The sequence below is a fragment of the Procambarus clarkii genome, chromosome 57 (assembly GCF_040958095.1).
Source record: "Procambarus clarkii isolate CNS0578487 chromosome 57, FALCON_Pclarkii_2.0, whole genome shotgun sequence".
Taxonomy (NCBI): Eukaryota; Metazoa; Arthropoda; class Malacostraca; order Decapoda; family Cambaridae; genus Procambarus; species Procambarus clarkii.
In genome coordinates, this window is record NC_091206.1 from 35352492 (window position 1) to 35424580 (window position 72089).

Genomic DNA, 72089 nt, shown 5'->3' on the forward strand with positions numbered 1-72089 from the left:
AAGTTAAAGGTAGTGATGACCTTATTCTCTCTTCTCTAACTTTCCTCTGTTACTGTCTTATGTTCCACCAAGTCAATATCATTCAGTGTTAATTGGATTATTTTAAAAATTTAAGTGTAGTTGTTGCCAGGAGGAGAGCGGTATGACTGGACTGTGTAACCCTATACAAACTACAGGGTCACATAACATATCTTGGGAGCACGATATTGTCGCCTTTCTGTTCACCCACAGGTGGGAGCCAGAAGAGAGGAGAGACGCACATACAAAAGAGGGAGACGGCTGCTGTGTACCACACTCACGGGCGTTAATCACCACCACCACGACCAGCCCACTACCGGGAGGTCACGGCTCCACCACCATCACCACCCCAGGGGACCCCAAGATGCAGCCCTCTCGGTCAGTCAACATTGGTCTACCCAGTGGACCCCAGGTCGTTCTGCAGACGACCCCAGACGACCCAGTAATGATGGAAGAGGAGCAACAACGACTCCAGTCTGTCCCACCAACATCGGTCTACCCAGGATGGACCCCAGGACGGACAGACCCCCAATGGACCCCAGGTCGCTTGTCTAAGACCCATGGGAGGAGGAAGAGAGAAGAAAGAAGAGAGAAGAAAGAAGAGAGAAGAAAGAAGAGAGAAGAAAGAAGAGAGAAGAAGGAAGAGAGAAGAAAGAAGAGAGAAGAAAGAAGAGAAGATAAGACAAGCTGAGTGAGACATGATACCTAGTGTCCCTTGCTGGTGTCAGCATCATTGCATGGAGCGTAATTGCAAGACAGGATCGTTTGCCTTAACTGGCTGCCCCTCCTACAAGCATGTTGCTCTGTTGAGTGATTCTTCCTGTGTCATGCGGACTTAATGTGGCTGTCAGAAGTAGCTCTCTGAAGGAGGCGTGCTGGAGCAACAGGGAGGAAGAAGAGTAGGATGGGATTTCTACTGTTGGCAACTATATGAAGGTCTCGAAACTTGTAGTCCCTATAGCTGTGAAGAACCCCAATATACGTCTCTCATGGTGACTGACGTAGGGCCAATTACAGATCAGCTGGGACAACCGAATTCCACGGTCCTGTGCGCAGTTCAAGTAGTAACGGCTTTCGGGTTGACCAAGGGTTGTTGTGCGTTAACGACGGAGAAGCGACGGAGGCAGTTGTGTTGAAGAAATGTGGTACAGGATTATCTACAAGACCAAGCAGTGACGTCGCCCAGCCAGAGACAATGGACGTCTGTCTACATATTTCATTTTTTTAGAGTAGGATGATGTATATTTGTTTAGCTAGGATGTATTCTTTTCGTTAATAAAGTTGTCGCACACAGCTAGCTTGCTTTAGCAGTGTTGCAAAAACTTTATTTTCGGGGAGAAGGGGAAATGTAACACTGTAAAAGTGTTTGGGTTAGTTTATTTAAAATATATATAGAGTACACGAGTCACAGACAAGGATCTGAGAGGCGCCAGTTGTCTGCCTGAGATCTCACACCTCTAACCGTTAATGACCCCAAGTGACCTGAGGTCAGATCATGATAATTTCACCTTGCTTCCGCTAAGCGTATAATTGGAGCCGGGTAGCCTTCAAACATGCCGACGTTTAAGGAGTGGCTTGGTAGTGCCGGAGGCTATCTACTTGTGGGCGGAGTTAGCTACTAGGTTCCCCAATATAAACTCGGAGAGCTATCCACCAGAAAAGCATTAACGAGACAGAACAGCACACGAGCCAGCAGAGCAGGGAGGCTGTCGGCCGGCAGGGGCGAGACAGTCTCTGTCAAGCTACAGACCCCCCCCCCCTCTCTATTCAACTTAGACTCAGTCCTCGGTGAGTGAACATTTAGGTGACTTGGTCGTGTTTATATATGTTGTGTGATGATCAGGGGCAGTCAAGTTGTAGGGTTCTCGAATTCTTGGATGATGACTCACTTTGCATATTAAACTGGAACATTTTATTTGAATTGCTAAATTATGATACTTCATGGGAAATATAATTATGAATTTATTATTTAAATTGTGTTTAACTTTGTTCCCTAGAGCTTTGAGTTGAGGTGAGAAAGCCTCTGTGGTTACTGGTTTCATGATAAAGATGGGACCATACTAATAATGATCTCTTGATAACATCCTTGGTGAATATTGTGATACAGACAAGTTCCATTCCTTGTCTTGTATGTAATGATCATGAATGGATGGTGGCAGCATTTCTTCTTCTACTATCTACTCTTCTACTTCTACTATCTACTCTTCTACTTCTACCTATCTACACCTCTCCCTCCACCCTTCTCTAAACTCTCACTTTCAACTAATGACCCTCCTTGCCCCTCCCACCTCTCTGCCTCTCACCCCAAACCCTCACTAATTACTTCACTATTCATTTCTTTCCTTTCGTTTTCTCTTATACGTTTGTGGCAATGATTCTGTATTCTAGAGTTCTCTCTAGAGTTTCGGGTAACTGATCCAGTTACGACGCCTTGTAGTCTTAGCACCTAGGTAGTCAAATACCTAGGTTACAAGGTGTTGAACGAGAGAGGCTGCCTTAGGAACTCTGGGAGTGCTCTAGAATAGTTAGCTAACTGGGGACGGGATAACGGACTAGAGAGAGCTGTTTCCCCCGGCCTCGTTAGTTAACTGGGGGGTGGAATAATGGACAAGATAGAGCTATTTCCCCCACCCCCCGTTACATTGTCACTATATCCCCTGACTCACAGTAGCTGGCACTTGACACCATATCCCCTGACTCACAGTAGCTGGCACTTGACACCATATCCCCTGACTCACAGTAGCTGGCACTTGACACCATATCCCCTGACTCACAGTTGCTCGTACTTGACACCATATCATCTGACTCACAGTAGCTGGCACTTGACACCATATCCCCTGACTCACAGTAGCTGGCACTTGACACCATATCCCCTGACTCACAGTAGCTGGGACTTGACACCATATCCCCTGACTCACAGTAGCTGGCACTTGACACCATATCCCCTGACTCACAGTAGCTGGGACTTGACACCATATCCCCTGACTCACAGTAGCTGGCACTTGACACCATATCTCCTGACTCACAGTAGCTGGCACTTGACACCATATCCCCTGACTCACAGTAGCTGGTACTTGACACCATATCCCCTGACTCACAGTAGCTGGCACTTGACACCATATCCCCTGACTCACAGTAGCTGGCACTTGACACCATATCCCCTGACTCACAGTAGCTGGCACTTGTCACCATATCCCCTGACTCACAGTAGCTGGCACTTGACACCATATCCCCTGACTCACAGTAGCTGGTACTTGACATCATATCCCCTGACTCACAGTAGCTGGCACTTGACACCATATCCCCTGACTCACAGTAGCTGGCACTTGTCACCATATCCCCTGACTCACAGTAGCTGGCACTTGACACCATATCCCCTGACTCACAGTAGCTGGCACTTGTCACCATATCCGCTGACTCACAGTAGCTGGCACTTGACACCATATCCCCTGAATCACAGTAGCTGGCACTTGTCACCATATCCCCTGACTCACAGTAGCTGGCACTTGACACCATATCCCCTGACTCACAGTAGCTGGCACTTGACACCATATCCCTTGACTCACAGTAGCTGGCACTTGACACCATATCCCCTGCCTCACAGTAGCTGGCACTTGACACCATATCCCCTGACTCACAGTAGCTGGCACTTGACACCATATCCCCTGACTCACAGTAGCTGGTACTTGACACCATATCCCCTGACTCACAGTAGCTGGCACTTGACACCATATCCCCTGACTCACAGTAGCTGGTACTTGACACCATATCCCCTGACTCACAGTAGCTGGCACTTGACACCATATCCCCTGACTCACAGTAGCTAGGACTTGACACCATATCCCCTGACTCACAGTAGCTGGCACTTGTCACCATATCCCCTGACTCACAGTAGCTGGCACTTGTCACCATATCCCCTGACTCACAGTAGCTGGCACTTGACACCATATCCCCTGACTCACAGTAGCTGGCATTTGACACTTGATGTTAATTTTTTACCATTTTGGAATTTTTTTGACACAAAATTGAATATTTTTTTCTGCCTTCCTATTTATGCTATAATGCTGAGAGATGAGCAAGTTGACCCAAATTTTATATAAAACTAGTCAAAAAAGTTTGATTGAATTCGAATCATTTTTCATTTATCACATTTTTCCCCCACTAATATGGGGAAATATGCCCGTAATATGCCCCCCACTAGTGTGCTTGTGTATAACTATTCCTGTACCAAGTCTTAACACTGGTGTGCTTGTGTATAACTATTCCTGTACCAAGTCTTAACACTGGTGTGCTTGTGTATAACTATTCCTGTACCAAGTCTTAACACTGGTGTGCTTGTGTATAACTATACCTGTACCAGTCTTAACACTGGTGTGCTTGTGTATAACTATTCCTGTACCAGTCTTAACACTGGTGTTCTAGTGTATATCTATTCCTGTACCAAGTCTTATCACTGGTGTTCTAGTGTATAACTATTCCTGTACCAAGTCTTATCTCTGGTGTGCTTGTGTATAACTATTCCTGTACCAAGTCTTAACACTGGTGTGCTTGTGTATAACTATACCTGTACCAAGTCTTAACACTGGTGTGCTTGTGTATAACTATACCTGTACCAGTCTTAACACTGGTGTGCTTGTGTATAACTATACCTGTACCAAGTCTTAACACTAGTGTGCTTGTGTATAACTATACCTGTACCAAGTCTTAACACTAGTGTGCTTGTGTATAACTATTCCTGTACCAGTCTTAACACTAGTGTGCTTGTGTATAACTATACCTGTACCAGTCTTAACACTGGTGTGCTTGTGTATAACTATACCTGTACCAGTCTTAACACTGGTGTGCTTGTGTATAACTATTCCTGTACCAGTCTTAACACTGGTGTTCTAGTGTATATCTATTCCTGTACCAAGTCTTATCACTGGTGTTCTAGTGTATAACTATTCCTGTACCAGTCTTAACACTGGTGTGCTTGTGTATAACTATACCTGTACCAGTCTTAACACTAGTGTGCTTGTGTATAACTATTCCTGTACCAGTCTTAACACTGGTGTGCTTGTGTATAACTATTCCTGTACCAGTCTTAACACTGGTGTGCTTGTGTATAACTATTCCTGTACCAAGTCTTAACACTTGGAAGGTTTTTTATTAGTATATTTGGACTTCGACTTAGCACTAGAGTGCTTTTAATTTAATATAATAAATGGTTTACTTAAAGTAATTTTTCACTGTAGCTTGAATATCATGATTAGCATATTTATAACTTAAATAATATTTTGTGTTTGTATGTCTTGATATTAGCATAATTAGGTTGTTCCCTTGTGATTACTAAGATGCAACTTAACTTGTTCTTGTGAGTAACTTCTGTTTTAACTTTGCCGTGAATGAATTCCCATGATCTTGTAACATAACATGTACTGTTCTCAGTATTGTAAGTTGGTTAAAAGAAAGAGCTGTATGGTCTGTCCTTATTTGAAAAGTCATTACTTGTTGACGAGTAATATAAATATTGTCATCTTAGCTCTCTAGTTGTTGAGCTGTGTGGTCATGGTTAGTTGGCCTCAGCTAGCCATGGTTATTAAGCTGTGTGTACATGGTTAGCTTGCCTCAGCTAACCATGATTGTTGAGCTGTGTTCATGGTAAGTTGGCCTCAGATGGCCCTGGTTATTGAGCTGTGTGGTCATGGTTAGTTGGCCTCAGCTAGCCATGGTTGTTGAGCTGTGTGTTCATGGTTAGTTGGCCTCAGCTAGCCATGGTTGTTGAGCTGTGTGTCCGAGGTTAGCTGGCCTCAGCTAACCATGGTTGTTGAGCTGTGTGTTCATGGCCTCAGCTAGTCCTGGTTGATCAGTTGAGTGTTCATGGTCAACCCATCCTCCTGTTTAGATAGTAGTGGGTGTAACTATGTGCGCAATAGTACAAATATTGACGTACTAAGCAATTGGACAGTAGAATTTGGTACTATTCACTCTATATATTCCGAAAAAATGACGCTGAAAAACAAACTTAAATATTCCAAGGCCTAGTATAGAACACATATGTACTATATTATGCCTCAGGTAGCGTGTATTAGGCCTGTGGAGGTTAGGTTAGGGTAGCTTAGCTTGTCTTTGCAACATAAATACAAAACCTATTCCGGTTTGGCCAAATTAGTAGAAATTTCTACTTTATAATTGCATTGTTCGTTTGTATATGTACTATGGTCCTAATGCACTGTGGAGAAATGCCCGACAGATCACTGGAACATTATCTAACACAGTGCACAGTTACACACACAACAGACCACTGGAACATTATCTAACACAGTGCATAGTTACACACACAACAGACCACTGGAACATTATCTAACACAGTGCACAGTTACACACACAACAGACCACTGGAACATTATCTAACACAGTGCATAGTTACAAACCCATTAAGATTTCAACTTAGATTCAACAGAGCAGAAGAAGTTGTTAACTTTCTGAAGCGACCATACGAGTTATAAATACTCATACTCCGCCCAAGTAAAACAGAAACAAGCAACATTTAGTGGGCCAGCCAAAGGCTTAGGGCCCGCGAAGGAATATTCTTGCAAAAAAAAATATATGGTCCTAATCGTTATTATAAGTACAACCAAAACAGGAGGATAGGCTGTCATGGTCAGTTGGTATCAGCTAGCCCTGGTTGATCTGTTGTGTGTTCATGGCCAGTTAGCATCAGATATCTACAGTTAATGAGTTGTGTGGTCCATGGCCACTTGACATCAGTTATCTCTGTAATCTGCTGGTGATTATAGAGCTGAGGACGATATGTGTTTATCACTGATATTTAACAATGTGTTTATCACTGATATTTAACAATGTGTTTATCACTGATATTTAACAATGTGTTTATCACTGATATTTAACAATGTGTTTAACATGTTATTCAATATACTTTTGTTTTTATTTTTCACAGGATCTGATTTTTATATATTATTTATATGGGTCAAAAAGATTAGTAATATCAGCCAATATATTTTGGCCAATATGTTTCCCGACCCAATTTAAAATTTTAATATTGATCATGTTTTAATTAACTTATTATAATGACACATATAATTCAAGAAATGACTTAATATAGTTCCTGTTGCATTTATGAAATTGCACATGCCTGCATTTTGAAATATGTTTTCTATTGTCAAAGTTTATTTTTTTGCACTGAATCTAAATTACATCGCTGCGGTGAACTAAAATATTGCAAAGGTTTCGCTCAATCAGCTTAGATTTTTCACCTATTCCAGTATCTGATAAAACCTTGTCTTTAGGTTAAAATTCTCAACAGCAATATACATCAATGTGTAAGAAAAGTTGTCTTCAATGATTTTGGTTCGTGTTTTGTAGTGGTAAGGTCAGCGGGCTAACATGTTAGTGTTCCGTCGTCTCTGGTACCTTCCTTACATAGTAGGAATATCTTGGTGGAACCTGGCCCTTTGTTCCTCACTCTTGTCAACAACAGTTCTCAGGGAAATAATATCAGATGCGATCTGAGAAAATACAATTATACTGACATCAATGCTCACAGACTTAATACTCTTTATCAGTTCTTCAACATCCATGTTCCAGACTTAATACTCTTTATCAGTTCTTCAACATCCATGTTCCAGACTTAATACTCTTTATCAGTTCTTCAACATCCATGTTCCAGACTTAATACTCTTTATCAGTTCTTCAACATCCATGTTCCAGACTTAATACTCTTTATCAGTTCTTCAACAAAGTGCACGAATTCTGAAATTCGGCGGTTCCAGGAAATTTATTCACTTCTGATTTGAAGGCTTGCCTCGCATCCCTCTCCGTCTCACTCATTACTCTTTCCAACTGGTCGTCCTTTCTCAGAACCATCATAAATTCCTGCATACAATTTAGCATCACTTTAACATGAACATTTATGTTCTATGAAAACAGAAGCTAGACTTTCTTTATTCATGATCTTGATTTTTTTTCATCAATTCACTTTTCACATAAAGAGGTGGCAGCAAAATTTGAGGAGGACAGACTAGAGGTTGAGCAGCCACAATATGTGAGGCAAGTTGAATGGCTTCTGGAGATGGCCTCCACTACACTCATAGTGTTTGTCACCTGCTCCACTCTCCCTCAAAGACAACCCGGGTATTTGGACTAGCCTTCCTGCATTCATATTATTACAGACATAAACAAAACTGAAGAGGTAGGCTTTTATATGAATAAAATTAGATTACGAGAAAACTTGAGCTGATCATAGGTAACCAAATACAGATTTGAATTCAACCCCTTGAAAATTTACAGAATCTGTCTACAAAAACTTGACAGTAATAATGACGCAGGCTTGTGCATTATCAATCATTTATATGTATTATTTAAAAGAGTATTAGCAACATAACATCCTGTTCTCAGTTTAGGCAAGAGATGTTGTCGATCCTCTCATAGGTTAGTTAGATTAATTGAACACAGTTATATTATTCAATAAACCAGGATTAATTTGTATCATCAACAACCATCAAGTGATAAGTAGGTTTACCTCAGGTTTACAAAATGTTAAATATAAATTCCACCAAAGAAATATTTAGGCAAAACTGTATGTAATGTGAAACTTTCCAACATTGTATTACATGGTGGTGCTGGATATAACGGACCTATTATAGAATCTGGTAATATTTTGCTTGTTTGCTTATCACTCGACTGTTTATATTTGATGTAAACTTATATATAAGTAGTTATGAACATATATATCTTGCCAGATGGTGGCACTGTTACCAGTGGTGGAGTTATGTGTAACTCTCCAGATGGTCACACTGTTACCAGTGGTGGAGTAATGTGTAACTCTCCAGATGGTCACACTGTTACCAGTGGTGGAGTTATGTGTAACTCTCCAGGTGGTGGCACTGTTACCAGTCGTGGAGTTAGGTGTAACTCTATATATCATGTTGCTGTGTGAGTTTTTTTCTTAAATTATCACATTTATTACTTTAGAATTTAATGAACAAAATTCTTAAAAACTCTTGTTTACTCTTTCGTAAGCTGAACAGGAAATAAAATAATAAACAAACATTCTGTTCACCAATGGAATTTGAGGAATTTCCTTAACTAGTTATCACAGTTTTAACTAATTTGGGAAATTTGCTATATTTGCCTCACACAGCTCCATTCATTATAAAAATACAAAAAAATACAAAATTATGATTTATAATGTTATTTCTGATTTCGAGATGTTACTTTGGCATGGTTTTCATTACATATATTTGTGAAATACATGTCAGAAATAATAAATAATTAATCCACTTTTTTTTTAATGATCCCTTATTGAAACAAGAAAATAACACTGACCTAATAATTAATTGATAGACTCCCTTAGTACACGACAGCCATTGCTTTGTCTACTATAGAGAGATGTCAACTCCAAGGAGCACAGAGATATTCTGAGGAGTACGGCGTGCTGCTGGCCCAGACGTCGACTCAGGTAGTGGCGTGAGTGCAGGTGCGGCGACACACCAGCCAATCAGGAACAGGCAGGCGGAGAATGAGTAGTTTGCTGGTTTGACGGCGGGCGGGAGCCGGTGTGTCTGGTGGTGCAAGGTACGCTTTGCTTCATGGGCAAAACAATTGGCGATACTGGTGGACGTATCTTCAATATAGTATCGTGTACTTGAATGACGTAAATTGTGTAGGGAAGAGCAGGCTCAATCTCTCTTGAAAGAGATTATCGTCACAATATATATATATATATATATATATATATATATATATATATATATATATATATATATATATATATATATATATATATATATATACATATATATATATATATACATACATATATATACATATATATACATATATATACATATATATACATATATATACATATATATACATATATATACATATATATACATACATATATATACATATATATACATATATATACATATATATATATATATATATATATATATATATATATATGTATGTATATATATGTATATATATGTATATATATGTATATATATGTATGTATATATATGTATGTATATATATGTATATATATGTATATATGTCGTACCTAGTAGCCAGAACTCACTTCTCAGCCTACTATTCAAGGCCCGATTTGCCTAATAAGCCAAGTTTTCCTGAATTAATATATTTACTATAATTTTTTTCTTATGAAATGATAAAGCAACCCTTTTCTCTATGTATGAGGTCAATTTCTTTTTATTGGAGTTAAAATTAACGTAGATATATGACCGAACCTAACCAACCCTACCTAACCTAACCTAACCTATATTTATAGGTAAGGTTAGGTTAGGTAGCCAAAAAAAGCTAGGTTAGGTTAGGTTAGGTAGGTTAGGTAGACGAAAAAACATTAATTCATGAAAACTTGGCTTATTAGGCAAATCGGGCCTTGAATAGTAGGCTGAGAAGTGCGTTCTGGCTATTAGGTACGACATATATATGTATATATATGTATGTATATGTATGTATATATATGTATATATATATATATATATATATATATATATATATATATATATATATATATATATATATATATACATATATATATATATATATATATATATATATATATATATATATATATATATATATACACACATATATATATATATACACATATATATATATTAGTATATTTTGGTAGCAGTCTTTCCTGTAGACATATATTATTAAATATGACCGAAAAAGTAAGATTAATAATTCTAACACGAATTTTCTCAATCTTTCGTACATTACGCTTCACTGTTGGAGGTAAATCAAAAATCACTTCTCCAAAATTCATTTTTATTTCTAGTCTGACGCGACACGGGCGCGTTTCGTAAAACTTATTACATTTTCAAAGACTTCACAAATACACAACTGATTAGAACTTACGTATCTCTGATTTTATATCTACATTTGAGTGAGGTGGGAGGGGTGATGTGGCATTAACACAAGACAGAACAAGAGGGGATATTAATAGGGTATTAAAAGTATCAACACAAGAAAGAACAGAAACAATGGGTATTGAATAGAAGTGTTTGTAGAAAGCCTATTGGTCCATATTTCTTGATGCTTCTATATTGGAGCGGAGTCTTGAGGTGGGTAGAATATAGTTGTGCAATAATTGGCTGTTGATTGCTGGTGTTGACTTCTTGATGTGTAGTGCCTCGCAAACGTCAAGCCGCCTGCTATCGCTGTATCTATCGATGATTTCTGTGTTGTTTACTAGGATTTCTCTGGCGATGGTTTGGTTATGGGAAGAGATTATATGTTCCTTAATGGAGCCCTGTTGCTTATGCATCGTTAAACGCCTAGAAAGAGATGTTGTTGTCTTGCCTATATACTGGGTTTTTTGGAGCTTACAGTCCCCAAGTGGGCATTTGAAGGCATAGACGACGTTAGTCTCTTTTAAAGCGTTCTGTTTTGTGTCTGGAGAGTTTCTCATGAGTAGGCTAGCCGTTTTTCTGGTTTTATAGTAAATCGTCAGTTGTATCCTCTGATTTTTGTCTGTAGGGATAACATTTCTATTAACAATATCTTTCAGGACCCTTTCCTCCGTTTTATGAGCTGTGGAAAAGAAGTTCCTGTAAAATAGTCTAATAGGGGGTATAGGTGTTGTGTTAGTTGTCTCTTCAGAGGTTGCATGGCTTTTCACTTTCCTTCTTATGATGTCTTCGATGAAACCATTGGAGAAGCCGTTATTGACTAGGACCTGCCTTACCCTACAGAGTTCTTCGTCGACTTGCTTCCATTCTGAGCTGTGACTGAGAGCACGGTCGACGTATGCGTTAACAACACTCCTCTTGTACCTGTCAGGGCAGTCGCTGTTGGCATTTAGGCACATTCCTATGTTTGTTTCCTTAGTGTAGACTGCAGTGTGGAAACCTCCGCCCTTTTCCATGACTGTTACATCTAGAAAAGGCAGCTTCCCATCCTTTTCCGTCTCGTAAGTGAAACGCAGCACGGAACTCTGCTCAAATGCCTCCTTCAGCTCCTGCAGATGTCTGACATCAGGTACCTGTGTAAAAATGTCGTCAACATACCTGCAGTATATGGCCGGTTTCAAGTTCATGTCGACTAAGACTTTTTGTTCGATGGTACCCATGTAGAAGTTTGCAAACAGGACACCTAGGGGAGAACCCATGGCGACCCCATCTACTTGCTTATACATGTGCCCATCCGGGCTCAAGAAGGGTGCCTCTTTAGTACAAGCTTGGAGTAGTTTCCTCAGAATACTTTCTGGCATGTCAAGAGGAGTACAGGCTGGATCACGATACATTCTGTCGGCTATCATTCCGATTGTCTCGTCCACAGGTACGTTGGTAAACAGCGATTCTACGTCCAACGAGGCTCTTATCCCTGTGGCCCGTGTGCCCCGCAGTAAGTCCACAAATTCCTTTGGAGACTTCAGGCTGAAGGCGCAAGGAACATAAGGAGTCAGCAGGCCGTTGAGTCGCTTCGCCAGTCTGTACGTGGGTGTGGGTATCTGGCTAATGATTGGCCGAAGTGGGTTTCCAGGCTTGTGCGTCTTGACATTTCCATACGCATATCCAGGTTTATATTCCCCAATGATCTTTGGCAGGTGGAGTCTTGGCGTTCACAGTTTCGATCAGTTTGTTGACCTTTGCTTTTAATTCGGCTGTAGTGTCCTTCGTTACCCTTTGGAACTTAGTTTGGTCAGAGAGTATGATGTTCATTTTCGCCAGATATTCGTCTTTTTTAAGAATGACATATATTGGCGACTTGTCACCTCTCCTGACAACTATCTCCTTGTTCTCACGAAGGCTTTTAGCTGCCGCTTTAAGCTCGGGGGACAGTATGGTGCTTCTGTAGTTGCCTCGATTCTTTCCTCCTTCTGCAATAAGTTCTGCTTGTAAGGTATCTTTGGTAGTGACCTTCTTTTGTGTCTCGAGGTCGAATATGTCGTCCAACAGAATTTCCAACTCTACTTTCCGGGCCATTTCACTCGGTCTGGACATAACATGACAGTTTATGCCCAGATTTAGGAGAGTGACTTGGTCCTCAGTGAGGTTAATTCCTGCAAGGTTCAGGAAGCCATCTCTTGGTCGTGGAATTGCCATAGGTCCTCCATATAATGTTGTTAGTTTCTTGATAATCCTTGTTTCAGTGCTGAGGTGAAAGAGAGATTCTTCTTCTTCTTCAGATTCTTCAGAAAGAGAGATCCTTCTTTTCCACAGCTCATAAAACGGAGGAAAGGGTCCTGAAAGATATTGTTAATAGAAACGTTATCCCTACAGACAAAAATCAGAGGATACAACTGACGATTTACTATAAAACCAGAAAAACGGCCAGCCTACTCATGAGAAACTCTCCAGACACAAAACAGAACGCTTTAAAAGAGACTAACGTCGTCTATGCCTTCAAATGCCCACTTGGGGACTGTAAGCTCCAAAAAACCCAGTATATAGGCAAGACAACAACATCTCTTTCTAGGCGTTTAACGATGCATAAGCAACAGGGCTCCATTAAGGAACATATAATCTCTTCCCATAACCAAACCATCGCCAGAGAAATCCTAGTAAACAACACAGAAATCATCGATAGATACAGCGATAGCAGGCGGCTTGACGTTTGCGAGGCACTACACATCAAGAAGTCAACACCAGCAATCAACAGCCAATTATTGCACAACTATATTCTACCCACCTCAAGACTCCGCTCCAATATAGAAGCATCAAGAAATATGGACCAATAGGCTTTCTACAAACACTTCTATTCAATACCCATTGTTTCTGTTCTTTCTTGTGTTGATACTTTTAATACCCTATTAATATCCCCTCTTGTTCTGTCTTGTGTTAATGCCACATCACCCCTCCCACCTCACTCAAATGTAGATATAAAATCAGAGATACGTAAGTTCTAATCAGTTGTGTATTTGTGAAGTCTTTGAAAATGTAATAAGTTTTACGAAACGCGCCCGTGTCGCGTCAGACTAGAAATAAAAATGAATTTTGGAGAAGTGATTTTTTATTTACCTCCAACAGTGAAGCGTAATGTACGAAAGATTGAGAAAATTCGTGTTAGAATTATTAATCTTACTTTTTCGGTCATATTTAATAATATATATATATATATATATATATATATATATATATATATATATATATATATATATATATATATATATATATATATGTCTATGATGTGTCTATAAGCATAGACACAGAGTTCTCCTATATTAACAGGAATTTGATGAAAGAACGGGAGTAACTCCTCGCTAGCTCTAGTTACCCTTGGGAGGTGGTGATCTTTAGGGGGTTTAAATACCCCAAAATTACCATCTCTTTTAAGGGTCTGAGTTTGGTGCAGTGGGTTAAAGGCGTACCAGTTATGCCAGTTGTTGTAAGGCTTCTGTGCTGGCTAGGGTTCGAATCTCCTAGTGGGAAAGTGTTCTAAAGTTGAATATATATATATATATATATATATATATATATATATATATATATATATATATATATATATATATATATATATATATATATATATATATATATATATATATATATATATATATATATGTATATATGTTGACTTCAGTGCTACACAAGCAGGAGCAGCTGCCAACCACCGGGAAGCAGCCAAGACATGTAAATACAGAGACCTTGAGCACCACTACAATTTTGTCCATATTGACTCAGACACTTGGTGCCTGGGGTAAAAGTGCTGCTAGCATTTCGAAGGAGTTGGGGTCTAAGCTATTCGAAACCACTAGAGACCCTAGAGCTGCCAGTTTTATTTTTCAGTGCCTTAGTGTGGGATTGTAGAGAGGTAATGCTCACTGCATCCATGGTTCCTGCCTGCCATCTGAGGAGCTGGAGGAGCTAGACAACTTGTGACAAGCAGCCTTGTACCCTGCATGTAATCAACATTGTAACTTTTTTGTGTAATGACATTTTCAAATAAAGTTAGATAAATATACACACATACCAAAAGAATAGGGGTGGTAGGAGAAGAAAATATCAAAGTGTTCAGTGAGGATCCACAAGATCTTCTCTGAGTACTCTTTATTTTCTTCTCCGAGGCTATGGGACCCTACACTTGCACCAAAGGTGGTACCCCTTCTAGGTTTAAATATATATATATATATATATATATATATATATATATATATATATATATATATATATATATATATATATATATATATATATATATATATATATATATCAGGCAGCAGCCGACATGCTGAAGCCAAAACAGCTTGGGTTTGGCATTCCCCAAGGGTGTGAGGCAGCGGCTCATGCAGCTAGAGCCTACATTACGGATGAAAAAGCCCTGATAAAGCTGGACTTCAAAAATGCTTTCAATCTGGTTAGAAGGGATGCAGTACTCAGTGCAGTTCATCGCCTTTTTCCTTCCCTCTACCCGTTTGTAAACTCATGCTACAGCAAGAATCTAACTCTGCTTTTTGGGGAACACGAAATTGAATCACAAGAAGGTGTCCAACAGGGTGACCCCCTTGCTCCTTTCCTTTTCTGCCTAGTTATCAAGGAAGTCACCGATAACCTGTCCAGTGAGCTCAATATTTTTGTTTTTGGACGATGGTACTCAAGCTGTCTCCCGAGCCTCACTCTTGGACGACATAAGAATAATTCAGGAGCAAGGAGCAAGCCTAGGCCTCACCCTGAACTCTTCCAAGTGCGAAATAACCTCCACCAACCAGCGCATAATAGAGCAAATAAAGGTTGTTTTGCCTGACATTCATACAACCAAACCTGAGGACAGCACACTCCTAGGTGCTCCTCTTGGCAGGAATGCTATCGACGGGGTCCTAGGTAAGAAGATCACTGACCTGAAGAGAATGAACGAGAGGATTGAAGACATCGATGCTCATGATGCACTTTACCTCATCACCAGATGCTTGTCCCTCCCCAGGCTGACCTACTTTCTAAGATGTTCGCCATCTTTCAACAATATTAAATTAGAAGAGTACGACAGCTTGCTGAAATCGACACTAGAAAAAACCCTCAATCTTTCCCTCAGCGACTCACAGTGGAAACAGGCCTCCCTTCCTGTCAGACTCGGGGGCCTTGGCGTGCGCACAGCAACACAAATTGCTGTGCCAGCGTTCCTGTCCTCTTCAGTGGGGTCTAACAACTTGGTGAAGGAAATCCTACCTGAGCACCTAGTTCAACAGGCAGGGGTACATGATCCCAGCTTCACAGACTGCACAACCAAATGGGTCTCTCTCGCAGGACCAGCACCCCCAACCACAGCCTTCTGAAGCCCATAAGCAATCCAGCTGGGATCGCCCCATTGCCGACCAAGAAGCTGCGACTTTGCTAGAAGCTGCGACAACACCACATGAGACTGCCCGACTTAGAGCTGTAGATGCTCCCCATGCAGGTGATTTCCTATTAGCAACCCCAATGTCAGCAACCGGCACCCGTCTCACTCCGCAGGCCCTCCGAATTGCCGTAGCTCTCCGCCTCGCTGCCCCAATCCACACCGAATACAGGTGTATTTGCGGCGAGGCAGAGGCCGACAGATACGGTCGGCATGGCCTTCTCTGCCAAAGGACAGGAGGATGGCATGCAAGACACGGCGAGGTCAATGACATTATTAAGAGAAGCCTTACCACAGCCGGTTGTCCAGCAGAGAGAGAGCCCCGTTACCTAATGTCCCGCAACTCTGATGAGCCTGTCGGTCGCCCAGACGGAATCACGGTGAACCCCTGGAAGAGTGGTAGACAGTTGGTGTGGGACTACACTTGAGTTTCAACTTTGGCCAATACCTATGTTGACTTCAGTGCTACACAAGCAGGAGGAGCTGCCAATCACCGGGAAGCAGCCAAGTCACATAAATACAGAGACCTTGAGCACCACTACAATTTTGTCCCCATTGTCTCAGAGACACTTGGTGCCTGGGGTAAAAGTGCTGCTAGCTTTTTGAAGGAGTTAGGGTCTAAGCTAATCGAAACAACTAGAGACCCTAGAGCTGCCAGTTTTCTTTTTCAGCGCCTTAGTGTGACAATCCAGAGAGGAAATGCTCACTGCATCCTTGGTTCCTGCCCGCCATCTGAAGAGTAAGTAAGTAATTATCAAAAGAAGGCACCAAACCGGGAAGGCTATGTAGCACCATCAAATACGCAAAATAATCAGAGGGCGCTAAATATCACCAAGGATGCCAATACGAGAACAAAAACGCATAAGGCGAACGATATCAAAAGTATCCGAGTCACCAAGAATTCTATCGAGGGACAGGTGACCGCGAGGGGCGGTCGGAAAGCAAGACACACGCTCGTCCTGGAAGTCAGGACATTCAAGAAGGACATGCACGACCGTAAGAGGGACAATGCAACTAGGACAATAAGGAGCAGGGCGGCGCTCCATCAAGTGACCATGGGTTAAGCGAGTATGGCCAATACGCAACCTCGCCAAAGCTGTTTCCCACCGCCGGTTACGGTGGAAGGAGGACGGCCACGAGGAAACACAACATTTAAGAGTACGTAGCTTGTTACCAGTAACAGACAACCAAGAAGCCTGCCAACGGGTAAGGACTGAGGAATGGATAACCGAGTAAAAGTCGGAATACGGAATGCCTTTACGAAAGATGGGACAAGAGCGGACAGCTTCCTTAGCGGCAGCATCCGCACGCTCATTTAAAGACACACCAATATAGCTGGGAACCCAACAAAACTCAACCGACTTAAATTTACTGTGAACGAGAAACAGCCAATGCTGGATCTCGACAACTACTGGATGAACCGGATTAAAGCACCCGAGAGCCATGAGGGCACTACGAGAGTCAACAACAACCACAAAGGAAGACTGACAACGAGAAAGCAGGAGACGAAGAGCATAGAGAATAGCATAAAGTTCCGCTGTAAAGATGCTAGTCTCCGGAGGCAAGCGACACATATAAGTGCGATCAGGAAAAACAACAGAGTAGCCAACACCGTCCGCTGACTTAGACCCATCGGTGAAGACAGAAACGGAGCGGGAGTGAGAAGAAAAGTGCTCGAGGAAAAGGCGTTTTAGAACCGTAGGAGGGGTAAAAGCTTTAGTGATACGGGTCAAGGAAGTACAAAACCGCGGAAGAGGGACCCTCCACGGGGCAAAGAAGGAACAACACGAGGAGAAACATCAGAAATACGAACGGAGAGAGAATCCTGTAGGCGAGATAACCGGACAGAAAGAGGGAGGTGGTGAAGAGGAACAGGAACCGCAGGAGGGGTAAAAGTTAAAGCACGACAGAGGCGAGAGGAAGGATGTTGCAAGGACCGCGCAAGATAGCGAAGACAGTAGCGATCACGGCGGTCCTGGAGAGACAGGAAGCCAGTGTCAATATATAAGCTAAGGATGGGAGTCGAACGAAAGGCACCAGAACTGAGGCGCAACCCAGTATGGTGCAAAGCATCAAGACGGCGAAGAGTAGAAGGAGAAGCAGACGAGTAAGCAGGGCAACCATAATCGAGCTTAGACAGGACGAGAGAGGAATGTAAAGCAAGGAGAGTGCGCCTATCTGCCCCCCAAGAAGTATGGGACAAGACCCGAAGGAGGGTAAGGGCCTTAGAGCACTCAACACGGAGGTAAGAGATATGGGGAGACCAAGACAAACGAGTGTCAAGGAATAACCCCAAAAGCTTCGCGGAATCTTTGTATTCAAGGGGATGACCATAAAGTGACAAAGAGGGACGAAGAACAACCCGTTTCCGCGTAAAAGTCATGGCACAAGTCTTAGAAGTAGAGAACTTGAAGCCATGACCTGTGGCCCAAGACGACACGGCATCAATTGCAAGTTGAAGCCGGCGTTGAAGGAGAGGCGAATCATCACCCTGACAACAAAGGGTAAGATCATCGACATAGAGAGCGGAGAAGACACCAGAAGGAAGAGAGGAAAGAAGACCATTGAGGGCAACAAGAAAAAGAGTAGTGCTCAGAACACTACCCTGGGGCACACCTTCGTATTGCTGAAAAGAGGGAGAGAGAGCGGTACCAAGGCGCACCCGAAAGGAACGACGAGAGAGGAAGCCGCGGAGAAAGAGAGGGAGATGACCACGAAGGCCAAAAGAATGAAGTTGAGATAGGATATGATAACGCCAAGTGGTGTCGTAAGCCTTTTCTAGGTCAAAAAGGACGGCAACAACGGAGGTCTTCGCAGCAAAAGCAGTACGAATATAGACCTCCAAGTTCACCAGGACATCTGTCGTGCTGCGGCACTTGCGGAAACCAAATTGAGAAGGGGAGAGGAGGTGATGGTGTTCCAGGAACCACATCAGACGAACGTTAACCATACGTTCAAAGAGTTTGCAGACACAACTTGTGAGAGCAATAGGGCGAAAGTCCTTAGGGGAAGTACCCAGAGACCCCGGTTTGCGAACAGGGAGGACAACGGCATCGAGCCAGTCCTCAGGGACTGACGACGACTCCCAGATCCGATTATACAGACTCAGTAAATACTGAGACGTGCTCGGAGGGAGATGGCGAAGCATCTCATAATGAATACCATCGGAGCCCGCCGCCGTAGAACCGCAGAGGGCCAGGGCAGAACGAAGTTCAGAGAGAGAGAAGGGATCATTATAGGGAAGCTGAAGATGAGTGCAGAAATCTAAAGGACGAGACTCAAGGACAGGTTTACGAAGAAGGAAAGATTGGGGAAGATGAAGACCAGAGCTAACAGAAGAAAAGTGGGAACCCAGTTCGGAAGCGACCTGCAACGGGTCCGCCACAAGAGTATCATGGAGGTGAAGGACCGGTGAAACATCGGGAACGAACTTACCCGCTATCTTGTGGATACGCTTCCAGATCTGGGCCAGAGGGGTCTCGGACGTAATTGTTGAGACATAAGATGCCCAACATTCACGTTTAGTCGTACGGATGGCCCTACGGGCCACCGCACTCGCTTTCCGAAAGAAAAGAAAAGAATCGGTCGTCTGCCTACGGCGGTGCCTCTTCCAGGCTGCACGCTTACAGCGGACAGCCCGAGCACAGTCCGCATTCCACCAGGGAACGCACTTCCGTGGACCCCGAGAGGAAGAGCGAGGAATAGAGCAGAGGGCAGCGTTGAAGACAGTGTCATGAAAAAGGAGGAGAGCGCGAGAGAGAGGCAGAAGGGAGAGGTCAGGGAGAGCAGCACTGAGGGTAAATAGGGTCCAGTCTGCCTTAGCAAACTGCCACCTAGGGAAAGAGAGGGAAGGGCGAAAAGAGAAAAAGGAAACAAGGATGGGGAAATGGTCACTGCCATGGAGGTCATCAAGAACCTGCCACGTGAAATCTAAGTAAAGAGAAGAAGAGCAGAGAGACAGATCAAGACAAGAAAGGGTGCGAGTCCGAGAGTCCATATGAGTGGGCTCACCAGAATTCAGAAGAGACAGGGAAGAAGAGAGGAGAAACGGCTCAAGGAGGCGACCCCGGGTATTCGTCAGAACGTCACCCCAAAGAGAATGACGACAATTGAAGTCACCCAGCAGAAGCACAGGCTCCGGCAAGGAGTCCAGGAGGTGTTTCAAATCAGGAAGAGAGAGCGGGACACTCGGGGGGAGATAAATGGAACAAACTGTGTACCATTTCCCCACAAAGATACGAGCAGCAGAACAATGGAGAGGCGAAGGAAAAAGTAAAGGAACAAAGGGAACATCAGCCCGAATCAAGAGAGCAGAAGAATTAGAAGCCCCAGCAATGGCTGAAGGGGGGGGGAGAGAAAGGAATAGCCACGAAAACGACCAGGACGAGCACCAAGCATTGGCTCCTGGAGACAGACACAAAGGGGCGAAAACCGCGAAATCAGAAGTTGGAGTTCGAGGAAATTGGCGTAATAACCTCGAACGTTCCATTGAAGAATGGACAACGACGAGAAGAGAAAGGACAAAAACAGAGAACAAGGAAGAAACAAAGGCGAAAGAGCAACAGAGCACGTTAAAGAATATCAGGGTCGGGATCAGGGTCAGCAAAGTCAGGGTTAGGGGGCATGGGTAAACTGAGCAAAGACGGAGGGAAGGAAACGGGAGAACAGATCAGAGGTGGGCGGGCAGGGTCTGGAGGAGGAGGAGGAGGAGGAGGAAGAGGAGACAACGGAGAGGAGCCGTCAAGGACAGCAGCAGGAGGAGGGGGAGTAGAAAGAGGGGAGCGCACCCCAGCAAGAGCAGCAACCGAAAGGGAAGCAAGGGCCAAAGAAACCTCCATAGCAGGAACAGGGGGCGCAAGCACTGAAACGGGAGGGGAAGGAGCAACAGAGCCAGAAGGAGGAGCTGAGGAAGAAAGCGAAGCCTTCTTACCCGCCGGGGAAGAGGAAGGAGAGGAGCCAGGCTTACGCTTCTGACTTAAAGAGACCGGTGTCCCAGCAACTACATACCGGGCAACGGATTCCAGTGTCTCAACAGGAGAAGCCGAACGAGAGCACACACGACGGCCGTTAGGAGAGCGATGGACATCCGCCCGCACCGACAGGCGGTGGGGAGAGCCGATAGATGGAGGAAGAGGATGGGAAGGAGGATCGGAGGGGGACGAGGAAGAAGACACAGAAGACACGACAGACCGGGTAGAAGGAAGGGGAACCCCAGACAGAGGACCAGGAGGAGGATCCTTCAGGAGAGAACCCAAAGGAACAGAGGAGGGGGCAGTGGGCGCATCAGGGTCCAAGGCCCGGAAACGGTTGTGAGTCTGAGGAAGGCGGGAAGGACGAGGAGAGGAAGAGCGCAACACGCGAGCATAAGAGATATTAGCATAAGGCGGGAGCCGGCGAACCTGGCGCCTCGCCTCAGGAAAAGATAAACGCTTCCGGTGCTTCAGGTTGAGGACGGCTGCCTCAAGCTTGTAATGGACACACGCACGGGAGAAGGTAGGATGGGCCTCACCGCAGTTGAGGCAACGAGCCTGGGGAGAAGTGCACTCCGACTTAGAGTGACCTTCGCCACCACACAAAGGACAGAGAGAGAGAGTCCCGGAGCAGCGGAGGGCACCATGCCCAAACCTCCAGCACTTGTTGCAGAGCCGAGGAGAAGGAATGTACTCCTGGACAGAGCACCTGGCACCAGCAAGAATGACAGAGGGTGGAAGGGTCCTACCATCAAAGGTAATCTTCACAACCCGGAGGGGTTGACGGCGACTACCACGAGGGGGACGAGTAAACGTGTCCACCTGGAGAATAGAATGGCCCTGGGCAGCAAGGATATCGAATATCGTCGTGGCAGTCGCGCAGGTCCCGAACACCGGTTGCAACATGGGGCGGGAGCAAAATAGTGCCAACACTGGCATTCAACTGAGCGTTCTTCGTGACCCGAACGGGGGTCTCGCCAAGGCAGGATAAGGCAGCCAAGCGGGAAGCAGCATCCTGAGAAGGAGCAGCAACGACACGTGTACCGAGACGAGTGGGGTTGAAAGTAATGGAGGCATCCACGGAATCAATGAGATGTCGATGAAGGGAGAAATCGTCAGGAGGCGTAGAATCAAGAGGGAGGAGATCAAAATATTTGGCCCACGAAGCGGGACCAAACAAGGCTTGATAGGTAGCAGAACTGGAAGGAATCGAGCGAGGGCGGCCGTGACGAGGACGGCAGTGAGAACCCCCAGAGAGAGAGGGGTTAAAAGGCGCAGTAGTTACAACTAGAGAAGGAGCCGCGCCAGGGGACGAGGTAGTCACCACTGGGGGCTTGGGGCTCGACCCAACCACAGAGGAGGGAGGGGAGCCAGGGGAAGGAGTCAGAGAGGCCAAAGGAGGAGCAAGGTCGGGGCCCAATGCAGCGGAGGCTACAGAGCCCGGTCTTCCAATACGGACCGACTCGGGGGCTTGGTCGCCCACCCCACGAGCCTGAGAAGGTAAGCCAGAAGCAGCCGAAACAGGGGTTAACATCTTGACTAAAAGAAGAATTCACTCACGAATGTGCCCCCACACCCACCATGGAGCCACAATTAGAGGCAGGACACCCAACAAGAAGCTATCGCCGATCTTGTCGGGGCCTCCTAGGGGTGCGTCCTGAGTATACGCCCCACAAACGCCACCTTAAGAAACCGACAGTCCGTCGAGATCGGGTTCAGTGACGAAGTGGGGATTGACAATAAAAGGTTCCCCTCGCTCTCGACGTCGGGTACTGCAGTTCTACGGGTGTATGAGTATGCCTCCTCAAGCACCCGGGCGTCAAAATAGAAGAAGTCCATGGAAGAACCAGAACGAGCAAAAGGTCGGCAGGAAACGGCAAGCAGATAGGAGAAGAGGGGGGAGAAAAACGAAACAGAAGGAAAAGGAAAAGGTGCCCAGCAGAATTGGAGAGGACGGCAGCAGGAGCACAAGGCTAGAAAAGGACAGAGGACTGTCCTAAGGAGCATCACACTCCAGCAGCCGCCCACGAAGCCCCCACACGGCGACAACGAGCTGAGCGGGGAGGGGGGCATGAGGGTTCAAGTCTAATGGTGGGTGAGTGTGTCTAAAGTTTATATATATATATATATATATATATATATATATATATATATATATATATATATATATATATATGTGTGTGTGTGTGTATATCACGAAAATAAACACGTGATTAAGAATGTGACAATGTCAGACCACGGAGGAAAATGAAACAGGAATTTCCTTAAGTATTCATTGTATATATTTACCTCTTTATGTTATAATTACCTATGTATTGTGCTTGTATGTCTGCTGTATGAGATGGGCCATTGGGCTACATCGGATGGGCCAATTGGGTGCATCTGATGAGCCAATGGGCCGTCTGCGTTGTCCAAGTATTGTACATCAATCAGTCAGGTGCTGTCACAGTGAGAGGTTGTGTTAGCTGGAGCTCCGATTCTAATAACATTATTATTGCAATAATGGAAGGATTAGTGAGGGATTTGGTGAGTCTGGTTGGAGCTCTGAGAGCAGAGATGGATTCCCTGCGGGAGGAGGTGCGAGGTGCGGAGGCTACGACTTCGGGAGGAAACGAAGGAGGAGGCCAGTGTTGACGGGACCTCATTAAGAAGGACTGACGAAACCAGTATTAAGAAGTCCTCGTCTTGGCAAGCTGTGAAAGACAGGGGTCTTAAGAAGACCTTGGCAAAACCGACAACGAATAGCCTACACCTAAGGACTTTTAACGCATTTGACGTATTAGAGGACGAGTGCTGTGTTGAACCTGTTGTTCAACGAGGTGGCAAAGACAAAGTAACGAGGAGCATTGAAGCGCAGGTCCCTCAAACTGCTCGAAAGGAAAAGGGAGAATCGAAGCGAATTTTGGTTGTGGGGGATTCCCAGGTGAGGTATTTAGGCAGAACGTTTTGTGCCAGAGATAGGGGGAACAGATTAAGGGTTTGCTATCTGGGAGCTGGAATTGGTGATATTGTTGGAAACATGAATGATATTATGACAGGAAATGGAAACAAACCCATTATTTGTATTAGTGCAGGGGGTAATGATGTTGGACGAGTTAGGAGTGAGGAACTAATACAGAGATTCAGGACAGCCATTGAATTAGTTAGGAGCAAGGGAGGAATCCCGATCATATGTGGCATTCTTCCAAGAAAGGGAGTAGGAAATGAATGGATATCGAGGGCACTTGGTGTCAATTGCCGGCTGGAAAGATATTGCAAATCAAATGCAATATCTTTCATAAACAACTGGGAACACTTCTATGGAAGAAATGGAATGTATGCTCGTGATGGGGTGCATCTATCGAGAGCTGGGGTTGTTGCTGTTGCGAACTCGTTGGAAGAAGTGGTTAGAGGTGTTTGTTTGGGTTTAAACTGTTAGCTGGTAGAGGTATGGGAATTGATTTGGAGGAAGGAGGTAATAAAAGTATGTGTTCGTGGGAGAAAAGAATTGGCAAAATGATCAGGGAAAGAGAAGGGCCTCAAAATAACAATTCACTAAGGGTATATTACACTAACAGTAGAAGTCTAAGAAATAAAATTAACGAATTAAATGCTCTTGTCTGCACAGAAAAAATAGATAATATTGCACTTACCGAAACGTGGATGAATGTAGAAAATAGAGAACTATTAGCTGAATATCAAATAAATGTATTTAAACTATTTCACACAGATAGATATATTAGACGAGGAGGGGGAGTAGCCATATATGTTAGGGACAATTTGAAATGTAGTCTCAAAGAGGGAATCAAAACTGAGCCACACACAGAAACTATTTGGATAGAATTATACGAAAAAGCAAATAATATTATAATAGGAGTTATATATAGGCCACCAAATTTAGACAGAATGGAAGCAAAGCATCTATGGGATGAAATATCTAGGGCATCTAGATCTGACAGTATTTACGTCTTGGGTGACTTTAATTTTAGTGGAATAAACTGGTTGAACAAAACAGGGAATAGTGAAGCAGAAGATTTTCTAGAATTAATTGACGATTGCTTTCTTACGCAACACATTAAGGAACCAACACGGGAAAATAATATTTTAGATTTAGAGTTAACTAACAGGGAAACACAAATTAATGACAACGAAATAGGGAGTGAGCTAGGGAACAGTGATCACAAAGAAATCAGATTTAGCATAGAATGGAATAGACCTGTAGGAGAAAATTCTGTTAAAGTGCCAGATTTTCGAAAAGCTGATTTTAATAGCCTTAGAAATTTTTTGGGTCAAATTGATTGGAAAGTCTTGGGTATGGGGTGGGGGCCGGTCTTGGAGCGAGACATGAACCCAGCGGTAGGTGACGTAAATGGGGATTTCGATATGGATTCAATATATCACTTATTTAAGAATATTCTAAACAAAGCACAGGAACGTAGTATACCATACAAATTGAACAGATCGAATACCAATGACCCAAAGTGGATAACAAAGAATTTGAAGAACCTTATAGGTAAAAAGAGAGCTTGGTACAAAAGGATTAAAAATGGGGAGGTCACTTTAGAACAGGAATTCGTACAACTGGTTAGAAACGTTAAAAAAGAGATAAGGAAAGCAAAAAGAAACTATGAAGTTCGCATAGCAGGGCAAGCAAAGACAAATCCTAAAGGGTTTTTTCAGTTATATCGTACTAAGACTAGGGAAAGGATAGGTCCATTAAAAACTGAGACAGGTCAAATAACAGATAGTGATGAAGAGATGAGTAGTATTATTAATAAATATTTTGTATCTGTATTTACTAAAGAGGAACTTAACAATATGCCTTCAGCCGAACAAGTCTATGTGGGTGGGGACGAGGACAGGTTGACGAGTTTAACAGTTACCAGGGAGGATGTTCTTAAACAAATAGTAAAACTCAAACCAAACAAATCCCCAGGGCCGGATGAAGTGTTTGCCAGGGTGCTTAAAGAATGCAAAGAGGAGCTTTGTGACCCACTGTCAACCATATTTAATAAATCAATAGAGTCAGGCAGAGTGCCAGAGTTTTGGAAAGTTGCTAATGTGATACCAGTTTTTAAGAAAGGAGATAGATCACTTGCGTCTAACTATCGACCAATTAGCCTAACGTCTATTGTGGGAAAGTTAACATAAGAACAAAGGAAACTGCAGAAGGCCTCTTGGCCCATACGAGGCAGCTCCTATTTATAACCACCCAATCCCACTCATATACTTGTCCAACCCACGCTTGAAACAATCGAGGGACCCCACCTCCACAATGTTACGCGGCAATTGGTTCCACAAATCAACAACCCTGTTACTGAACCAGTATGTACCCAAGTCTTTCCTAAAACTAAACTTATCCAATTTATACCCATTGTTTCGTGTTCTGTCTTGTGTTGATACTTTTAATACATTATTAATATCCCCTTTGTTATGTCCATTCACCCACTTGTAAGCCTCTATCATGTCACCCCTAACTCTTCGCCTTTCCAGTGAATGCAACTTAAGCTTTGTTAATCTTTCTTCATATGAAAGATTTCTAATTTGTGGAATTAACTTAGTCATCCTACGCTGGACACGTTCAAGTGAATTTATATACATTCTATAATATGGCGACCAAAACTGAACTGCATAATCTAAATGGGGCCTAACTAGAGCAAGATATAGCTTGAGAACCACACCAGGTGTCTTGTTACTAACGCTGCGATTAATAAATCCAAGTGTCCGAATTGCCTTATTACGAACATTTATGCATTGATCCTTTTGTTTTAAATTCTTGCTACTCATAACTCCCAGATCCCTTTCGCAATTCGACTTCGCAATCTCAACACCATCTAGCTCGTATCTTGTAACCCTATCATCATTACCTAACCTCAGAACTTTACATTTATCAGCATTAAACTGCATCTGCCAATCCTTCGACCATTTCAAAACCCTATCTAGATCAACTTGAAGTGATAGTGAGTCCTCCTCCGAATTAATTTCCCTACCGATTTTCGTATCATCGGCAAATTTGCAAATGTTGCTACTCAAACCTGAATCAAAATCATTTATATATATTATAAACAACAGAGGTCCCAGGACAGAGCCCTGAGGCACCCCACTTACAACATTTTCCCACTCTGAATTGACTCCATTTATACTAACTCTCTGTTTCCTTTGGAATAGCCATGCCCTAATCCAGCTTAATATAGCACCCCCAATACCATGAGACTCTAACTTTTTAATCAGTCTTTCATGTGGCACTGTATCAAAAGCTTTGCTAAAGTCAAGGTACACAACATCACAATCCTTACCACTATCAACTGCCTCAACAATGCTAGAATAAAAAGATAACAAATTTGTTAAACATGAACGGCCATTTATAAAACCATGTTGGGACTCAATTATTAATTTATGTTTTTCAAGTTGAAGACGAATTTTATTTGCTATTATAGATTCGAGTAACTTTCCCACAATAGACGTTAGGCTAATTGGTCGATAGTTAGACGCAAGTGATCTATCTCCTTTCTTAAAAACTGGTATCACAATAGCAACTTTCCAAAACTCTGGCACTCTGCCTGACTCTATTGATTTATTAAATATGGTTGACAGTGGGTCACAAAGCTCCTCTTTGCATTCTTTAAGCACCCAGGCAAACACTTCATCCGGCCCTGGGGATTTGTTTGGTTTGAGTTTTACTATTTGTTTAAGAACATCCTCCCTGTAACTGTTAAACTCGTCAACCTGTCCTCGTCCCCACCCACATAGACTTGTTCGGCTGAAGGCATATTGTTAAGTTCCTCTTTAGTAAATACAGATACAAAATATTTATTAAAAATACTACTCATCTCTTCATCACTATCTGTTATTTGTCCTGTCTCAGTTTTTAATGGACCTATCCTTTCCCTAGTCTTAGTACGATATAACTGAAAAAACCCTTTAGGATTTGTCTTTGCTTGCCATGCTATGCGAACTTCATAGTTTCTTTTTGCTTTCCTTATCTCTTTTTTAACATTTCTAACCAGTTGTACGAATTCCTGTTCTAAAGTGACCTCCCCATTTTTAATCCTTTTGTACCATGCTGTTACTCGAATCTATAATAGCAAATAAAATTCGTCTTCATCTTGAAAAACATAAATTAATAATTGAGTCGTAACATGGTTTTATAAATGGCCGTTCATGTTTAACAAATTTGTTATCTTTTTATTCTAACATTGTTGAGGCAGTTGATAGTGGTAAGGATTGCTATGTTGTGTACCTTGACTTTAGAAAAGCTTTTGATACAGTGCCACATGAAAGACTGATTAAAAAGATAGAGTCTCATGGTATTGGGGGTGCTATATTAAGCTGGATTAGGGCATGGCTATACCAAAGGAAACAGAGAGTTAGTATAAATGGAGTCAAGTCAGAGTGGGAAAATGTTGTAAGTGGGGTGCCTCAGGGCTCTGTCCTGGGACCTCTGTTGTTTATAATATATATAAATGATTTAGATTCAGGTTTGAGTAGCAACATTTGCAAATTTGCCGATGATACGAAAATCGGTAGGGAAATTAATTCGGAGGAGGACTCACTATCTCTTCAAGTTGATCTAGATAGGGTTTTGAAATGGTCGAAGGATTGGCAGATGCAGTTTAATGCTGATAAATGTAAAGTTCTGAGGTTAGGTAATGATGATAGGGTTACAAGATACGAGCTAGATGGTGTTGAGATTGCGAAGTCGAATTGCGAAAGGGATCTGGGAGTTATGATTAGCAAGAATTTAAAACAAAAGGATCAATGCATAAATGTTCGTAATAAGGCAAATTGGACACTTGGATTTATAAATCGCAGCGTTAGTAACAAGACACCTGGTGTGGTTCTCAAGCTATATCTTGCTCTAGTTAGGCCCCATTTAGATTATGCAGTTCAGTTTTGGTCGCCATATTATAGAATGGATATAAATTCACTTGAACGTGTCCAGCGTAGGATGACTAAGTTAATTCCCCAAATTAGAAATCTTTCATATGAAGAAAGATTAACAAAGCTTAAGTTGCATTCACTGGAAAGGCGAAGAGTTAGGGGTGACATGATAGAGGTTTACAAGTGGGTGAATGGACATAACAAAGGGGATATTAATAATGTATTAAAAGTATCAACACAAGACAGAACACGAAACAATGGGTAAAAATTGGATAAGTTTAGTTTTAGGAAAGACTTGGGTACATACTGGTTCAATAACAGGGTTGTTGATTTGTGGAACCAATTGCCGCGTAACATTGTGGAGGTGGGGTCCCTCGATTGTTTCAAGCATGGGTTGGACATGTATATGAGTGGGATTGGGTGGTTATAAATAGGAGCATATACCCTACAACATATACCCTACTCTATAATCCCTAAGAGGCAAAATGGATATCTACCAGTACTCAAGTGCACAATACCTTAAAACCGCTCTCCGGCCTAGATGTCGATGGCTGCCCTCAGCCCCTTTGATGCCGGACCGAGTTCCCACCCCCAAGCACTCCCATAACACACTACTGAAATTTTGTTTCACCAGCTTACCGGTGGAAGGAGTACTCCTCCCACAATCTAATACAGCCCCCGGGGCTCCACCCATTATTTTTGGCTACAGCCAACCATTTAAAACTAGGCCTGAGGTATGGTTCTCCAGGGCCAATAAGTACTTGGCACTTATCTACTGCCAATCATCTTCACTGATCTGCCTGAAGGTACATGAAATTCTCGAAGATTGAGTCAGCTATTCGAAGGGGACAATTAAAATTAAGGTGCCTCTGTAGTGGACCACCCGAGCCTGAGGCACATCAGAGCAATATTTACAGAAACTGATAAATTATGTTCAAACCTGTCTCCTCTAATCTCCTCTAAGATAAAAGGTAGGGACATTTGATTCGCCTGGTATGCGGGGGGGGGGGGAGGGATCGGTGAGAGGGGGAAGAGAGGGAATTCGGTGGGGAATGGAGAGGGAAAAGTGGGGGAATGAAGTGGGGGGAGCATAGGCACCGAGAGGACCAAGCTAGCAAGACCACCCTCAGGTCAACCTCTTGGCCCTTGACAAATGGGCAAAGGGGGAGGGAAGAAGGGAATTAGCCATTACAACTCCCCCCCCCCTCTTTGAAATTAAGAAATTCGTATGTAAGGTACTTTAAAGCACAAAATTCTTATAATACCCTACCATAACAATTACCTCCAAAGAACAACATTTTTAACCCAACAATATTTTATCCCAATGCCTCAAAAACAAAAGAAATTATCCAATCCTAACTAATTCCATACAATCCTCCAAAAACAATAATGGCACCCCCCCCCCCAAAAGGTAAGGTGTGCCCCCGCAAGTATGAATACATCAGTCTCCATTGTGTAGTGGTAAGACACTCGCCTGGCGTTGCGCGAGCGCTTTGTCATGGGTTCGGATTTGTGGAACCAATTGCCGCGTAACATTGTGGAGGTGGGGTCCCTCGATTGTTTCAAGCATGGGTTGGACATGTATATGAGTGGGATTGGGTGGTTATAAATAGGAGCATATACCCTACAACATATACCCTACTCTATAATCCCTAAGAGGCAAAATGGATATCTACCAGTACTCAAGTGCACAATACCTTAAAACCGCTCTCCGGCCTAGATGTCGATGGCTGCCCTCAGCCCCTTTGATGCCGGACCGAGTTCCCACCCCCAAGCACTCCCATAACACACTACTGAAATTTTGTTTCACCAGCTTACCGGTGGAAGGAGTACTCCTCCCACAATCTAATACAGCCCCCGGGGCTCCACCCATTATTTTTGGCTACAGCCAACCATTTAAAACTAGGCCTGAGGTATGGTTCTCCAGGGCCAATAAGTACTTGGCACTTATCTACTGCCAATCATCTTCACTGATCTGCCTGAAGGTACATGAAATTCTCGAAGATTGAGTCAGCTCTCCTCAGCTATTCGAAGGGGACAATTAAAATTAAGGTGCCTCTGTAGTGGACCACCCGAGCCTGAGGCACATCAGAGCAATATTTACAGAAACTGATAAATTATGTTCAAACCTGTCTCCTCTAATCTCCTCTAAGATAAAAGGTAGGGACATTTGATTCGCCTGGTATGCGGGGGGGGGAGGGATCGGTGAGAGGGGGGAAGAGAGGGAATTCGGTGGGGAATGGAGAGGGAAAAGTGGGGGAATGAAGTGGGGGGAGCATAGGCACCGAGAGGACCAAGCTAGCAAGACCACCCTCAGGTCAACCTCTTGGCCCTTGACAAATGGGCAAAGGGGGAGGGAAGAAGGGAATTAGCCATTACAACTCCCCCCCCCCCCTCTTTGAAATTAAGAAATTCGTATGTAAGGTACTTTAAAGCACAAAATTCTTATAATACCCTACCATAACAATTACCTCCAAAGAACAACATTTTTAACCCAACAATATTTTATCCCAATGCCTCAAAAACAAAAGAAATTATCCAATCCTAACTAATTCCATACAATCCTCCAAAAACAATAATGGCACCCCCCCCCCCAAAAGGTAAGGTGTGCCCCCGCAAGTATGAATACATCAGTCTCCATTGTGTAGTGGTAAGACACTCGCCTGGCGTTGCGCGAGCGCTTTGTCATGGGTTCGGATTTGTGGAACCAATTGCCGCGTAACATTGTGGAGGTGGGGTCCCTCGATTGTTTCAAGCATGGGTTGGACATGTATATGAGTGGGATTGGGTGGTTATAAATAGGAGCATATACCCTACAACATATACCCTACTCTATAATCCCTAAGAGGCAAAATGGATATCTACCAGTACTCAAGTGCACAATACCTTAAAACCGCTCTCCGGCCTAGATGTCGATGGCTGCCCTCAGCCCCTTTGATGCCGGACCGAGTTCCCACCCCCAAGCACTCCCATAACACACTACTGAAATTTTGTTTCACCAGCTTACCGGTGGAAGGAGTACTCCTCCCACAATCTAATACAGCCCCCGGGGCTCCACCCATTATTTTTGGCTACAGCCAACCATTTAAAACTAGGCCTGAGGTATGGTTCTCCAGGGCCAATAAGGACTTGGCACTTATCTACTGCCAATCATCTTCACTGATCTGCCTGAAGGTACATGAAATTCTCGAAGATTGAGTCAGCTCTCCTCAGCTATTCGAAGGGGACAATTAAAATTAAGGTGCCTCTGTAGTGGACCACCCGAGCCTGAGGCACATCAGAGCAATATTTACAGAAACTGATAAATTATGTTCAAACCTGTCTCCTCTAATCTCCTCTAAGATAAAAGGTAGGGACATTTGATTCGCCTGGTATGCGGGGGGGGGAGGGATCGGTGAGAGGGGGGAAGAGAGGGAATTCGGTGGGGAATGGAGAGGGAAAAGTGGGGGAATGAAGTGGGGGGAGCATAGGCACCGAGAGGACCAAGCTAGCAAGACCACCCTCAGGTCAACCTCTTGGCCCTTGACAAATGGGCAAAGGGGGAGGGAAGAAGGGAATTAGCCATTACAACTCCCCCCCCCCCTCTTTGAAATTAAGAAATTCGTATGTAAGGTACTTTAAAGCACAAAATTCTTATAATACCCTACCATAACAATTACCTCCAAAGAACAACATTTTTAACCCAACAATATTTTATCCCAATGCCTCAAAAACAAAAGAAATTATCCAATCCTAACTAATTCCATACAATCCTCCAAAAACAATAATGGCACCCCCCCCCCCCCCAAAAGGTAAGGTGTGCCCCCGCAAGTATGAATACATCAGTCTCCATTGTGTAGTGGTAAGACACTCGCCTGGCGTTGCGCGAGCGCTTTGTCATGGGTTCGGATTTGTGGAACCAATTGCCGCGTAACATTGTGGAGGTGGGGTCCCTCGATTGTTTCAAGCATGGGTTGGACATGTATATGAGTGGGATTGGGTGGTTATAAATAGGAGCATATACCCTACAACATATACCCTACTCTATAATCCCTAAGAGGCAAAATGGATATCTACCAGTACTCAAGTGCACAATACCTTAAAACCGCTCTCCGGCCTAGATGTCGATGGCTGCCCTCAGCCCCTTTGATGCCGGACCGAGTTCCCACCCCCAAGCACTCCCATAACACACTACTGAAATTTTGTTTCACCAGCTTACCGGTGGAAGGAGTACTCCTCCCACAATCTAATACAGCCCCCGGGGCTCCACCCATTATTTTTGGCTACAGCCAACCATTTAAAACTAGGCCTGAGGTATGGTTCTCCAGGGCCAATAAGGACTTGGCACTTATCTACTGCCAATCATCTTCACTGATCTGCCTGAAGGTACATGAAATTCTCGAAGATTGAGTCAGCTCTCCTCAGCTATTCGAAGGGGACAATTAAAATTAAGGTGCCTCTGTAGTGGACCACCCGAGCCTGAGGCACATCGGAGCAATATTTACAGAAACTGATAAATTATGTTCAAACCTGTCTCCTCTAATCTCCTCTAAGATAAAAGGTAGGGACATTTGATTCGCCTGGTATGCGGGGGGGGGGATCGGTGAGAGGGGGAAGAGAGGGAATTCGGTGGGGAATGGAGAGGGAAAAGTGGGGGAATGAAGTGGGGGGGAGCATAGGCACCGAGAGGAGAGGACCAAGCTAGCAAGACCACCCTCTGGTCAACCTCTTGGCCCTTGACAAATGGGCAAAGGGGAAGGGAATTAGCCATTACAACTCCCCCCTCCCTCTTTGAAATTAAGAAATTCTTATGTAAGGTACTTTAAAGCACAAAATTCTTATAATACCCTACCATAACAATTACCTCCAAAGAACAACATTTTTAACCCAACAATATTTTATCCCAATGCCTCAAAAACAAAAGAAATTATCTAATCCTAACTAATTCCATACAATCCTCCAAAAACAATAATGGCACCCCCCCCCCCAAAGGTAAGGTGTGCCCCCGCAAGTATGAATACATCAGTCTCCATTGTGTAGTGGTAAGACACTCGCCTGGCGTTGCGCGAGCGCTTTGTCATGGGTTCGTATCCTGACTAGGGAGGATTTACTGAGCGCAAATCCTTAACTGTAGCCTCTGTTTAATGCAACAGTAACATGTGTACTTGGTTGTAACAACGATTGTTCGCGGTGGGGATCGTACTCCAGGGACCTGCCCGAAACGCTACGCGTACTAGTGGCTGTACAAGAATGTAACAACTCTTGTATATATCTAAAAAAAAATATCAGACCACTGGTTGCTATACTGTCAATTAATAATTCTTAGAAAGAATACTGACAGAAAGTGAGAATATTACTTAATTCTCTAACATCTAGATAGTATTTATTCCTCCGCGGAGTTGTATGATGCAATATCGCTAGCTCAAGTAGTTTCCAACATAACTCCAGGGAAGGAAAACTCGGGTCGTAGTTCAATGTTGTGTACTGACGTTCCCATTCCAACTCTGGTTACATTATGGTTTAGTATGTTAGCACGTTAGAACCCACATAACGGATGTTCCGAATCTGTCACAGCAGATGTGACTCCAAGTCATTATGGGAACAAGAATTAAATATTGGAATATTAAATGATTAAGATATCTGTAATCAAAAACTCTCTAAAGTTTGCAGTAGACTCGAGGACTAGGGTTGCTGTGACGTGTAATGGTTGAATTACTTAATTGTTAAATTGTACTGTGAACTCAGAAAATGTTCTTAAAAACAGATTACATTATTGTATAAGTTGTATTCTACATTAATATACTTTAATTAAAGAATATTAATCATTTGGTCATTAAAGATCAAGGAGACTTCGATACTACAGTAAGGTCGCTGTGACTTGTAACTGTTGAGTTACTTGACAATAACACATCACTGAGCAGAATGATCACCCTAAACTCAAATCAACAAATTTGATTTAATATGCACTGCCGTGCAGTAGTCATTCTGACTAATGATATAACTAAGTTTTAACTAGCTAAAGTTAATGTAATATTAGAGAACTCAATAGGTTATTCATTAAAATCAAGGAAGACTCTGGGTCGACAGTGAGATTAGTAGCCTAGTCATTCTGACTTATAAGCTAATTAAACTACAGCTCGCAGGCTTATCACTGGAAACTCATTAATACATCCTCAACTTAAATGAGAAATTAATTTTATTGAATCAATCTCTATGAATAGTCAACTGTATTTAATCTTGAATGCAGATTCAGCTGATACTCAATTGATTAAAATGTCCTGAATACCTACCTAAATAGATGGTATAATTTTTATAACCTATCTAAGTAGAGGGCTAAGCTAATTGTGACAACTTACTAATTCTTACTAGTGTCACTAGTTGAATGTTGAGTAGTGGGTTCTACTCAGTTTATCTTGGTGAGAATTAATAGTTGCAGGTTATCATGGTGAGCGAAGTAAACTCTAATATCGCAGTGAGCAATAAAGCGTTCAAATTATCATGGCGAGCATTAGGCGTTCGTATTATCGTGGGGGAGCAATGATGGGCTCCATTATCACGGTGAACATTAATACGCTCAAATTATCACGGGGAACAATAAAGCGCTCGATTATTGTGGTGAGTAAATATGCTCATATGATGGTGAGCAACAAGGGGCTCGAATTAGTGTGGGGAGCAATAAAGCGTTCAAACATCATTATCAACAATAAAGCGCTCAATTATTACGTTAATCTTTAGGTGAGCTATTAAATCAGCTCGTTAAACATGTTAGGTTACAATGCTTAAGGTTTAATGTTAATACATTAAATGATGGGAAACCTAAGGTTGCTGGAAATTTAATTATTGCTACGATTAATCTTACTTGAAAGATAATTTGTTACAATTTATCCCAACCTAAACGTTTCACGGTTTATTAGTTCTCTGTTGTATGTTCACTTACATATTGGTAAGTTTACAATTTTGCTCGTGCTGCACTCCTACAATAATAAGCAGAAAAGAAAGAAAAACAGCTCAAACAAAAACTAATGCAAATAACTCACTAGCTTCTAGTGCAGAAAACTTTGAATAAATGTTGTAGTCTGTTAAAGACTATTGTAAGGTTTTCTTGGCAAACCTTAAGCACAGGTATAATGAACCTTGGTCCCGGTGAATTTGCAGGTGTAGAAGTTTCTTGATGATTTCGAGTTACTGTTGAATTCAGGAAATGCTGGATGCATTGGGTGCAAGATTCTCTAGCCTAATATTATTAATAACCCAGGAAGTGCTAGATTCTCTAGCCTAATATTATTAATTACCTAGGAAGTGCTAGGTTTTCTAGCCTAATATCATTAATTACCTAGGGGTGCTAGATTCTCTAGCCTAATGTTATTAAATACCTAGGGAGTGCTAGATTCTCTAGCCTAGTATTATTAATTACCTAGGGAGACTGAGCGTGGTCAATTATTACTTGTCGAGAATAATTCTAGGTCTACAGTGGGTTCAATGGCTTGGTCGCTGTGACATGTACCTGTTTAGGTTACAGACCACTGATTTTCCACTGAGAACTATAAAACATCTCGGCGAATACTATTTGTACCAGGCTCAATCTGGGTTTATTACTCAGCTGGGTTTCTCATTTAGCTTGTTACTGGAGAATTAATTTACTGCTGATTAACTTCTGTTATTGTTGATTAGAGGAATCTCCTCATTTTGTGGGAAAAACCTGCTGGGATTGATATAAGAGGAGACTACCAGGGACTTGTACTGAACTAAATTAAAAATTTACTGTCTGCAAATTAATTCAACTAAAATCTCTAGCTAGGGTTGTAAATCCTAGCTCCTCTTTTCCTAATGACAGATTGTGGGCTGTAAGGGACAGGTGGGGTGAATGACTTAGTTGATAGAAGTTCCAGTCCACCTGTAGACAGGGATCTCACATCAGCTTGTATTTTATACAAGGATAAGATTTAATAAATTCAGTTATCTGACTGAACACTGGCTCTGTTTAAATCAGGGATTTAAACATACATAGTCTAACCTAGCACCATAACTATTAACAGCCAATATGTACTTATACTATAAACAACAAATTAAATTGTAAAAGTATAATAAATGACCTTAAATGTAGTCTAAATACTGTTAACTAAGTACTAGAAATTATATTCAATTAAATGAACTTATATGATAACTTAAAAATAACTAAGCAAGCAATTGATAACTTATATATTCAATTGATTCGATTGATAATTTATATATTCAAGTATATATGTATTTATTTATAGTATTTCAGTATTTATTATATTTATTTGTAAATAGTATTTATTTGTAAAAAGTATTTATTTGTAAATAGTATTTATAGTATTATTTCAAGTATATATATATATGCAATGTATTTATTCAATTTATGATACAGGTAGCTTGACTGAATCTTTTCCAACACTATGGACACTTATGAGGTACTTACTTATTGCGGCTGAATTCTTTTCTGACACAATGGACACTCATGAGGTGTAGTGCTTGGATAAAGATTCACAGCTACACTACAATTTTAATAAACTTACTGAAATGTGAGGCTTCGCCTCGCTTTTTAACCAACAGACAGATTTATAGGATATTAAAGTTACACAAGCATACAATTGGCCAATCATATACCAAATAACCCTCAATATACTTCTCTGCCAGTCGGGGTGCTTTGTCTGACAAGTTTGCCAGACTGATTAACTCTCTTGTCGAGTTTAGGCACTATATTTTGCTACAGCGTTGCTGTTTGATGTACTAGTAGCGTTGCTACTTGGATTTTTCTTTAACTGCGTTGCAGAAGAATGATATGTTGATGGTGAAGGTGGAGCCAAGTCACTGAGTGCTCCGCTCTACACTTATAGATATAAATGTTCTAGGAATTTTCCTTGTAAATATTGTCCAGGTACTCCCCCAGTTCTAGAGAGTGTTCACTGGTGATAAAGATATTAGATAAGGTGTCCTTGAGCTGGTAATGTTCGCTAAGGATCCGTCACTTGTTCTTCTTTTTGTTGATAGTAGGTGCAGTTTGCATGAAGGGTTTGTCCTCCCGATGACTGCACCAGTACTGATGTTGTTGGACGCGTTTATGTTGAAGATGATCGGAGCTACCAAGGTGCTTGTTGCTTTGTGCTGTAGATAGAGGAACGGTGATTAAAACAGAGGTGTGTGTTAGAGGGAGACTTGCCGCACCGTAGGGCGGTGTGTTGTGTTTATGGCGTCAGCTGATCCTTGGTGTTGCGACGAGGCAGTTGTTTTCTGTGTTTAGCTGTTGGTGGCGCCAGGTATAAATGTGGCGCGGGTCAGATGTGACCCAATTTGTTGGTCGATTGGAGATATTTAGCCAGTGCTTTGACTATTTGGTATTTTTCTTGTGACGAGTGGTCACCGCCTCCTAATATATGCTCGATGGTGAAGGGTATTTTAAGTGCGATAAAGACTTGTTTGAAATTTACTCTGGCACTATACTGTCGGAAGCAGTGCAGGAGATAGTGTTCGACTGTTTCAGGCACCTGACAGTGAGTACAAAGTTCGTTGATGTCTGTTCTGTACTTAGAGCTGTGTGCTGCTAGTTTGGTGTGTCCCAGCCTTAATCTGGTCATCGTTACATCAATTTCTCTGCTTTTATATCGGACATGTTTCCAAGTTTCCCATTTCTTTTTAATGGAAACATAGTGCAAAGGTGAGCATAACGTTTTCCAGTTTGTTGCAAAATCCTGGGAGATGGTATCTTTGAAGGCTCCTTTACGTGCAACATGGGGAATTGGATGACGGGTGAGGTGAGGCGTGTCGTGCATCGCTTTGGCTAGTTGGTCTACAAGTTCATTATGGAGAATACCACAATGTGCTGGGACCCATTGGATAGAGGTGTCATAACCGTTCAATTGATGTTTGTGAAGAAGTTGAAGGCATGGGTAGACAATCTCCTTGCATGTTTTCGAAGAGTACGAAATTGCTTGAATCGCGCTCTTGGAGTCACTACAGATTGTATATATCCCAACTGGTAATGTTGTGATGATTTGGAGAGCTTGATACAAGGCATATAATTCCGCTGTGAAAATAGATAGTTGGTTTGGTAACCGCCATCCCTGCTTGAGATGGTATTCCGGTATCCATACAGCGCAAGTGACCGAGGGTACGTTGTTCATGAAGATGCGAGACCCATCTGTGTAAATCTCTGTGGTATTTGGGTAGCAATTTTTCATTGTTGAGACAAAGACTGAGGCTATGGCTGAGTTTGGTGCAGATTTTGGAATGTTGTCTTCGAGTTGTATTGCTGTATTAGGAGTTGTATAAAGCCAAGGTGGAATGGGGGGAACAGGGGGTTGGGTTTCACAGTTTTGAAGTAGGGAGAGGTCTATATTGAGGTTATTTGTAGCCCGTGTGAGGAAAGGTTGCGAGTGAATGGTTGGGGAGCGGGGGTTATATGGGTTAACTGTTTGGTTAATTTTTGATCTGTATGGGTGTGTCTGGTGAGCAGTGGTGCAGAGTGACAGATAGTTGGCACACAATGTCTCGTCTGGTGGCTAGGCTTGTGAGGCCTGTTTCCCCGTAAAGTCCGAGGATTGGAGTTGAACGCATTGCGCCACATATAAGTCGCATGGCATTATTTTGTATGACCTCGAGGCTCTGTAGGTTAGTGGGCGCCGCCGACGCATATGCTTGGCAACAATAGTCTAGTTGGCTGCGAATGTAGGTTGTATAGAAACGGAGCAAGATTTTATGGTGTGCTCCCCAGGTGGTGCCAGTGAGGGCTTTAAGTATGGCGAGTCGGGGTTGTGTCGTCTGTTTAAGGTGTTGAATGTGTGCTTTCCAGGTAAGTAAGGGGGAGTCTAAGCGCATGCCAAGATATTTATGTTCTCGTACGTGTTGGATGGGAGTGTTGTGTATTGTGAGGGTGGGTAGATGAAGTAGTCTTTTTTTAGTGAAAATCTGATAGCAGGTTTTGGTAGTACTGACTTGAAGGCCCCATTGTTGTTTCCAATCTATGAGGTGGTCCAGTGCTGTTTGCATTGTAGAGACTGTATTTGGTAGGGCATTGTCTGAATAATACAATGTTAAGTCGTCGGCGTACGCCGAGAGGTGAACAGGATGGGTGTTAGGCAAATCTGCTAAGAATGCGGCAAATAGGGTTGGGCTTAGTATGAAGCCTTGTGGAACACCTGTTTGTATTGGGATGCCATCGGAAAACTCGCCCTGTATAAAGACTTTGGAGGTCCTGTTTGTGAGATAGGACTGTAATCATAAGAGTAATCTTCCCTGTACGCCTAAACGTGCAAGCTTTGCGAGGAGGCAAGTATGAGGAATGCTATCAAAAGCTCCTTTGAGGTCTAGGTAGACAACAAGACAATATTTACTGCTTCTGAGAGAGGTGCGGATTTCATGTTCAAGGCAGAGTATTTGATCTAGCGTGGAGCATTGCGGTCGAAATCCAGCTTGGAGTGACGGTATAATATTGTTATACTCTAGGTACCATTGGAGGCGAGTATGTACTAGCCTTTCCATGACTTTACTGAGGCATGATAGTAGGGAGATAGGTCTGTATGACGCAGGTTGGGATGGGTCTTTTCCTGGTTTAAGGAACGGAAGAATAATACTGGTCTGCCATTGTGAAGGAATATTTCCGTGAGTCCAGCATAGGTTGTAATAGTTTAGAAGAGTGCTGTGTGCAGTCGGTGGAAGATATTTGATGAGCTCATATGGAATTCCATCCTCTCCAGGTGCCTTGCCAAGAGGTAGGCGGTTTAAGGCCAATCGTAGCTCGCTTGAGGTGTACATGTTGTCGACGCCGAGCATGGGCAGCGGTATGGCACGGTCAATTTCTTGTCTGAGGGAGAGTTCTTGGGCATGAAGGAAGGGTGTTGAGAGGGTAACTTTAAGGCATTCAACGAGAACACTTGCACGCTCCTGAGGTGTTTGACAGAGTGAACCGTTGATCATCAGGGGGAACGAAGGGAATGTTGGGCGACCTTTAATGCTGTTAAATGTAGCCCAGACTTTTGAGTGTGGCACTGTGGGTGTGAGACTATCACAGAATGTTGCCCATGATGCTCGTTTTGCTGATAGTATGGTTTTTTTGGCCGCTGCTGTGGCCCGCCGGAGATTGACCCAGTTCTGAAGGGAGGGTTGACGTCTTTGTTTTTGAATGGCTCGTCGGCGTAAAGCGACTGTTCGTGCACATTCCGCGTTCCACCACGGTTTAAGTGGTTTGTTGGACCTATGTCCTGAAGTTTTCTTAAGCATTTGGGTGGCTGCAGAATTTATGGCCGAGGTGATTGTGGACAGGCGCTTGTTAGGGTCTACTTCGTCTGTGTCTGGGAGGCGGACAATATCAGCCCATTTTTTCTTGTCTAGGTACTTAATGTTCCACTTGGGAAGCGTAAGCGGGTGGGTTGGTGGGTGAAAGTTAGTAAATTTTATTATGAGGGGTTTGTGGTCACTACCAATATCTGGTCCAGTATGAAACTGTAGTTCATGTTGAAAGTGTGCAGAGCCAAAGCAGATGTCCAGTGAGGCTTCATAATTGGTTCTGTAGTTAAAGTAGGTTGCAAGGTAGGGCGGCGAAAGAAGAGTATATGGTGTAGTGTCTAAGTAGTTGTACAAATCGGTGCCTGCAGTATTTTGGGTACCTCTACTCCATGTGGGGTGGTTAGCATTGAGATCACCTGTAACAATGATCGGGTGTCGTAATTGGTTAAGATAAAATTCCAGTTCATTTGAGTTTATGGTGCCTCCAGGGTTGTATATACCCAGAAAGGATATGTGTGTACCATTATAAGGTATTAGGCATGCTAGAACTTCTAATTTACCGTTCACAAAATACGTTAGTGTTACAGGTTTACATGTCATATTACTTCGTGTTAGAAGGAAAATGCCACCCCCCATACGGTTGGGTCTGTCCAGTCTCTGCATCTGAAAGTTTTTAAATACGGGATTTTGTTTGGGAGTGAGCCAGGATTCGGTGATGAATGCTAAGTCCGGTTTGGACGAGTAGAGGAATTGTTTAAGTTCTGTGAGGGATGTTTTGATGCTTTTTGCGTTCCAAGTCATGAAGGTTAGGGGAGCCATTTAGGATGTTTGGGTTGTGGATGTGTCTGTTTTCTTTGGTGCGCCCATAGTGGTACGAGTTGGATACCTAGATGTGGATGGTGGCTGTGTCTTACTCTTGGTACTGGTGGTTGGGGTTTGTGGCACGTCAGCCTGGGGAGTGGTTTTGGCGAGGCGCGCTAAGGAGGTAATTAGGAGTTTTTCCATCATCTGATCAAACAATGTGTGTCCAGCATTGGTAGCTTTATTTGGGCGGATGTCAGTGTCTGTAGCTGTTGATGGGGGGGTCTGTTGGGTCAGCCTCAGGGGTGGGTTGTGGTACTTGGGCAAAAAATTTTGTTAGGAGTCGGTCCAGGGTCTTTTCAGTGCATTTTCGATGCGAGTGACGAGTTTCAACTAAATCAGGATTCAGTTGCGCGTTTTGTGAGAGATGGTTGGACCCTGGGGTTGCGGGATTGTCGGAGACAGGGATATCCGGTACAGGCGAAGGTTGTGGTTGAGTGTGAGGTAGAGGTTGGTGATGGGCTGAGGAAGGTTTTTTTAATGCACTGCTGTATAGGTGGTAGGGGGAACCTTCATTTTCGCTGCTGCTGCTACGTAAGAAGGACATTGTTTAAATGTGATGTCATGCTCGCCACCACAGTTTGAGCAGGTGAGTGTATCCGATGCACAGTTTTGTGTGTAGTGGGAACCAGAGCATTTCCCACATTTGATATCTTTAGTGCAGCCCTTCGAGGTATGGTTAAAACCCTTGCATTTAAAACATTGGGTGGGACGCGGAACATACACCTCTAGTTTGTGGAGGAAGCCGTTCAACCAAATCCTATCAGGGGGAACGTAGTCCAGAAAAGTAAGCAGGGCGGTGCCTGTATCACTCAGTTCTCCGTTCGTGCGTCGCATAAATTTTTTTATTTCATAGAGTGGGATGCCATTTGTGTCGAGTTGTGCCTTAATGTCTTCTGTGCTGATGTCTACAACATGCCGGATTACATATTTCACTAATCTGTCTCCTAGTGGTTTATAGCACCTAACTTTGTAACCACAGATGTCAGTAATGTTTGAAATCTCCAGTTCCGCGCTGTGTTTGTGATCCACTGCAATCAGGTTCTTTAGTTTGTTTGGTCTGATATCGTGCACGTCGATTCCGAATTTGTGGAGAATGGCATTATATAGGATGCTTTGTGCCCTACTATTTCGGAAAATATTCTCATTTTCGCCCTCAAAAGCAATGATAAAGGTTTGTAACTCAGAAGAGCTTGGCCTACCTTGGTTGAACGGTGGGTGTTGATATTGAGGCCGCGTGGCGTCGGCCTCATTTCTGTTTACCTCTGATAAATGGCGGCGCTTTGCCTCCAGTCTGTTTGCCTTACTATGGTGTTTGCTGTCCATGAATTCTCCTTCGGGCTCCTCTTCTATGACCGGGTGACGTTCAGGATTCAATTTTGTGGTATGCAGTAGTGGTTTTCCAACATCTTCTAAGGTATCTTCGATGGTTGTACGAGAGACGCCATGTGCGCCTCCAGCAGCCGCCATGACACCGGCCACCTCCGCGGGAGCTCACTCAAAACACACCCAAACACAACCGCGTCCAACACGCAACTCCGTCACTTGTTCACTCAGTTGTAAACAAACACAAAGTGCCCCGAGGTATCGTCGTGGGCGCTTCTTGCTCCCGAGATGCCCCTCCCTCTCCCTTGAGAGGTAGCTTTCAATGAATATTGATTGATTATTTTTACAGTCTAGACTTATGGTTGAGATAAGATGTGATTATAATATAATTAGATATAAGATTTAAAGATTATAAGTAGTACTTGATAGCACCACTGATTCTTATAAAGGATTCGATTTTTATCCCTACCGGATGTTGAATAAATGTTCCAATAGTTTTTTAATTAACAATCCTTCTAGAAGCTTCTGGATCCTTGAGAGATCATGTACAAAGTCACGTAGGCATCAAAAGGGCCCTGTTGCGTACGTGTTCATGGGGACATTGTCATCTAGGATCAAGCTATATAATGAATCTATAATGATTCTAATATGATTTTGATACGATTTAGATATGATTTTGATATGATATAGAAATGATATAGAAATTATACATTTCTTAGATGATTATTAGATATGGTGGGTAAAAATTTCCCACACATTTTGAGGTAGCTCATGTATTCCATCTGAGCAGGATGCTTGCTTGGGTATAACTTAACTATAAAAATGTTCTACTCCAGCAGAAACATTTTGTGTTGCAAGCACTTTGTTACAATGATCTAACTTGGCCTGAGTTTTGTCTTCATAGTTGGCAAGGTCAGATTCAATTAGACTTAATTCGTCAGACTCGGTATGACTGACAAAGAGTATGTTTCAATAAGACTCGATTATATCCTTTACATGGTCATATTTTTAGCTAGCCACCTTTGTGGAAATTCTTAGTCTGGAAATGTCAACTGGGTTAGTTCCTAACCAGTTGTCACATTAGTTGAATAGTCTTGATAAGTGACTTCAATCCTTTGCTCAGCCAAAGTTTTATTTTCTTCTATCTGTATTTGTTTTGATCTCTCTTTTTCCCTTTCGACTTGGGCTTTCTCTTTTTCCTTCTCTTGTTCTAACTCCAGTTCTCTTACCCTGGTTTTCTCTTTTTCTTTCTCCTGTTCCAACTCCAGTTCTCTTATTCTGGTTCTCTCTTTTTCCATCTCCAGTCTGGTTTTCTCCTTTAACTTTTCTACCACCAGTCTGGTTTTCTCTTTATCTACCTCAGTTTTCATCTGAAGTTCTAATTTTAACTTTTCCAGTTGGAACTGTCTCTCCTCACGTTGTTGTTGCATTTGAAGCTCTAGCTGGAATCTTTCCAAGCTCCTGTTTCTGCTACTCCTGCTACTGCGATTATTCCTACTTGATCCTTGGGACCTCACGTCATCTTGTCCATCATCCTCCTTTCCACTTCCAGCTCCTTTCTGGGCTCCTTGTTTTGCCGCTTAACTCTTAGCCCTCAGCTGTCTAAGGATCTCATCCTTCACTCCAGCCACTTTAGATGCCTTCACCTTGATGCCACATTTCTCTGCTATCTGCTTCAACTGCTCCTTGGTGCAACCTTCCAAGTCCTCAGGCTTGCCAGACTCTACAAACGCTTGCACCTTCTCCATCCTGTCCTGTGAGTCTTCCCAAGAGAGAGAGAGAATATACCTGTGGTCACACAGGCTAATAATAGGTAGCCCACTCAGCTGCCACAATGGATGTATTAGTCCAACCTCCTGGACTCAAACTGAGGGTGTGTTAATCCAATCTCCCGGACAGGTCCTCAATATCTTGTGTTCTGGACCGCCTGAGAGGGTTGGGGCTTATGGGGCTTAAACCTCCAAAGAGAGCTCTGGCTGCTGCACCAGACTGTTGCTCGTGTACAGGTGGACAACGTCCCCCAACCACTCTCTGCCAGAACAGACAACCAACCTTGGCAGCCACACTCCCCCTACCGTCGGTCGACCAACAATAAACTGTGGAGTGCTTGAAATTTCTCAGATCACCCTGCACGCCTCTTGATCTTGGAAAGGGGTTCATCATCACATATATAGGGGTGCAGCTGTAACACTGGCCTTGTTCTGTGCACACACACGCTACTTGAGCCCCGTGACTCCCCACTCTCTCTTTATTTGGAATGATCTCCTCAGTTCCCCTTTTGTAAATCAATATTTTCTATCACCCTATCCACAGCTGTGATCCTTTCTCTCTCTCTCTCCCTCTTCACACCCCCCCCCCCCCCACTCCCTTCTGCTTTCTGGGAAACCTCACCAGGTGTGACGGTGTCCACCCCTGTATTTCTTCCTTCCCAGATTAGAAGAGTCATATCTCCATAGCCTAAGTGTTCTCGGATGTTCAGGGAACATTTTCATGTATGGGAAAGCGTGGAGCGTGATTAAGCTGGCTGTAAAGTGGCCAGCTAAGTTTGATAATGCAAGGGGCTTACGCCTTTTGAGGCACAGGACGGTGTCGAGTCATCCTGTTTCCTGCCAAGACGTCCTGACGCTTCCCGGCACGTGATTGGCCGGGTGAGGTCACGTGCCTGAAGTGACCAATGACGAGAGCCCTCGGGCGGTGTGACGTCATGAGGCGGAGGGCCCGGGGCGGCTAGCGCCTGGGGCGGGAAGACAGTACATCACCGTCAGAGAGGGAAGATGCGCTCGAGCGAGCTCCGGACCTAGAGAGCCCTTACTCATAGATTTAAGCTCTGCTTCGATTCTGCAGACAGTCAGAGAAGCCATCCAACTTCCGAGGAGTGCCCAGAGGCAAGGACGGACCGGATGAGAGAGCCAAGAGCTCTATCAAGAGTCTGCAGCAGAGGGAACTTTGGGCTGGTGACTAGAGGACCACGTCTTACACATCAAGCGAGAAGTTAGGGCCGGGCCCAAATCTACTGGCAGTGAGGCGAGAGGAAGCTGTCCGGGATTGCGAGGTGTTGGCGTTGTCATTGAGAATGGAGGACGACGACGGAGGTACCTGTCTACAGTACCCCAGAGAAGAGGAGGAGGAAGGCAGTACCTGTTGGGAGTCAGCACGGCGAAGACGCGTTACCACGAAGGCGACGGAGGAACCTGTGTGTGTGGTGGGAAGTAGTCGTCGGCAGAGCAGACGCCAGAACCAGGAACCTCAACATCCCTCAACAGAGGACGAGTCAGCTTCGTGGTTGGAGTGAAATACGGTAGATAATTGTCCCTCCCTTACCCCTTTTGAGCTAGGCGATTTAGAGTATTTTATATGTTGGGAATATTTCCACTCATCATTTTATTGTCTAAGTGACAGGACGTTAGGCTAGGAGCCAAAAACTCATTTAGGCATGAGTTGGTGTGGGTGATCATTAAGGCGGGGATGTTAGTGATCCTGGAAGGGTAGTTGGTGTGCAAGGAGCCACCAACGTACTCTGAAACGTCCAGCTGATCGCCTTGCTAGAGGCGTGGGAAAATCACGACATTCTGACAGCTAGAGCCGTCAGCTGATCGTGCTGCCAGAGGCGCGAGGTGTGTGCCCGCGCTGGAGGAGTGGACCCAGTCAGCTGACCGTGTTGCCGCCAGCAGATGATTCCAAACATAGACATTTCTTTATGCCATTTATATATGCATATATGTTTTTCTTCAGTAAACTTTTAAACTAACTGAGGAGTTTAAGTGAGCCTCCATTCTCTAGGGCTATATATATATTATATATTTATGAGACCATTAGTGACACCTTGCACTACATGTGTCATTGCATCCTTAGCCAAGATAATTAATGAGGCCACTGACGTGTTGCTGGGACACGAGTATAAACACCCAGCTGGCGACCTCAGGACAGACCAGATAAAGCAAGAGAAAATGTCCCAGTGTCAGGACAGGCAGGTTTAAGTAAGTTATAAGAAGCTTGAACCTCCCCACTCGCTACGGGTGTATAAGGGCAGCTCTTAGTTGACTGTGGGAGCCCAAGGGCGAGCAGTGGCGCCCGGTACTGAGGGGCTAAGACCCGTGGGACGACCCCAACTACAGGTTGAAAGGGAGTGAACTCTGACAAAGGACAAGGGCAAACACATGTTAACTATACACATTTAATAAACAAAGAACACGTAAAGTACACTACATAAAAGAAACAAAAATATTGACATAAAACACTCTAAGCTACTACAATCTGGTTGCGATCCAATACCCTATCTTGGCTTCACCAGCTGTCCATATCAAGTGGTTGCCCAACTCCTTTCTAGCCACTAATTACCCCCTCACCAAGTGAGGTTCACTCTTTTCATAATAATACTATACAATCAGCCCTAACATATATATAACTCAGCCTATGGCTGTAACAATAGAGACACCTGCATAGAAATTCCTCAACCCAAACAAATGGTCAATCTCCCACTGCGTCTTGCACGCCAATGACATTCAAGCACTCTCCTAATACATTATGAGTAGTCACCATGAACCTCTGCTCCGCATCTAGAGGCTCACTACTCTGTATATCTCTAGGTTCTCCCAGAATTGTCTGTGAGGATCTTCTGCAGCCCTCCCAGACTGCTACACAATGAAGTTTTGCAGGCGATGAGTCACAATAACGTGGCTAAAGTATGATGACCAGACCACACACTAGAATGTGATGGGATGTCGACGTTTCGGTCCGTCCTGGACCATTCTCAAGTCGATATAGACAATCGACTTGAGAATGGTCCAGGACGGACCGAAACGTCGTCGTCCCTTCACATTCTAGTGTGTGGTCTGGTCATCAATGAAGTTTTCCTCGAACACCAGTGATTCTCCACCACTGATTCCACAGAAGCACGTGAAACTTCACTTCACTGCTCCTCGTCACAGATTGAGGTCCACTCTTCACTATGGGGGGCTCTGCTCTTCCACAGAGTTCGGCATTCACTTCTACAGCCTTGAAGTTCTATCCGTTAACTTCTCCACTGACCTCCACGTTCCATCAACTTCTCCTCCAACAAACCTTCAATTTTCATTGACATGCCAATTAAAATGTTTCCCTTCTTAAGTATAACTAAATGTATTTACACACAATAATTCTCCTTCACTCGACATCTCTTTAAACTCTCACACATCGCGAAGGGAACTCCCCCGTTTGGGTGATTCCATGCTCTACCCTCGCTAGCAGCCACCGCCGCCTTCCTCAGTCAGCCACTGGCCTCTAGAGAGAGTGGATATGTCACTGCCTCCTCCAGCTGGTTGCCTCATCTTTACTCTTTTATTTAAGCTTACTGCCTTAATAAAATATACGTATAAACACTTGCCACGATTGCTGGGCACACGATCAACTGCAGGCAATCACTAACATCTGGTTAAGCAGCCTTACCACAGAATTTTATCTGGCGCAGGGCAGGTTCAGGTCCCGGTCTCCGACATTGGCGATCTCCATCGCCCACAAAATCGCTAGTAAACTGCTTCACCAGCCTCTCCTGGTCCTGAATCGAGCACTAAGTTGTTCCCAGACTTCATACACGAGCGCCTGACTGGTCCCCTCCTCTTGACGGAGTACAAAATTAGAGGTTCATCCATTACTGTCAGGAACACAAAGACAATGCAACCTCCTCTCACGACTTCTGTTGCTCGAGTGAGGTCAAGTTGTCTGCAGTGAGCCTCATACTTTGCCAACAAACTCGACATCTCATGTGAAGTCATTTATTTACATATGTATTCTCTGCCTATGCTTTTAAACTCTTCATTAACCCTAGCCAAGTATTTAATATATAATCACATGTCTATATTTTCTTTGACCTCTCAGTTGGTCTGGTTTGCTGAATAACTCTCACAGGGTAGACTCATTTTTCAGGCTACCTGGAGTCATAACAATATTTACACACTATAATGATGATATTAATATAAAACGCGAAAAATATAATTTTTCTGACATAATCTCTGCATGAACCGTCTCAAAGATATAGTTTTTGTGTTGGAAACACAAAAAAAGATGTAAACTCTGAATTTCTAATAATATATACAATCTTTATTTGTGAATCTCGAATCTCTAAATAATAAAGCAATATATCTGAGAGCATGTAGGCTTCGGTGTGCCATGAGTGAAGAGACATGTAAGTATATAGTAGTTACGTATACCAGCAAATAACAATCAGTATCAATATTGGTTTTTATTATTTTATATTTATATATTTATTTATTTATTTGCAAGAAAGTACAATGCAGTTGTGGGATTACATGAATTGGATTTTTTACATTCTTGTAACGTCACTAAAACGCATAACATTTCGGGCAGAGTACATAATAATAATAATAATAATAATAATAATAATAATAATAATAATAATAATAATAATTTTTGTTTACAGAAGGTACAATGGGTTCCCGTTATCCCTGTCTTCCAGGACAGGGATAACTAACTTCTATTGGTTAACAGAGATCCTACTGAAAAAGTGATTGCACATTTTAACAAAACTCTTAAAACTGTGTGTAAAGGCGATAAAGAGTTGATATCTAGGCTAACAAGTCGATCCCCCTCTCTTCCTTACATGTATGGTCTTATAAAAACTCATAAGCCATATAATCCGGCAAGGCCGATTATTAGTTCAATTGGTTCGGCGGCTTATAAACTCTCTAAGTGGTTAGTCAAAGTTTTGTCCCCTATAGTTGGTACTATTTCCAACTCACACTTGACAAACAATGTGGACTTAGTTAATAAGCTATCCACACTGAATTTAAATTTTGATTTTAAACTTATAAGTTTCGATGTGACCTCTTTATTTACTAAAGTTCCTGTTGATGATCAGTTAGAATTTCTACGTGAGGAACTGCCTAAATATAATTTGAGCTTGCAGACCAATAAAGTATTGGAACTTATTAAATTGTGTATAAAAGACTATTATTTTAGTTTTAATGGAAAATTTTTCAAACAAACATTTGGTATGGCGATGGGCAATCCCCTGTCCCCAGTTTTAAGCAATTTGTATATGGAATTCTTTGAAACAAAAATCTTATCCAGGATTATCCCGGCTAATGTAGTTTGGTTTAGGTATGTTGATGATATTTTGTGCTTATGGCCATGCGACAAAGACCAGATAGTTTTTCTTAATGAACTTAATTCTTTGGTACCTTCAATAAAATTCACTTGCGAGACTGAGGAGAATGGTACTCTTCCGTTTTTGGACATTATGATTCATAGAGTCACTAGAAAGTTCAAATTTAATGTGTATAGGAAACCTACCAACGTGGGGTAGTATGTTCATTTTTATTCGAATCATCATAGTAAAGTTAAACAGGCAGTATTTTCAGGAATGTTTCTACGAGCTTTGAGGATTTGCAGCCCTGAGTTTTTTGATGAAGAGATTGCTAAAATATATGAAATTGGGAAGAGTTTACAATATCCTAAGAGGTTTTTGGATTTCTCGTTTGTACAAGCCAAGCGTACGTTTTATAATCACGTCCCTAAGGCGAAACACCTACACCTCATCCCTTTGTGTGTATTTTACCTCAATAAACTTATTTCAATTTCAATTTCAAAGGCGAAACCAAAAATTATTAACTCATTGGTGGTACCTTATGCGAGTGGACTTGAAAAATTGTCTCTGATTTTTAAGAAACTTAATATAAATTTGGTGTTCACTAATAGTACGATCAAATCCAATTTAATAAAAAACTCCCCTGATACAGCAGGTTGTGTGTATTCGATTCCCTGCAATGATTGTGATTCTGTGTACCTTGGACAAACAGGAAAGTCCTTACAATTGCGGTTGTCACAACATGCTTATATTATTAGAACTGCCCAAACGTCTAATGCATTGTATCTACATACGAGTTTATGTGATCACAATATTAACTGGAATGGGGCAAAAAGCATTACCAATTGTGGGGATTTCGTGGAACGGAATTTGATTGAGTCTGCTCTAATCAGTCAGTGTCCAAATCTTCTTAATGTTAGTACTGGAATGTACAAACTTGATCCATTTTTAAGTTATAATATTGCACAACAATTTAAGAAACAACTCTGATAGAGAGGCTTACAATGTCTCATTATAATTGTATATTTATATATTGTGTGTTCATGAGGCTTTTCTTTAATCTTTATTCCTTATTCTCTGACCGCTTAATCCTCTTTGACCATTCTAAAGCTAATCTATACCTGTTTTTGGTTAATTACACCTGACCAACCCTAGGGATGGGTTGGTCAGGTGTCGGCCTATATATCCTCCCCCTTCTCCCTTCTCCTTAGTCAGTCTGGTGTTGACAAAGGCTTTAACAAAGCCGAAACGTTCACCTCATTTCATATTTCTCTGTGGATTTTCCGCATATATATATATATATATATATATATATATATATATATATATATATATATATATATATATATATATATATATATATATATATATATATATATATATATATATATATATATATATATATATATATATATATATATATATATATATAAATACACACACCCGCTGAAGCCTACCTCTCCAGCAGTGCAACAGAATCAACTGTAAAAGGTGTGTTGTCCTGGCGGGAGGCGTGCTAGGGAGGGGAAGGACACAGTCCTGGCTGAGGGTTATCTCAGTGCCTCCATAAACAACAGCCTCCAGGCGGGGAGGAGGCCTCATGTGGAGGGGGGGGGGGAGTGAAGGGGAGGCTCACAAACCTGCTTGTATTCCAGCAGACTTATAAGTGAATGTGTGCGTCTTTTCAGATGAACGGTGAGTTTGTAGTGATAAACATAATGCACCTGTGAAACTTTGTGTTAATTGTGTGTGACCGGGACACCTTCTCCCCCCCCTCTCCCTAGCCTCCCACAGGCCTCGCCAGCCCACCCAGCTACCCTCTCCCGGCGGCTGACCCGACGACCATCGTCCACCCCACGACCACCGTCACCCCACGCAACCCTACGCCCACCGCCACCCCAAGCAACCCTACGCCTACCGCCACCCCACGCCCACCGCCACCCCACGCAACCCTACGCCCACCGCCACCCCACGCCCACCGTCAGCCCACGCCCACACACGTCACACGCCCTACGGCTCCCTCACCAGGAAAGGGTGGAAGGACACGTGTGGTGGGGTCAAGAGACTGGGACACCAGTGTGCCAATAAGTGCTTGAAAAAGATAAGTTGAGTCCAGTCCTGTGGTGACTGGACCATTGTGAGTATCGTGTTGAGAGCACCACACCCAGTGAGCCAGGACACATTCACCAGTGTTTAGTGACAAAAGGAAATTATCCAAGTGTTACGTGCCACATCAACCCTCCCCCCACCCCCTGAGTGTAGTGCCTCCCCCCCCAGTGAGTGTAGTGTCTCCCGCTCACCCGCTCCACTTGTGTAGTGTCTCCCCACCCCCCTCCGTGTGGTGCAGTGTCTTCCGCTCCCCCGCCCCCACCTCCCACGATCAGGTGGTCGCGCCTTCCCCTCCGCGGCCCCCCTCCCAGACCGGGCCAGCGCAGCCTCCCAACCCCCACCCACCACCTCCACGAGCCCACCCACCCCAGACATCTGCCCAGACATGGCGCATAGTATAGGGGACAACCTCGTCCCCCCCCCCCCCAGCCAGGAGGGAGAGACAAATACTCCAGTGCAAGGGGACATTCACTTTACCTAAGGGGATGGCAGAAGAAGCCGCTACCAGCCAGCTCACCCCTCCCGAAGCCAATCAAAGGAGAGGCACATGCAGTGGTTGTGGGAACAACGTCAGCATCAACTCTGTCTCCAGAGTCATACGCCAGCATGGTGACTGTCCTGGGTCAGGGAGGCCTCCCGTGGGAGGAGGCAGCACTCAGGAGCCTGTTGCACCAGTACAAATCGCAACAGATTACATTGCAACAGACGACCTGCTAGAGGCAATTAAAGCAACGTCAACCAGGACACTCACCCACATCCCAAAGGCCTCTCGCCCTTTTGCTGCAGGGAAATACACGGACCTCATCGCAAAAGTCAACAGAGGGTCGAATAACCTTGACGCACCTGATACCATCAAAGCCTGGCACAATCTATTACTTTTTGGCAATGCATGCTTAGGTGTACCAGACAGAGGAGGCAAGACACTGGCCTCATCCGTCAATAAAGCAATTAGGGATTTTCCTAGGGCTGACAACCTAGTCCGCCTCCCCAAACACACCAAATACCGCCGAGGCAGACCAAGTACGACAATCAGCGACAACAGAAAATTAGGTACCCAAGTCAGCAAGAAAATTGAAGAGGGCAATACAGTCGGGGCACTCAGGTTGATCACAAGTGAGGACAAAATTTTGCCCAGGGATGAAACCACAGCCCAAGCACTGAGAGAAAAACACCCCCTCAGGGCCGTAGGTGAACCTCCCCCACAGGTCAGGCTCGCCCCTAACCAGGAACCTCTCGTCCTCCGGGAGTCAGAGGTTTATAAAGCTATCGTTTCATTTCCCCCGGGCTCCTCAGGAGGCTACACAGGGGTAAGACCTCAACATGTGAAGGAAATGGTGAACCCTGTTCTTGGCCCAGCTGCAGAAGCGCTCCTGACAGAAATCACATCGTTTGTCAACAACTGCCTCGCCGGGTTAATCCCTGATGAAATCAAACCATTCTTCTTTGGTGCTTCCCTATGTGCCCTTAAAAAGAAGGGGGGAGGGATCAGACCCATTGCCGTTGGTAATACCCTTCGCCGCCTAGTTGCAAGGGCTGCTGTCAGAAGTATCCGAACGGAAGCAGCCACCATGCTGCAACCCAACCAGCTGGGGTTTGGAGTCCCCCAAAGGCTGTGAAGCAGCGGCTCATGCTGCACGAGCCTACATTAGCTCTCTTACTGAAGACCAGGCAGTAGTAAAATTAGATTTTAAAAACGCTTTCAACTCGGTCAAAAGGGAAGCAATCCTCACTGCAGTCCAGGAACATTGCCCAAGCATTCTCCCGTTTGTGTCAGCAGGCTACAGCAAAGACTCAACCCTCCTGTTTGGCAAACATGAAGTCACCTCAGCAGAGGGAATTCAACAGGGTGACCCACTTGCACCGTTCCTCTTTTGCATAGCGGTTCGAGAAATTACAACCAGACTGTCCAGCGAGCTCAACATCTGGTTCCTGGATGATGGCACTCTGGCAGGCACACAAGATTCCCTGCTAGAAGACCTACAGCTGGTGAAGACACGGGGGGAGTCCATGGGTCTCGTTCTTAACCCCTCCAAGTGCGAAATTATTGCATCTAGTGAAGTAATCATTAGAGCAGTGAAATCAGTTTTACCAGAAGCCTCAGTCGTTAAACCTACCGACAGCACACTACTCGGAGCACCTCTGGGCCACAATGCCATTGCTGCAGTCCTTGACGAAAAGTTTAGAGACCTAAAGAGGATGGAAGAGAGAATTGGGGACTTGGACTCCCACGATGCCCTCTACCTTCTCACAAAGTGCCTTACCTTGCCCAGGCTAACATACTTCTTAAGGTGTGCACCAACTTTTGGCAACCCACTTCTAAATCAATATGATGAGCTCCTCAGGTCAATATTCAGGAAGGCGCTCAACCTAGATTTAGACGACAGTCAGTGGGACCAAGCAACACTACCAGTGAGATTTGGAGGGATAGGCATACGAAAGGCAACTGAGGTAACACTTCCAGCATTCTTATCCTCATGTACAGCAGCCAACGAATTGGTAGGGCAGATCCTACCAGAGCGTATGAGAGAGACAGCGGGAACTCATGATCAAACGTTCATCGAAGCAGCCAGACAATGGGACACCATTGCACACCCTCAACCCCGACCACAAGTCCCAAAAGACCACAAGCAGGCCCACTGGGATAGCCCCATAATGGAAAAGACTGTCACAGCAATGATTGACAACGCTGATGCTGAAAACAAAGCCCGCCTCCTAGCGGTAACAGCACCCCACGCCGGGGATTTTTTATTTGCTGTGCCCAATGCAGCCCTGGGAACTCGCCTCAGTCATGACGCTCTCCGCATTGGAGTTGCCCTTCGCCTTGCCGCCCAGATCCTCACCGAACATAGGTGCATCTGCGGAACTGCGATGGCAGACCAATATGGTCGTCATGGTCTGGTATGTCGTAAATCACAGGGTAAAATCGCAAGACATGAAGAAGTCAACGACATCATCAAGAGGAGCCTCGCCACAGCCCGCTGCCCGGCACAAAGAGAACCACACTTATCCAGACCTAACGACCCTCAGAAGCGCCCTGATGGGGTCACCTTGCTACCTTGGAAGGATAGTAAGCAAGTGGTATGGGACTACACGTGCGCTGCCACACTGGCCAGTACCTACCTCCACTACAGCACACGTGAAAGCGGTGGTGCTGCTTCTTTCAGGGAATCGCAGAAAATTATTAAATACAGAGGTCTAGCACACTGCTACAGCTTTGTTCCGATCGGCTCGGAGACCCTCGGTTCGTGGGGAAAATGTGCATTGAAGTTCCTGAAGGAATTGGGGGACAAATTGATCAGCGCTACAAAAGACCAGAGAGCAAAAAGTTTCTTGTTCCAGCGCCTCAGTGTTGCGATTCAGAGGGGAAATGCCTGTTGCGTCTTGGGCACTAGTCCAACTTCAGAGGAATTCGAAGAAGTGTTTGACTTGCAACAATGATCGAACCCGTCTGTGACATTCATCAATGTTTCCCATTGTTGTGTTTTTCAAGAGATCGATAACCTTTAGGCACCTTTTTGCATTATTATTTTTGTATCAACCCATGTATATCTTGTAACCATCAAATGCATAATAAAGCACAAAAAATAAAAAAGGAAGGGGGTGGTAGGAGAAAAGCACACAGAAACTGTATTGGAGGGGATCTAAACATTCCCTCTAATGCGTTATGCGTGGTTTCCTCCGAGGCTATGGGTCCCCCTTCTTCCAGCTAGAGGTGGTACTCCCTTCCATATATATATATATATATATATATATATATATATATATATATATATATATATATATATATATATATATATATATATATATATATATATATATATATATATATATATTATATATATATATTATTATATATATATATATATATATATATATATATATATATATATATATATATATATATATATATATATATATATATTTATTTATTTATATTTAATGTATACATCAATGATTTGCCAAATGTTTCTAACATTCTTAAGCATACACTATTTGCTGACGATACTACCGTCATTTATTCTGACTCCAACCCCCCCACACACTAAATAATATTGTAAATAATGAATTAAAAAAGTCATTCATGGATGTCAACCAACAAACTCACACTAAACATAGGAAAAACCTACTGCATTTTAATTGGAAGTAAATCATCAAATCAAATTCAACTTAAAATAAACATTGTAATATCAGCAATAAAACTGAGCGACTGTTCCTTGGCTTATACATAGACAAAAGACTGAACTTCTACATCCACATACAACACACAGCCAAAACAATTTAGAAAAACGGTCGGTACACTCTATAAAATCAGATGATATGTTCTCCTCTTTGCATCCCCGTCATTATACTACTCGCTAATCTATCCTCCCCCTATCCCACATACGGAATCTGTGCATGGGGTTCAACCACTGCAAATTACCTCAGGCCCATCATCACTCAGCAAATATCTGCTATCAGAACTATAACAGACTCTCTTCAGACAACACACAGCCCATCTGTTGAAGTCCCAGGACATGCTAAACATACACTCACTCCACACATTCTCAGGTGCTATTTACATATACAAAACCTTGTTCCTAAATGCTAATCTTCATCTGAAACTTTTCGTTGATAAGTGTAATAGAACACATGAGCACCACGCCAGAAATAAATATCTCTTTAATTTCCCCAAAATAAAACAAAATCTGTTCATTAAGGACCTGCCCAAAACGCTATTCGTGTTAGTGGCGTTACAGAAATGTAAAAATACCAATTTTATGTAATCTCACAAACCCATTGTACCTTCTGTAAAAAAAAATTATTATTATTATTATTATGTACTCTGCCCGAAATGTTATGCATTTTAGTGACGTTACAAGAATGTAAAAAATCCAATTCATGTAATCCCACAACTGCATTGTACTTTCTTGCAAATAAATAAATAAATAAATATATATATAAATATAAAATAATAAAAACCAATATTGATACTGATTGTTATTTGCTGGTATACGTAACTACTATATACTTACATGCCTCTTCACTCATGGCACACCGAAGCCTACATGCTCTCAGATATATTGCTTTATTATTTAGAGATTCGAGATTCACAAATAAAGATTGTATATATTATTAGAAATTCAGAGTTTACATCTTTTTTTGTGTTTCCAACACAAAAACTATATCTTTGAGACGGTTCATGCAGAGATTATGTCAGAAAAATTATATTTTTCGCGTTTTATATTAATATCATCATTATAGTGTGTAAATATTGTTATGACTCCAGGTAGCCTGAAAAATGAGTCTACCCTGTGAGAGTTATTCAGCAAACCAGACCAACTGAGAGGTCAAAGAAAATATAGACATGTGATTATATATTAAATACTTGGCTAGGGTTAATGAAGAGTTTAAAAGCATAGGCAGAGAATACATATGTAAATAAATGACTTCACATGAGATGTCGAGTTTGTTGGCAAAGTATGAGGCTCACTGCAGACAACTTGACCTCACTCGAGCAACAGAAGTCGTGAGAGGAGGTTGCATTGTCTTTGTGTTCCTGACAGTAATGGATGAACCTCTAATTTTGTACTCCGTCAAGAGGAGGGGACCAGTCAGGCGCTCGTGTATGAAGTCTGGGAACAACTTAGTGCTCGATTCAGGACCAGGAGAGGCTGGTGAAGCAGTTTACTAGCGATTTTGTGGGCGATGGAGATCGCCAATGTCGGAGACCGGGACCTGAACCTGCCCTGCGCCAGATAAAATTCTGTGGTAAGGCTGCTTAACCAGATGTTAGTGATTGCCTGCAGTTGATCGTGTGCCCAGCAATCGTGGCAAGTGTTTATACGTATATTTTATTAAGGCAGTAAGCTTAAATAAGAGAGTAAAGACGAGGCAACCAGCTGGAGGAGGCAGTGACATATCCACTCTCTCTGGAGGCCAGTGGCTGACTGAGGAAGGCGGCGGTGGCTGCTAGCGAGGGTAGAGCATGGAATCACCCAAACGGGGGAGTTCCCTTCGCGACGTGTGAGAGTTTAAAGAGATGTCGAGTGAAGGAGAATTATTGTGTGTAAATACATTTAGTTATACTTAAGAAGGGAAACATTTTAATTGGCATGTCAATGAAAATTGCAGGTTTGTTGGAGGAGAAGTTGATGGAACGTGGAGGTCAGTGGAGAAGTTAACGGATAGAACTTCAAGGCTGTAGAAGTGAATGCCGAACTCTGTGGAAGAGCAGAGCCCCCCATAGTGAAGAGTGGACCTCAATCTGTGACGAGGAGCAGTGAAGTGAAGTTTCACATGCTTCTGTGGAATCAGTGGTGGAGAATCACTGGTGTTCGAGGAAAACTTCATTGACGACCAGACCACACACTAGAATGTGAAGGGACGACGACGTTTCGGTCCGTCCTGGACCATTCTCAAGTCGATTGTCTATATCGACTTGAGAAGGGTCCACGACGGACCGAAACGTCGACATCCCGTCACATTCTAGTGTGTGGTCTGGTCATCATACTTTAGCCATGTTATTGTGACTCATCGCCTGCAAAACTTCATTGTGTAGCAGTCTGGGAAGGCTGCAGAAGATCCTCACAGACAATTCTGGGAGAACCTAGAGATATACAGAGTAGTGAGCCTCTAGATGCGGAGCAGAGGTTCATGGTGACTACTCATAATGTATTAGGAGAGTGCTTGAATGTCATTGGCGTGCAAGACGCAGTGGGAGATTGACCATTTGTTTGGGTTGAGGAATTTCTATGCAGGTGTCTCTATTGTTACAGCCATAGGCTGAGTTATATATATGTTAGGGCTAATTGTATAGTATTATGAAAAGAGTGAACCCCACTTGGTGAGGGGGTAATTAGTGGCTAGCCAGGAGTTGGGCAACCACTTGATATGGACAGCTGGTGAAGCCAAGATAGGGTATTGGATCGCAACCAGATTGTAGTAGCTTAGAGTGTTTTATGTCAATATTTTTGTTTCTTTTATGTAGTGTACTTTACGTGTTCTTTGTTTATTAAATGTGTATAGTTAACATGTGTTTGCCCTTGTCCTGTGTCAGAGTTCACTCCCTTTCAACCTGTAGTTGGGGTCGTCCCACGGGTCTTAGCCCCTCAGTACCGGGCGCCACTGCTCGCCCTTGGGCTCCCACAGTCAACTAAGAGCTGCCCTTATACACCCGTAGCGAGTGGGGAGGTTCAAGCTTCTTATAACTTACTTAAACCTGCCTGTCCTGACACTGGGACATTTTCTCTTGCTTTATCTGGTCTGTCCTGAGGTCGCCAGCTGGGTGTTTATACTCGTGTCCCAGCAACACGTCAGTGGCCTCATTAATTATCTTGGCTAAGGATGCAATGACACATGCAGTGCAAGGTGTCACTAATGGTCTCATAAATATATAATATATATATAGCCCTAGAGAATGGAGGCTCACTTAAACTCCTCAGTTAGTTTAAAAGTTTACTGAAGAAAAACATATATGCATATATAAATGGCATAAAGAAATGTCTATGTTTGGAATCATCTGCTGGCGGCAACACGGTCAGCTGACTGGGTCCACTCCTCCAGCGCGGGCACACACCTCGCGCCTCTGGCAGCACGATCAGCTGACGGCTCTAGCTGTCAGAATGTCGTGATTTTCCCACGCCTCTAGCAAGGCGATCAGCTGGACGTTTCAGAGTACGTTGGTGGCTCCTTGCACACCAACTACCCTTCCAGGATCACTAACATCCCCGCCTTAATGATCACCCACACCAACTCATGCCTAAATGAGTTTTTGGCTCCTAGCCTAACGTCCTGTCACTTAGACAATAAAATGATGAGTGGAAATATTCCCAACATATAAAATACTCTAAATCGCCTAGCTCAAAAGGGGTAAGGGAGGGACAATTATCTACCTTATTTCACTCCAACCACGAAGCTGACTCGTCCTCTGTTGAGGGATGTTGAGGTTCCTGGTTCTGGCGTCTGCTCTGCCGACGACTACTTCCCACCACACACACAGGTTCCTCCGTCGCCTTCGTGGTAACGCGTCTTCGCCGTGCTGACTCCCAACAGGTACTGCCTTCCTCCTCCTCTTCTCTGGGGTACTGTAGACAGGTACCTCCGTCGTCGTCCTCCATTCTCAATGACAACGCCAACACCTCGCAATCCCGGACAGCTTCCTCTCGCCTCACTGCCAGTAGATTTGGGCCCGGCCCTAACTTCTCGCTTGATGTGTAAGACGTGGTCTTCTAGTGGGCGTCCCAGACGTCACCAGCCCAAAGTTCCCTCTGCTGCAGACTCTTGATAGAGCTCTTGGCTCTCTCATCCGGTCCGTCCTTGCCTCTGGGCACTCCTCGGAAGTTGGATGGCTTCTCTGACTGTCTGCAGAATCGAAGCAGAGCTTAAATCTATGAGTAAGGGCTCTCTAGGTCCGGAGCTCGCTCGAGCGCATCTTCCCTCTCTGATGGTGATGTACTGTCTTCCCGCCCCAGGCGCTAGCCGTGTGGGAACCGACCTGTGAGATTTATATTTATTTAATTTATATGAATTTATATAGAATTTATATTTACGTTAATTTATATACTTCGATAGCGATTTGTATAATGATAAGTGGACTGTATTTCTGCAATAATCTCATAATCTCACAAATCGATCCTCTACACATTAGGGGGGGTTTATTAGTTTATATATATATGCAGCCAATCAAACTACAGTATTAACTACATACATTGAAAAGGTTCCTTATCTTATAGTACAGCAGGTTAGTCCACCAGGTATAACTAGGGTGTAGACACCAAATTATCCTCTTTGAGGTAGCTTCCTCACCCAGTAACTGGTGCACAAAGTCTTCCATCCTCGTCTTGACCTGTCAAAAGTGCGCTAGCTGTGAAGCCAGAATCCTATATATGACAAGCTATATCAGAGAAAACACTATACAGTACATGGAACATTGAAGACCTGGCTTAATTACCTTTAGTTTGAGGCTTCCACGTGATCTAACCGGGTCACCCTATATCCTGACATTAATGGCCATAAATGAATGATAAACGGGTTTCGGATAGACACTTAACTTGAATTTGTAGACAGCGTGTTGACAATGGTACCTTTGGTTTCCATAACACTACGTCCAAGTAAAATTAACAGGAGCCGAATTTGCTCCCGTGTGAGCCTCTGGTCTCAATATATACAATGGCTGTTTAACACTCCATACTATTGACGTTACTGGCCGACATTGTCCAGATATGATAGGAGCTAAATTTGCTCCACACGTCTCGGAGGTGACACAACAATGGCTGCCCTCCTTCCTCCACTCTGACGCCTGGCTTACATTGTCCAGATTTCAGAACGTGATAGAAGGGTCACATTTACTCTACTTTAATACTGATAATTAAGTTAATTTATATAAGATGTTTTTATGATGGTAAAGTCCAAAGACTAATGTATTTAAGAATAATTCCCAGCAGAATAGCTGGTGAATTATAATAGTATGTGGTGATGATATCCCGTTTTCTTTAGACGGTAATTCCACTACAAGTTACGTTTTCTATGGGTTACTTGTTTATACAATACAGCTATTATCTGTATGATATATTAAATGGTGTCGGATTTTCCGACAAGCCGCCCCGGGCCCTCCGCCTCATGACGTCACACCGCCCGAGGGCTCTCGTCATTGGTCACTTCAGGCACGTGACCTCACCTGGCCAATCAGGTGCCGGGAAGCGTCAGGACGTCTTGGCAGGAAACAGGATGGCTCGACACCGTCCTGTGCCTCAAAAGGCGTAAGCCCCTTGCATTATCAAACTTAGCTGGCCACTTTACAGCCAGCTGAATCACGCTCCACGCTTTCCCATACATGAAAATGTTCCCTGAACATCCGAGAACACTTAGGCTATGGAGATATGACTCTTCTAATCTGGGAAGGAAGAAATACAGGGGTGGACACCGTCACACCTGGTGAGGTTTCCCAGAAAGCAGAAGGGAAGGGGGGGGGGGGGGGAAGAGGGAGAGAGAGAGAGAGAAAGGATCACAGCTGTGGATAGGGTGATAGAAAATATTGATTTACAAAAGGGGAATTGAGGAGATCATTCCAGACAAAGAGAGAGTGGGGAGTCACGGGGCTCAAGTAGCGTGTGTGCGCACAGGACAAGGCCAGTGTTACAGCTGCACCCCTAGATATGTGATGATGAACCCCTTTCCAAGATCAAGAGGCGTGCAGGGTGATCTGAGAAATTTCAAGCACTCCACAGTTTATTGTTGGTCGACCGACGGTAGGGTGAGTGTGGCTGCCAAGGTTGGTTGTCTGTTCTGGCAGAGAGTGGTTGGGGGACGTTGTCCACCTGTACACGAGCAACAGTCTGGTGCAGCAGCCAGAGCTCTCTTTGGAGGTTTAAGTCCCATAAGCCCCAACCCTCTCAGGCGGTCCAGAACACAAGATATTGGGGACCTGTCCGGGAGATTGGATTAACACACCCTCAGTTTGAGTCCAGGAGGTTGGACTAATACATCCATTGTGGCAGCTGAGTGGGCTACCTATTATTAGCCTGTGTGACCACAGGTATATTCTCTCTCTCTCTTGGGAAGACTCACAGGACAGGATGGAGAAGGTGCAAGGGTTTGTAGAGTCTGGCAAGCCTGAGGACTTGGAAGGTTGCACCAAGGAGCAGTTGAAGCAGATAGCAGAGAAATGTGGCTTCAAGGTGAAGGCATCTAAAGTGGCTGGAGTGAAGGATGAGATCCTTAGACAGCTGAGCGCTAAGAGTTAAGCGGCAAAACAAGGAGCGAAAGGAGCTGGAAGTGGAAAGGAGGATGATGGACAAGATGACGTGAGGTCCCAAGGATCAAGTAGGAGTAATCGCAGTAGCAGAAACAGGAGCTTGGAAAGATTCCAGCTAGAGCTCCAAATGCAACAACAACGTGAAGAGAGACAGTTCCAACTGGAAAAGTTAAAATTAGAACTTCAGATGAAAACTGAAGTAGAAAAAGAGAAAACCAGACTGGTGGTAGAAAAAGAGAGAACCAGAATAAGAGAACTGGAGTTGGAACAGGAGAAAGAAAGAGAAAACCAGGGTAAGAGAACTGGAGTTAGAACAAGAGAAGGAAAAAGAGAAAGCCCAAGTCGAAAGGGAAAAAGAGAGATCAAAACAAATACAGATAGAAGAAAATAAAACTTTGGCTGAGCAAAGGATTGAACAAAGTCACTTATCAAGACTATTCAACAAATGTGACAACTTGTTAGGTACTAACCCAGTTGACATTTCCAGACTAAGAATTTCCACAAAGGTGGCTAGCTAAAAATATGACCATGTTAAGGATATAATCGAGTCTTATTGAAACATACTCTTTGTCAGTGATACTGACCCAGACGAATTAAGTCTAATTGAATCTGACCTTGCCAACTATGAAGACAAAATTCAGGCCAAGTTAGATCATTATAACAAAGTGCTTGCAACACAAAATATTTCTGCTGGAGTAGAACATTTTTATAGTTTAGTTATACCCAAGCAAGCATCCAGCTCAGATGGAGTACATGAGCTTCCTCAAAATGAGGAGATTCCTCTAATCAACAATAACAGAAGTTAATCAGCAGTAAATTAATTCTCCAGCAACATGCTAAATGAGAAACCCAGCTGAGTAATAAACCCAGATTGAGCCTGGTACAAATAGTATTCGCAGAGATGTTTTATAGTTCTAAGTGGAAAATCAGTGGTCAGTAACCTAAACAGGTACATGTCAAAGCGACCAAGCCATTGAACCCACTGTAGACCTAGAATTATTCTCGACAAGTAATAATTGACCACGCTCAGTCTCCCTAGGTAATTAATAATACTAGGCTAGAGAATCTAGCACTCCCTAGGTATTTAATAACATTAGGCTAGAGAATCTAGCACCCCTAGGTAATTAATGATATTAGGCTAGAAAACCTAGCACTTCCTAGGTAATTAATAATATTAGGCTAGAGAATCTAGGACTTCCTGGGTTATTAATAATATTAGGCTAGAGAATCTTGCACCCAATGCATCCAGCATTTCCTGAATTCAACAGTAACTCGAAATCATCAAGAAACTTCTACACCAGCAAATTCACCGGGACCAAGGTTCATTATACCTGTGCTTAAGGTTTGCCAAGAAAACCTTACAATAGTCTTTAACAGACTACAACATTTATTCAAAGTTTTCTGCACTAGAAGCTAGTGAGTTATTTGCATTAGTTTTTGTTTGAGCTGTTTTTCTTTCTTTTCTGCTTATTATTGTAGGAGTGCAGCACGAGCAAAATTGTAAACTTACCAATATGTAAGTGAACATACAACAGAGAACTAATAAACCGTGAAACGTTTAGGTTGGGATAAATTGTAACAAATTATCTTTCAAGTAAGATTAATCATAGCAATAATTAATTTTTTAGCAACCTTAGGTTTCCCATCATTTAATGTATTAACATTAAACCTTAAGCATTGTAAGATAACATGCTTAACGAGCTGATTTAATAGCTCACCTAAAGATTAACGTAATAATTGAGTGCTTTATTGTTGATAATGATGTTTGAATGCTTTATTGCTCCCCACACTAATTCGAGCCCCTTGTTGCTCACCATCATATGAGCATATTTACTCACCACAATAATCGAGCGCTTTATTGTTCCCCGTGATAATTTGAGCGTATTAATGTTCACCGTGATAATTGAGCCCATCATTGCTCCATGATAATACGAACGCCTAATGCTCGCCATGATAATTTGAACGCTTTATTGCTCACTGCGATACTTAGAGTTTACTTCGCTCACCATGATAACCTGCAACTATAAATTCTCACCACGATAAACTGAGTAGAACCCACTACTCAACATTCAACTAGAGTGACACTACTAAGAATTAGTAAGTCGTCACAATTAGCTTAGCCCTCTACTTAGGTAGGTTAGAAAAATTATACCATCTATTTAGGTAGGTATTCAGGACATTTTTATCAATTGAGTATCAGCTGAATGTGCATTCAAGATTAAATACAGTTGACTATTCATAGAGATTGATTCAATAAAATTAATTTCTCATTTAAGTTGAGGATGTATTAATGAGTTTCCAGTGATAAGCCTGCGAGCTGTAGTTTAATTAGCTTATAAGTCAGAATGACTAGGCTACTAATCTCACTGTCGACCCAGAGTCTTCCTTGATTTTAATGAATAACCTATTGAGTTCTCTAATATTACATTAACTTCAGCTAGTTAAAACTTACGTTATATCATTAGTCAGAATGACTACTGCAGCACAGTGCATATTAAATCAAATTTGTTCATTTGAGTTTGGGGTGATCATGATGCTCAGTGATGTGTTATTGTCTAGTAACTCAACAGTTACAAGTCACAGCGACCTTACTGTAGTATCGAAGTCTCCTTGATCTTTAATGACTAAATGATTAATATTCTTTAATTAAAGTATATTAATGTAGAATACAACTTATACAATAATGTAATCTGTTCTCAAGAACATTTTCCGAGTTCACAGAACAATTTAACAATTAAGTAATTCAACCATTACACGTCACAGCAACCCAAGTCCTCGAGTCTACTGCAAACTTTAAGATATCTGTAATCAAAAACTCTCTAATCATTTAATATTCCAATATTTAATTCTTGTTCCCATAATGACTTAGAGTCACATCTGCTGTGACAGATTCGGGACATCCGTTATGTGTGTTCTAACGTGCTAACATACTAACCCATAATGTAACCAGAGTTGGAATGGGAACGTCAGTACTCAACATTGAACTACGACCCGAGTTTTCCTTCCCTGGAGTTATGTTGGAAACTACTTGAGCTAGCGATATTGCATCATACAACTCCGCGGAGGAATACTATCTAGATGTTAGAGAATTAAGTAATATTCTCACTTTGTCAGTATTCTTTCTAAAAATTATTAATTGACAGTATAGCAACCAGTGGTCTGATATTTTTTTTTCTTTTTTAAGATATATACAAGAGTTGTTACATTCTTGTACAGCCACTAGTACGCGTAGCGTTTCGGGCAGGTCCCTGGAGTACGATCCCCACCGCAAACAATCGTTGTTACAACCAAGTACACATGTTACTGTTGCATTAAACAGAGGCTACAGTTAAGGATTTGCGCCCAGTAAATCCTCCCCAGTCAGGATACGAACCCATGACAAAGCGCTCGCGCAACGCCAGGCGAGTGTCTTACCACTACACAACGGAGACTGATGTATTCATACTTGCGGGGGCACACCTTACCTTTTGGGGGGGGGTGCCATTATTGTTTTTGGAGGATTGTATGGAATTAGTTAGGATTAGATAATTTCTTTTGTTTTTGAGGCATTGGGATAAAATATTGTTGGGTTAAAAATGTTGTTCTTTGGAGGTAATTGTTATGGTAGGGCATTATAAGAAATTTGTGATTTAAAGTACCTTACATACGAATTTCTTAATTCCAAAGAGGGGGGAGTTGTAATGGCTAATTCCCTTCTTCCCTCCCCCTTTACCCATTTGTCAAGGGCCAAGAGGTTGACCTGAGGGTGGTCTTGCTAGCTTGGTCCTCTCGGTGCCTATGCTCCCCCCACTTCATTCCCCCACTTTTCCCTCTCCATTCCCCACCGAATTCCCTCTCTTCCCCCTCTCACCGATCCCCCACCGAATTCCCTCTCTTCCCCCTCTCGCCGATCCCCCCCCCCTGCATACCAGGCGAATCAAATGTCCCTACCTTTTATCTTAGAGGAGACAGGTTTGAACATAATTTATCAGTTTCTGTAAATATTGCTCCGATGTGTCCCAGGCTCGGGTGGTCCACTACAGAGGCACCTTGTCCCCTTCGAATAGCTGAGGAGAGCTGACTCAATCTTCGAGAATTTCATGTACCTTCAGGCAGATCAGTGAAGGTGATTGGCAGTAGATAAGTGCCAAGTCCTTATTGGCCCTGGAGAACCATACCTCAGGCCTAGTTTTAAATGGTTGGCTGTAGCCAAAAATAATGGGTGGAGCCCCGGGGGCTGTATTAGATTGTGGGAGGAGTACTCCTTCCACCGGTAAGCTGGTGAAACAAAATTTCAGTAGTGTGTTCTGGGAGTGCTTGGGGGTGGGAACTCGGTCCGGCATCAGAGGGGCTGAGGGTAGCCATCGACATCTAGGCCGGAGAGCGGTTTTAAGGTATTGTGCACTTGAGTATTGGTAGATATCCATTTTGCCTCTTAGGGATTATAGAGTAGGGTATATGTTCATTTTATTTCAATATATGTGTTAAATATAATAAAGTTATTAATTAGTTTGTTGTTTAGTTATCTGTCCCTTTTGTCATTAATTTTTAGCAGTTTCTATAAGCAGTATATCTATGTGTGGTATTTGGAAATCCCCCTGTTCTCCTCCATTTACTGGATATTAAAGTTGCCCTTGGACCTAAATAAGCAAAGTAAATTAATCAAACTAATTCCCAAGATTTATTACCGAAGTTCCTATTGCCTGGGGAGTTCATGATTACCGATTCCTTGCCTCCCTGGGGGATCGGTGATAGACACATTCAGGTATGTTAGATCGGGAAGGTGGTGGCAGTGTTCTTAATTAGGTTTAATTATAAGTTTAAATTAATAACTCCTATTCTTGTTGTTTCCTTCTCATTTAATATTTCAGCTTGTACCCACAGTAGATCAGTGAGGGCTCATACTGAACTGTAGCAGTGTTGAGCTGAGGTATTGATTGGCGAGGAAGAGGAGAGTAGATCGGGTCATTACATACTCTCACTCACTCTCCCACACACTCACACATTCCCCCACACTTTCACTTACTCTCCCATACTCTGACACACACTCACTCACTCTCTCTCACTCACTCTCCCACACTCACTCTCCCCTACTCTCCCACACTCACTCTCCTTCACCCTCACTCACTCTCCCACTCTCAATCACTCTCACACACTCTCACTCACTCACACACTCTCACTCACTCACTCTAAACCTTTAAAAACTGTGTCAACGGAATGTATGTTTTTAGTTATCTCTAATGGTTTTAATAACGTCAGAAATACGTATTTATGTCAAAAGTTACAGTGTTATCTCTGTGGCACCATTTGAAAACGTTCACAAACGTTCTGTGTTTGCTGGGCAGCCTCTGACACTGCTATTGAATTCAATAATTTCTTCTCCTCCATTGGAACATCCCTCTTGCTCTCTAGTGGGAACATCCCTCTTGCTCTCTAGTGGGAACATCCCTCTAATCCCTTGCTCATAATTAAAGAATACCTAACAGGTAACAATCCAGAGTCTCTGTACCTAACTCCTAACTCCTCTGATGTTAATGAGGTGGTCCTTTCCCTAAAAACTAAGTCAATTGCCCTTGATGCGATACTAACTAATTATCAAAAAAACAACCAGACTTCTAGCTCCTTCTATTACATTATTCTTCAACAAATCACTTTAACTCCAAACTTTTCTGGATATTCTAAAAAAAAAAAAAAAAAAAAAAAAAAAAAAAAAAAGCGAGAGTAACCCCAGTCCACAAATGTGGTGATCTCACTGATGTCAACAATTACAGACCTATATCAATTCTACCAACCTTGTAAAAAATATTTAAAAAGCTAATCTACAAGCAGCTTTACTCTTATCTTGCCAAGAACAACATACTTAGATCTTGCCAATATGGGTTCAGACCCAATAAAAGCACTGACGATGCACTGATTAGTATGATTAACTTGATACATACAGCTCTTCATAAAAATGAGTTCCCTGTTGGGTTATTTGTTGACCTACAAAATGCTTTTGACACTGCCAACAACTAAAACCTTCTTCTTAAATTACATCATTATGGAGTCAGAGGTCAATCCATGCAATACCTTCAATCTTACCTTACTGACAGGCTCCAGTATGTTTCTGTGAATAATTCTATTCCTCCTCCCCTACCCATAAATATTGGTGTTCCGCAGAGGAGCATACTTTGCTCTCTCCTCTTTCTCATCTACATTAATGACCTTTCAAATGCGTAACACCACCTCAAACCAATCTTTTTGCTGATGACACAACCTTCATTTTCTCCAGTCCTGACCCTCTTGCTCTAAATGTCACAGTGAATACTGAACTAAAGAAAGTCCATCTTTGGCTAACTGCCAACAAACTCACCCTTTACACTGACAAACTTTCTATATTTTGTTTGGTAATAAATCCTCAAATTAAGTAAATCTAAGAATAAACAATAGTCAAATTAGTAACAAAGTTGATAAATTCCTTGGTATCCTCAACGATAACAAGCCGAATTTCCAGGGACACATTCTAAATATAGCAAAAAGTGTTTCTAAAACTGTTGGCTTTCTTTCTAAGATCAGATATTATGTACCCCGCCCTGCCCTGGTGACGCTCTATTACTCTCTCATCTATGCTTATCTCAACTATGGTATTTGTGCTTGGGGTTCTACTTACCAAAATCATTTACGTCCTCTAATTACTCAACACAAAGCTGCTATTAGAAAAATATCTAACTCTGGCCCCAGACATCACTAGGTACCCTTACTCAACTCTCTGAATATGTTAGATATTAAGTCACTGCACATCCTCTCATGTGTACTCTATATATTTAAAACTCTGAACTGTAATGTCAATCATGACCTTAAAAGCTTCTTAGAAGTTTATAACAGAACCCATGGGCACCACACCAGAAAACAATACCTATTTGATATCCCAAGTGTAAACTTAATCAAACTAGAAATGTTCTACAAATCAAAGGACCCATAATGGGGAATGACCTTCCCAATCATGTCAAAGACTGTACATCTCAACTAGTTTAAGATAAAAACTACCTAATAAACTCCATGTAATCTACCTCACCATTAAATGTCAATCCATGTCTTACTATATTAAACAACGCTGGTTGTTGACCAACTTGTATAATTGCTGTTCTCTGCCTTGTTCCCCGCCTTTTTTATTTTTTATTTTTTCAACACAATTTATACTTTAAGCTCAATTACAATTAAGTTTTAGTCTAAGTAATTTTTTCCCCCATTACCTTGCCCGAAATGCCATGTGTACTAGTGCCTTTAGGTATTGTATGTACTATCTCTATCTTTAAATACAACATTATGAATGTAACTGAATGTATGTACCTTTACCTGAATAAAAAAATTTAATCTAGTCTAATCTAATACCTTTGCCCAGTTTATTTTATTATATTTATATATAAACAAGAAGATACATTGAATTTGTGAGGATACATAGCATAGTGATTACATTCTTGTAAACCCACTAGTATGCCCAACGTTTCGGGCTGGTCCTTAATTAATCTAACAGATAATTTTAAGTAGGTAAATTGAAGCAAAATTTATAAAATGATAAGTACATTGCAAGAAAAAAATGAGATGAGAGAGATTTGTAGGTATATTAAAGCACATAGGTAGCTCAGATTGATTGCATTGGCAGCTTGAATGGTAATTTAACAAGGATTAATAGGCACAATACAGTATATTGCTTGAACATATAAGAAGACAGCAATGATCACTATAGTAAAGTTGCTTGGATTAGTTACATAAAGATTGGGTAACACTAGATACAGAGCAATTTTAAAGCACAGAATAGGAAACTATGAAGACGAAATTAGGTACTTTTTGGTTTTGTTTTTGAATGAGGCAAAAGTTGGACAGCTTTTCAATTCATTAGGGAGTGAGTTCCATAGACTAGGTCTCTATTTGCATAGTGTGTTTACACAGACTAAGTTTGACTCTGGTGATATCAAAGAGATATTTATATCTGGTGTGGTGATAATGGGTCCTATTACATCTGTCCAGGGAGAGTTTCAGAGCAGGGTTTGCATTTAAAAACAGGTTTTTGTAAATGAAGTTGACACAAGAGAATGTGTGGGCGAGTTTATGTTTAGCATGTTTAGGGATTTAATCAAGGGGGCTGAGTGTTGTTTGAAAGCAGAGTTTGTTATTATTCTGGTTGCAGATTTTTGCTGGGTGATGATGGGCTTGAGGTGGTTTAAAGTGTTTGACCCCCATGCACAGATACCATAATTAAGATAACGATAGATTAGTGCATACTGGGTAGGTAGGTCTTTTCTATGTTTAGTGATAGTTTGTTAGTTGACATCCATAAGGGGACTATTTCATTATTCACAACATTATTTAGTGTATGTGGGTTTGGGTCTGAATAGATGAGGGTATATCATCAGCAAACAATATAGGTTTAAGAATGTTTGAGACATTAGGCAGATCATTGATATATATAAGAAAGAGGAGAGGTTCCAAGATGCTGCCCTGTGGCACTTCAACGGTTATTGGTAGAGTGGGAGAAGTTATATCATTGATGACTACATCATTGGTAGTCATCAATGATATATGCACATACGACAACAGATCACTCGTGTTGTAATTTTATTCACGGCTGTTATGTGTGTTAATA